Source organism: Coniosporium apollinis (genome assembly GCF_000281105.1).
Source record: "Coniosporium apollinis CBS 100218 chromosome Unknown supercont1.43, whole genome shotgun sequence".
NCBI classification, from domain to species: Eukaryota; Fungi; Ascomycota; class Dothideomycetes; genus Coniosporium; species Coniosporium apollinis.
The window spans coordinates 34,670-106,758 of NW_006913305.1; the positions used below are offsets into that span (position 1 = coordinate 34,670).

The following is a 72,089-nucleotide window of genomic DNA, read 5'->3' on the forward strand; positions in this document are numbered from 1 at the left end:
TTTACTTTTACTTTCCTTCTTTATCTACTAAGTTTTAATTAATAATCTTTTATCTATATACTCTTTACTCTTACTTAAACTACATCTTTAAACTACTTATTATACTATCTATCTACCTATCTATCTACCTATCTATCTATCTATCTGTCTTATCTATAATGAATGTCTCTCTATAAAAAGAAAACTCTACGAAGAAAATCCTAGATTTAATATTTTATATATATATTTCTATAGAAAAACTATAAAACCTTAAATAAAAAAATAGACTAGTATATGTAATTACTTTACCTTAAGCTAAATAGATACTAATGTATTAAATAGAGTAGAAAAATGTCTTTCTCTACCTCTACTACTTCTATAAATAACTCTATCTATACTAAAGTAGATAATCTCTCTCTTTGAATTAAATATAATTAAGAATTTAGGATTCTTCTTTATAGTAAATGTTAAATAGGCCTTAATAGTAATAAAGCAAAGTATATTAAATCTTATATAAAACAAAATAATAAAGAAATCTTGAAAGATAATAAAGAGACCTTTAAAGAAGATATAGAAACCTTATTTTATCTATTTAAAGATCTAGAAATTAAAGAACGTAAAGATATAGCTCTTCCTAAATTCTTTAAGCATAACTTTAAAGATCTAGAAAGAGATATAACTGGATTTATATATAAAACATGTAATAAATATGCTTATACTAATTATAAAAGTATTAAAATACATTTAAACCAAGTATATAGTATTAAAGCTAAGTATAATAATAGTATAGAACTACAACCCTATTATATAGAGAATTAACTTATACAAACCTTCTATAATGTATAAGGTAGTAGGCAGTATTTTGCTATTAAGATAGATAATACTATATCTAATATTAATACTACTACTAGTAAAATCCCTAAGTCTATTCTAGTAGAGAGTATTACTAGTAGCTTTAAAGAGAAAGAGAAGGAAATAGCAGATTATACTAGAACTATTAATAGACATAATCTCGAGAGTAAAGAACTTAGTAGCTTTCTAGAAAAAACCTACTTTTAGACTTTACTACACTAGATAAAGTCTATAACTATACTAGTAGAATACTTTATAACTCGGAGTTTCTACTTAATATATATAGTAAAAGATATCTACAACAGCTATATACAGAAAATTCTACACTATATAATAAAATTCTTAGTTCTTTTTAGGAATTAACTAAAGGCTCTAAAGTTAGATACTATAAGTACTTTGCAGATATAATTACTTATATACTACGAATTTATATACTTAGTAATAGAATTAAATCCACTAGTACAGAAGAAAATAATACACTTATACTAGAGAATAGAGTAAAGGATAATCTAGATACTCTTCTAGAGCAATTAAGAAATCAAGATTTAGATATAGAAAAAGATATTATATAGAAGATATTATTATAGAAATAGCTTTTAATCTACTCGAGCAAAAGAAAACACAACTAGATATAAATACTAAAGAGGAATTAGCTAGTTCTATTAGTACTTTTATTATTCTATTCTCTATTAATTCTTTTACCTGAGAATTTAAGAACAAATTAGTAGTAGAGAATTATACTTCCTTTATGATCTACTACTTTCAGCTATTATATCTAAGATATTTAGATAATAAAAGTAGAGACTATAAATCTAGAGGTCTAGATTTCGATCTAGATAAATAGTTCTTTCTAGATTATAATAATCTATTAACTAATAGATCTAGTAATTGTTTTAAGAATTTAGTATAGCTAAAGATTATTACTAGAAGAATAGTTCGAACTAGAAATAAAGAAAGTAGAATAATAGATATAGATAACGAGAATCTATCTATAGATAATAACATTATCGATTTAACTAGACTAGAGGGATTTTTCCACTCTATTCTATATAGACTAGAAACTATACTATATAGAAGTCTCTTAGATATAGAAAGAGATTTTAAACTAATAGACTTAGATATTAATAGTATTATAGATAATCCTTTTAACAAGACTCCAAATTCTTATTTTATAGACTATATTACGCCTAAGCAAGATTTATCTAAGTATAAAACCCTATTAATTAATAGAGTCTTAGATACAAATACTAGCTTTAGTAAAAATTATATAAAGTCTATCTAGTATTATAGATAAGCCTCTTCTATTGCTAATAATAGTATTTAATTTAAAAATAAAACTATTACTAGGTTTCTAAAGAATAGAAAAAGATTCTTAGAACCACTATCTATAGCTATTTATTTAACTAGTGGATCTTCTATTAGGAATAAAGAGCTAGTATTAATAAAATATAGAGATACGCTAGAAACTAAGCTTAGAAATATAGTAATAGAGTCTAGAAAAGCGTGGATAAGATTTAATACTATGTAATATAAAGCTTATAATATTATAGAGTAAGAGTCTATTAATATTAGGTTTTTAGAACCTAAGCTTAGTAATATTATAAAGCTCTATCTACTACTAGTAGTACTATTCTATAGATTTATAGCTATTAATTACCTAGATTATAAAGAATTTACTTCTTATCTATTAGAAGATAAGAATATATAATTTATAGAAGATACTATAACTAGGAACTTTAGTAAAGAAACCTTGTCTTACTTAGATGTTAGCTTAGGGTTAAATACTTATAGGTAGCTTATTATCTATATTATTGAGTATAGAATTAAGACTAATCTAGTAGTAGATAAAGAGCCTCTATTAATAGAAGGTTTAGTAGCCAATTACTCTACTATTACTGCTAGTTGAATGTACGGTAGACCTAGTACTCTATCTATCAATAGTTCTAAAACTATAGAAGATAGATTTCTAAAGCTAAATATAGAATTTCTAAGATACTTTAATCTTCTAGAAGATAAATCTATTAGTACTACTACTAGTTTAAGCTCTATAAGAGATAATACTAGTATTAATACTACAAGTACTAGCTCTAGTAAGAGATATGCTAGAGAGATATCTACTAGTAGTATTATTAATATTTCTCTTACTAAAAAAGGAAGATATATAAGTCCTAGTATAGAATCTAATATCTCTACTTTGGAATTACCTAATAAGCCTAATAGTATACGACCCGGAATACTACTATCTATACTAGTATTTTCGGCTCAATTAGTTCGGATGGCCTTTTGAGAACCTTAATAGGAGTGCTATCGGAAATCTAAGCGGCTCGAAGCGGATAAACACGCTGAAGTAAGTGGAATCTATTACATTATATTCACGCTAGACCTAAAAGGGAATATAGTTAGAGTAGTTTAGGGTAAAAAGAATATAAGAGAGATAGGGGTAGATGAGTAGAGTAATAATACTAATATTGAAAAAGTAAGCGGCTACAAGCGGATAAACACGCTAAAATAAATATAGCTTACTATATTAATTCTACGCTAAGCCTAAAAAGATAGGAGGCTAGGGTAACTTAGAGTAACTAAAGATAAATAGAGATAAGGTAGATAGTTTAGATAATACTAGTAGTATTAAAAAAGCAAGCGGCTATAAGTAGAAGAATATAATAAAAAGAATATAGTTTACTATAGTAGTTTAACGCTAAACCTAATTTAGTAGAAAGATACAGAAATCTATTAGAGAAAAGAAAAGATATATTAAGTTATTAGCTATTAAAAATAGATATTAGAAATCTAAGCGCCTATAAGCGGTTAAATCTAGTAAAATATATACAGTTTACTAATACTAGATTTAAGCTAGGCCGAATATAGTAATATATTAGAGTAACTTAGAATAAGAAAGACTAAAAGAAGATAGGGTAGATAACTAAGCTGATAGAGTTAATATTAAAATTCTAAGCCGCTAGAAGCAGATAAATATACTAAAAAAAGTATAGTTTATTATAGTAGTTTAGAGAAAAATAAGAAAAAAAGAAAATAATTTTAGTTAGAATCGAATTTAGAATAAAAAACGCTCTAGAAGAAGGAATAAGACCTAATATATAGGCTATCCTACCACTTCTCCTAGTACTAGAAGTACTAACTAACTTAGTAGTAATACATAGCTTAGAAGTATAGAGAATTATAATAACTAGCTCTAAAACTAGAACCTATTGTAAAATAAGATAAATTCTAGAGAATAGCTTAATAAATTAAGGTTTTAGTATATATAAAACTACTTATATAGTAGTACTAGGAAGGTATCCTCAAGCGAGCCTGTAATTTAATCTTACGCAGATATAGTTAAGGAGATGAACAACGCTCTAAGAATTATCCCGCAAAGTATAGTTTAGAATATAGTTATTAATAGCTTTCTTACTATTACCTCTATTATCTATCTTCTCTTCACTTTAGAGGATATAGAATTCGTTCTAACTACTTCAACTAGATATTTTATTATCGAGATTTATTACTAGATAACGAAATCGAAGACTAGAACTAGTATTTTAGTTGTGTTAATAATTATTAGAGGCCTTATCTCCTTATTTAGCGTCCTTACTTCTGTATCTCGACTGATATAGGCTTTTGCAAGAGATAATAGCCTTCTATTTTCGATCTTCTTCTAATATATAAGCTTTAATATTAACCCTTCCGCTATCTTGCTACTTACTTATATAATAGATTCACCCTACTCTTCGGATTCCTCTTAACTCACTTGGGCTCGTCACTGTCGTGGTCGTCCTATTAAGTCTTATTAATATTAGTTCTATAATAGCATTTTACGCGGTTCTTTCACTCTTGATAATAGCCTTTTACATCTCCTATTTGGTTCTAATTATCTTCCTTATTAAACGAAAGTTAAATAGTCCGCGTCCTATCTACGGCTTGTATAATCTTAGCGTGTAGGAACTTCTAGTAAACTTGTTTGCTATTGTCTATAGGACTTATATTACAATTATTCTGCCTTTTCCTCCCACGCAACCTGTCACTAGTACAAACATAAACTACACTGGGCCTGTTCTAGGGTTTATTCTTATAGTCGCTCTATTAGATTGGTTTGCGAGTGGTTATAAGCGGTTTCACCTTACTGAAGGATAAGCAACATTCCTGTTGTTCCTGTTATACTATAGTACGATTCAATGTTTATAGTAGAGCTTTCAGTTGTCTTAGCTAGAGGGCTTCCGGGATACGTATAGCGAACTTCGGGGTCACTCAATAAGACCTAACTGGCATGAAATTCCAACAATTTTATTTCTATGCATAAATGAGTCTTAGCAGAGGCATCCATCTCTATAGAGCTCTGACTTCAATCATCGGCCCACGCCTGTCACAGATAAATCGATCTGCTAACTGATACTCATGCTTCCCTTGCGTGTACGAATGAAGATCTGGACTTCTGCTCCCACTCGGCTCGCCTGCCGCCTGCCGGATGTCGTACTGTAGTATTATATTCGCTAGGGCCAGTTGCAGTTCCATATATGCTACACGCTTCCCAATACAGCCTCTAGACCCTAAACTGAACGGGCAGAACGCTGCACGGGCCCGCGCCACACTCTCAACTGTGACATCGCTATCCGAATTAACGATCCAGCGCTCAGGCCAAAAGGTGTAGGGCGAAGGGTAGTATGCTTCGTTATGGTGGATAGCATAAGCAGGAACACCGACGACGATACCGGGGGGAACAGAATGTCCATCTATCTTGATGCCACCGGGAAGGACCTCACGTGGGAGATGAGAAGGGGCAGGTGGAGAGCAGCGTAGCGCTTCGTCTATGCACGCCGTAAAGTACTTGCACGAGGCGAGCTTTGGGCCGTGACGGATCTCGGAGGTGGAGACAAATGTGGAGCGGAGCTCGGTAGTCAACTTGGAGAGGACATGCGGATTATGCACAAGGTAGAAAAACGTTGCGGAAAGTGTGGTTGCAACGGTGTCGGCGCCTGCAGCAATGAGAAGACCGATATCAGCTTGGAGTTCGCTATATTCAAAGCCTTTCCCGGTCTGGGGGTCTCTGCTATTGAGTAGGTAGTGTGCGAAGTCTTTGCGGCTCGTTCCTTCCATAGTTGAAGATCGTCGTTCGATTTTGATACGCTGCTGGAGTTGACTCTCGGCATATTCAGTGAACCTAATGTTGTCACGAGCCATCTGGCCGCCGACGACCTTCATAATCAGACTATTGAGGGTCGGGTTCAATAGCTTAGCGAATGGGAGGTAACCGACCTGGATAGCGGGAGCAGTTAGCGTTAACTTATCAGACTTTAATGGAGAGGAGAGACTGAATACCCAGTACGTAAATTTACTTGATTCCATTATGAGTTTAGAAACATAGCGATGCTCGGTGCCTTCAAGGCACCCAAAACGCTTGCCAAAGGCGAGAGCGCCCATTATATCAAATGCCAGCCAGGTGGATAGATCACCCATGTTTTTCTGTATCCATCCGACTGGCTGTGCGTCCTCTTCGGTAGAACCTAGGAGCTTACAGAGCGTTCGTATATCTTGGAGGATGATGTCTTCTGCAGACCTGACGGCGTTATCGGAGAACGCATGTCCGAGAACCCGGCGTCTAGACGCGTGCTTCCGTCGGTCGATTTCGCCATGTGTGCTTAGAGCGCCAGCTGCGGCGTCAAGAGTCAAGTAGAAGTCGGCCTTTCGCACATTAGCGGTACTAAGGCTGTAGATGTCCCTGAGCGCTGAATGGGTGTTGTAAGACAGGCTATTAGGACCGATGCGAACGACAGAACCTGCAAAACTGTATGTTCCAGTGAAAGTGTTCTAGCAAATGGCTGATGATAGATCATACCGTAGATTTGGTGTTCTCTAAGCTGTTGGAGGTGCCGGCTGCCGCTCGCAGCCTGGAATACTGTTGGCCATCCTGAGATCTTAGAAAAGAATGGACCGGGATATCTTGCTAAAGGATGGAGTGTAAGCCGATAGACCGAAACAGTTACAACCTAATTTGATTGATTAGAAACACGCTTCTAAGAAGTTCGCAGTATAGGAAACTCTAGTGGAGGTACGTACGTAGAGTGCGGTCGCGACTAACAACAGCGCGAAAGTGTCATTGAACATAAAAGACAATATCGCAGGTTGTAGTGTACTGAAAGTTGATGTCATATCGAAGTGCGGAGGCTATACTCTAGCGTAGGCTTTTTAGAACTTGCTCACGAATAGTAGATTCCTAGTATTCTGTACGGAACATCTATATCACCGAGTCTTGAATCACCGGTAATAGGTTAATCCGCTCCAAGTTTGTTCTAAACTTGACCAGAATACCTGTATGGAGTGATAAATAAGTATGATGTTTGTGGTGTTCCTAAGCCTCCTGCACGGACTATATCACCCCTTACAACAAGGTCCAAAGACAGACTGCGTGACTGCGTGTCTGTTAACCAACAATTATCACTTACGCTCATGGAGGACGGTGCTGGAAACACTCCTCCAGACGCGACTCCTAAGGGCAAGCGTTCGGTTAGAAAAAGGGGCCGCCCCCCCGGTTTCGGGTCCTCTACTACTAGTAAGGGTTCTGCAAGACAGCATTCACAAATCACTACCGCTTAGGTGAGAAATTGCAGCATTACGATATTACCGCCTGTACCTTATGTAAGATCCTTACAAGGACATGCTGACATTGACTAGGTGAACTTTCAAGCATCGCTGATACCTTCCACTCGACAAAACGATCAGAACGTAGTTGCACCGTCCACATCGTACGGCATCCGTTCTATTCGACATAACATCCCCGTAGACTATGAACAAGTATCTGCACAAACCCCTACTATTTAAGATACTACTATCGGTGCACATCCGCTCTCAAGCCCCAGGTAGGCTCAATCGACTGAACATGTAGTTGATCAGGTGGTCTCGGCAACCTCATAAGAGATTTTCGCAACAGCGGAATCTGGCGGATACTCCTCCCTAGTCGCTGCTGTAGTCGAGAATAGGATACCACAAGACTATAGTTCGCAGAGCGATCGGCTTCAAGACACTAGCAGGGGAAACAATGTGTTATTAGAGCCAAGCAAGGCTCGGACTACTTCAGCAAGCTTGGAAGGTGTTCGAACGAGCGGCGACAATTATTGCTATAATGATGCTGGAGCTCTAAATAGACCACTAAATCCCGACCCAATAATAATACTCGGTAAACTATGCCTATACTTACAAACATCGACATTAGACAAGGAACGTAGGAACTACTTACAGTTAGATTAGTGTAAGTAGCGGCTGACAAATACTAAATTCTTCCCTGTAATAGCTATATAACCTAGTAGTATGTACTTCTACGCTAGCAGAGCGTCGCTGCATGTTAGTAATCCCTAACTAGATTAATAATAGAGGTGGATCACAGAACAAACAATAGACCTAGCAAGGTGCTACCGATACTAGCTTGCTATTAGAGCTAGGCTAGAAGGTTATAGATTACTAGCGACACGATACTCTACTTAAGTAAGCGAGATAGGATTAAAATGACTATTTGGTAGAAGCTAGAGTGTTAGAAATAAATATTGCATTAGAGTAAGTAATACTAGAGAAGAAGTATTACAGAGTAGTAACTCTATAGAACTAACTTAGCAAAACACATAGAATATAAGAGTATAGATAGAGCTTAGCCTAGAAAGCTAAGTAGTAAGTAGATACTTATAAGAAGTAGATAGATAATATTAGAGTAGATTTAAGACTATTATTATAAATATATATTATTATAGTGCTATTCTAGTCGCTTATAGAATACTCTATTCTATTTATACCTAAGAAGAATAGTACTCTATAACTATATATAGACTACTAGAGACTAGATAATATAACTATTAAACCTAGTTCTCTATTATATTTAATAATAGAGTTATAGGATTGAATCTAAGAAACTAAGTAGTTTAGTAAGATTAGTATTCTAGAAGTATAGAACTAGATTTAAATTAGAAAAGATAAAGAGTAGATATTACGAATAGGAACTAGTGGACTAGTTAGATACTAGCTAGTATAGACTAATATATAATACGCTCTACTAGACTTAGTATACTCTACTTAATTTATAGTAGAGCATACTAAGATAGAAAGAGTAGATAGAGTAAATAAAGTAAATTATAGGGGTACTTACTCTAGACTATAGTATATAAGTAGGTGATTTTATACTATAGCATAGCTTAGAATTATATTTAACTTAGAATAAGAATCTTGTTAATATACTTAATAAAATAGGTTTTTCTACTATATGCTACCTTAGTGAAAACTACAGCTACCTTCTAAATTTCTGTAGGAAAAACGCTTACAGCGCTATAATAAATACTACATATTAAAATCGCAAAAAGTGGTACTAACGTTTCTAAGCCTACTCTTACTCTATTAATATATCTACTTTGTAGCACCCTATAACTACTGCTGTAAAAGCCTTAGAGATTTAAAATTTTAGTTAAAGCTTTAGTCTTACACTAGCTACGTACTAGTCTTAGGGGTTAAAACTATTACTATAGACCTTCTACCCTTACTACTAATATTCTTACTTACTATCGCGATACTATACCTAGACGAATAAAGTATAATAAAGGTAAATAAGCTTATCTATTAGGATATTACTAGTACCACTAGAAGTAGTAGAACTAGCTATAGTAAGGGTAATCGCGCGTGTAGGCTATTCAACTATAGTAGTAAGACTAGGATAATATCTTTATTATAGAGAACTTATCCTTAAGTATTAGTTCTTATACTCTCTTATAATCTTTTAATATCTATATAGGCTTAGAGTAGGTAAGAGTAAGCCGTATATAGACTCTCTATTCTTCTCCTCTATCTTAGCTCCCTATAAGCTAGCTTCCTCCCCTATATACCCGCAATTAAATTGCACTATCTACTATTATCTATATAGCTTTTATAAAGAGCTTATCCTTAAATATCGATTCTTATATTCTTTTATAATTATTTAACATCTATACTAATTTATAATAGATACGCGTAGAGCCTCCTCCTATTATTATATCCTATAGGCACTACATCTAATATACCTCTTCCTCTATACCTCCTACTACCACTTATATATACCCTTATATACGCTCTACTCTTTCTCCTCTACTATCTGTAGGTTCTAGTAACCGCGCTACCTCTCTCTAACTATTCTTCTATATACTATAATTATAGTAAAGGGATGCAAGCTAATTAGCTATAGAAGATACTAAGGTGACTTCTATATAGTAGTATATACTATCCTCTAACTAGTAGACGTATATAGCGCCTAAGCCGCTTCTAGAGATAGGCTTCTACTATATATAGAACTATAGAGAAGTTATCTATAAGCTATATAAGAATATTACTAGAGAACTCTTATAGTAGGGAGTTAATTACTATTTTACGCTATAGCGCGCGTACTATACTTACTATTACTATAGGGCGCTATATTAGATTAAGAAGAGAAGGGGGAATTTAATAAAGAAGAACCTATAGCTTAGCTACTACGTGGATAGCGTAGTGTGTGTACTCTTATAAGAGTAATACTTATAGGAGCTATAGTAGTTACTTATAGAGTTAGAAGGTATAAACTAGCGAACGCAACATACACCCCTAATATAAAAGTTCTATAATTATATCTACTATTATAATAATATCTTTATATTCTACTCTCTCGGTATAGATATTAATAAGAAGCTTATATAGTAGCTATATAGCGTCTATATATTCCGCGCGTACGGCTAGCTCTACTATTATATTAATACGCTATAGGCTTCTATAAATTAGGCTTCTAGCTTTATATAGCTATATATCTTTAATAGCGAGAAGGAGTAGCTATAATAGCGCGGCTAGGCGTTTTAGAACCTAAATATAGAAACTCTTTATATTATCTAGCGCGTGCTATATACTACTAACCTATCTATATAAGTGTTTCGCACTAACGCGAAGAGACTCTATAATAATTATAGTATCACTATCTCTATTAGTATTATTAAAGCTGCTACGACTAATCTATATAGATATAATTAACTAACTATAAGTAAAATTATAGCTTTTATATCTATCTTTATAGAAATGAATAGTAGAATACGTTAGATTGTGCTAGAGAATAGAGCTAATAGTACACTATAGTTTATTAATAAGTAGTATATAGAGTATCTACCTATATAGTATCTACTACTTTATCCTAGTAGGAAGCTAGGCTAGTAGTATAACTATCTGCTTATAGGAAAGCTATAGGTGCTATTATAAGAAAAAGGTATAAGTAAGGTAAGCGTAGCTATAAAAGGTATAGAGATAGCTATAGAGGCTATAAAGGAAGATAATCCTACTCTAAGTAGTAAGAAGAAGGCTAAGGGTAAAAAAGATAGTAATAGTAGCGTAGATATATAGCGCGGCTATAATAGATCTATATAGATCTTATAGTAGTAGTAGTGGAAATACTACCTATAGCTATACTATCTACTACCTACTTAGCTGCTTATAGGAAGACTATTTTATAAGGTAGTTATAGATATATATGCCTTAATTACCGGCTTCTGCTAATAGTAGTATAAGTATAACTAAAAGACTATATATAGTATAGTATAGTAGTATAATACACGCACTATATATAAATAATTAGGTTATCGCCTAGAATATTAGCTGCAATATTATTCTCTCTATATTCTATACTAAGTCTCTACGGTAAATATATAATCTTTACCTTAATACTATAGCTCTTATATACTATTATAGCTCCCCTAATTTCTTTATTACCTTTACCTATAATTTATAATAGTAGAAGATCTAGTATAAGCTTATAGCTAGCTAGACTACTATAGACTAGCTAGATCTAGTAAACTACGTCTTCTATATAAAGCTAAAATAGCTATAGCGCGAGATTCTAAAGGGTAGTATACTTAGTTATATAGTGGTTATCTACTAGATAATTAAGTTCTAGAAGCGCGGGCTCCTATATATCTATATACTACTAATTCTAGATCCTACATTCCGCTATAGTACTATAAAGAATATTAATATAGCTATCTATATAGACCTTTCTAATCTAGTAGTGGAGCCTCTACTCTATAATATAGCTACTCGTAATATATTATATAGCTCTTATAGGGAGTAGTACCTAGCTGTAGCCTATATACGCGATAGTAGGTCTAGGTTTAGCTTCCTATACTAGTTTTAGAATAAGACTATACTTAGTAATAACTACTAGCTCTATTATAGGCGCCTAGATAATAGGCAAATCTTTTAAAAAAGTATATAGGGCTATATATATAGTAATTGCAGTATTAATATCTATAATCTCTATCTCTCTATCCGCTTTAATACATATATTAATGTAGAGTTCTATATAGGCTATAATACTATTAAGTGCGCATTTAAGTATATCTTTAAAAGCCCTAACCGCGCTATAATATTACTATAAGTATAGTAGTAGTAGCAGCCTAGTATAGCACCCTATATAGTAGTAGATAAGATCTAGAAGTATATTAATACTTAATATATTACCGCGTATAAGGCTCTTTAGTATATATATAAATTCCTCATGTATAGCCGCTTAATTCTAGTATAATAGCTTACACTCTATCTTAAAGGTAAGTAGCCTATCTACTTCTAGGCTAACTAGAATATTAAGGCTCGCTTTACCTATAATATAACCTATAGAGCTATATTTACTAAGTTCTTGATAGTAAATATAAGAGGCCGTACTAAGTAGCGCTATTAGGACTTTCCTATACACTATATATAGAGTAAGGATTATAAACGGTAGGCTCCCTATAATAAAGACTTTATAGTTAGCCGCGTAATATAGCTTCTTATTATAGTAGGTAAGATATACTACCTATACCTACTACTAGTAAATATCGCTAGCTAGCGTTCCTTTAAGGATACCTGTATCTTTAAAGACTAGATATATCTAATCTTCTAGACTATCTACCTCGCCTATAGGCTATTATAGAATAATAAAAAGTACTTATAGGCGCTAGTAGAGGCTATAGAGTTTTAGCTAGAGTAGTAGCTATATAAGCTCTTTATAACTATACTAGCGAGCTATAGGCCTATAGATTCTATAGTACTATAGAACTACTTCTATAGCTATCTTATAGACGACTACTATTACTAGCTATAAACTATATATAGCATCTAGAAGCTAATTTAGAAGTAGACTAAGAACCTTACATTCTACTTACTTCGCATAAGCTTTACCTACTATAACTAAATGCTAGATAGCTATAGTCTCCTATAGCCCTAGTATAGCTAGCTAAAAGACTCTATAGACTACTATAACTATCTCCTATATAAGTAGCTTATATTTAATTTAAAGAAAATATAGACTAGCCTTACTAATAGCCTCTTACACCTAAATACTAAGTGGCATCTTATATTTAATCTATTTAACTAGATAGTAGAGTCTAATTAGGGCGGTTTCTTCTTCGTTAATAGCTCTAGTAGTACTAGTAAAATCTTTCTATAGAATATTATACTGTCCTACTAGTAGCTATAGAATAGGGTAGCGCTTATAGTTATAATATCTAGTATTATTATAACTCTACTCGCTAGAGATACTACTACGTACTCCCGCTTTAAGATTTTAATTAATATTAATAAGTACTTAACCTATAATATACCTAAGTAGTCCTATCTTATAGAGCTACTATAGGAGACGCGCCTAATCTTCTAGAATAAGGCGGTAATATACTACTACTATATAGTGGAGGCGGTCTTATATATACTATAGAACCGCCACAATAAGGGCGATAATTAGTAGCAGCTTCTCTTTAGTAGTATTATAGTATACTTCTATGGTAACTTCTACTAGATCCTACCTATAGTTAAGTAGAAGATTTATAGCTAGATTATTAGTATAGTACTTAAGCGTTCTATTCTATAGCGCTATATATATATCTTCCGCCTTATATAGAATATATATCTATACTACTTAAACCTCGCCTTTAGTAAGCGCTAGGAGATTATAGTATTTATAGAGCGGCTACTCTATATTAGTAAGTACATTATTCTAGATAGAAGGGTCTATTAGGATACGTGGGACTAGGTAATTAGTAATAGCATAAAGACGCTTACTACTACTATTTTCTCTAGCCTTAGGCGCTAGGGGTTACTTATAAATTAGCTATAGAACTCCGCAATCCTCGCGCTAAAGAATAATATAGTAGATAGTATAAACTAGCTACTACTTAATATAATACTAGGCGCGGAGATAACATTCTACTTAGTAGACTACTATAAGAATAGTATAGGCGCTATGGCTCTTTCTAAGGAGTTACTACACTCTATTAATATTCTATAGCTACCTCTATATACACTCTACCTTAAGCTTAGCTACCTAGTAATACCACTCTATAATATCGATTTAAATAACAGCCTCTATAATAGTATATAGTTAGTAGTTCTCTCTATATCCTATATCTTACTACGCTACTTAATTCTAGGAACGTGGAGGTATAGTGCAATTATATAGCTACCGCATATACCCTTAAATATGCTTAGCTCTAATTAAGAGCTTAAGTTTATATAGCACTAGTTTCCTATTAGGCTCGCCTTTATAATAACTATTAATAAAACCTGGGGCTAGAGTCTATCTAGTGTTAGCCTACTTCTTAGTCTAGAGGTATTTAGCTATAGCTAGTTATATATCGCGCTTAGCTATATTACCTATCCTAATAGTAACTATATAGTACTACCTAATATAAATATCGCCTATAGCGGCCACTTAAGAAACGTAATATATAATAAGATGCTATAGATATAGAAGAATAGGGAGGCTAGTATAGAAGAATTAGTAGTATATTAAATATATGTATTACTTTATAGTATATTGCGCTTAAACCTATTAGTTATATGTTACTAGTAGTGTATCTGCGGTAGTTTAATATAGATAGAAGGTAAGAATATAAGTATTATATAGTATTGTAGATATTACTAGTATAGAAGTTAGATGTAAAAGTAGAAATAGCTTTAATTAATACTATTAAAAGCTGTAAGATAGTATACTATCTATATATCTATAAATACTATATCTACATTATACACTAGGTGTAATATAGTATTATATCTATTACGATTAGAGTTAGAGACTATAAGAGTATAACCTTACCTACTTTACACTATTATAGAAGACTATATAGCTATCTAATGTAGTAGTATATATAACTAGCTACCTACATCTATATTATTATCTGTAAAGTCTTACTACTCCTCTTTCTCTTTATTATTGTTCTCCTCTATTACCTTCTATGTAATGAGGCGGTAGCTGCTATTAAGGCTTTAGTTTAGAACGGGATAGTCTATATACTATATAGCTAAGTGGATATTATTCTTAATAATCTATATAGCTATATACGTGGCGCTATAATTAATATTATTAGAATCGCTAGTATTATAGCTTATATTAAGAATAGTATAGCACTATATAGTAGGAAAGATAAAGTAGGGGAGTTACTAGGGGAATTACATACGGCTATAAGTAAGAGGTAGAGAGAGAGCACCATCTTATAGAGCGTTTATAGATATTAAAGTATAAGAGCTAGAGATACTAGCGCGAGAATCTAGAGCGACTACTAGTATATTAGTATTAGTTCTATATAATTAACCGCGTTAATTTACATATTATATTTAGTGTCTAGATTATAGTACTTATAGTAGCTACTTTATATATAGTTACTATAGACGCTACTATAAATATTAGAGCGAGCGCGGTAGTCTATAAATAGGCTATTATTACTATTAGTATAGTTATTATAAGGGGTACTATATAGTAAAGCGCGGATATATAGCTTTATAGGGTGGTAGAATATAGACTAATTAAGATTATAGACGCTATTACGGTTTAGGCGGAACTATAAGCGCGTATTACTAAGTTTAAGAAGGCTATTAAGAAACTACTTATAACCGCTACCTAGAATACTCTTTATATAGAGGATTCTCTTTATAAACTTAACTAAGTTTGCTTTACGCCTATTAGTATACTAACTATAAGCTACTTTCTATAGAGTATATATACTCTTAGCTAATAACACGGGAGGATTAGTGCCTTTAGTTTAGTAAGTATAATCTAGTGCCTATAGATTACGCTTACTACTACCGCTACCGCCTCTATCTATACTCTAGCTAGTAGCTATATAGCTGGAAGTAGAAGTAATAACCTAGACGCTAGCTATTCTAAGTGTATATACTAGTTAAATAGATTTAATAAAGGAGGTATACGTAATTATAGTTAAGATTAATAATTAAAAGGCAGTCATAAGAATTATAGAATATTTATCCCTTTATATAGTAGAGGGTACTAGCGCTATTCTGCGTATACTAGCGCGCGCTAGTATATATTAGAGAGAAGTAGCCTGCACGTAGCGCAGAGACTTTATATATATATAGCACTACGTGACTTATAAGGGAATTGCGTCCTATATAGTATTTATAGTATTATGCGTAAGATCTACAGTTCGAGTCTACCTGTAAAAGTACTTTTTAAGAATATGCAATATGCGCTTACAGTGGAGTTTAATCTACACTATATTCTTTCCCCTTTTATTTACTTTACAGAAGATCTGTAGTTCGAGTCTACTCTAGAAAGTACTTTCTAAAAATTCTCGAAATCGTTTTAGTATAAAATAGGCACATCTCGTATTCTTATAATATACTTAATTAATTACTCTAGTGATATTAATTTATTATTTTATCTTATACTATTCTCTATTCCTTAATTAGAATTATACTATACTCTAGTAACCTAGGACTATTATTTAGAGATAGCACTATATTACACTTTAAGCACTATCTTTAAAGAGATACTTAAGATTAATACGTTAATACATTTACTATAGAATCTATTACTAGATAGTAAAAAAACTAAGCTATAAGAGTCTCTCTAGACTATAAACCTATTAATATTAGAGTTCCGAATAAATGCTGTAGAGAAAGAGAAAAACTTAACTCTTTTCTTCTCTAATATAATCTATATATCTAGTATAACTAAGTTTGTTTTTAGATAGAAAATAAAGTTATATTTATAGTTACCTACCTTTAAGGGAGAGTATTTACTTAGATCTAACTACATCTTAAAGACTTCCTTAAGAATCTAGATAATAAAAGAGAACCTAAAATAAGGGCTATATTCACAAATATAGAATCTTTTATAAAGAAGATTTACTAGATATTTAGAAAAATTAATATAGAATATACTATAGAAAGAAAACTAATAAACCTAGTATAAAAAGACTCTATAGCGGCATGTACTACCCTATTCTAAATAATTATAGCTAATACTAGTTAAAGCAATACAGTCTTAATAGTATAGTACTATTAAAAGTTAAAAGAAGGCATTAAAGATAACTTAGTATAAGGACAATAGCCTAACAAATTATAATTTATAAATAACACCCCAATTATAATTAATAATTGTCTATATAAGTGATCTATAGAGAGGCTGGAAGAAATACACTAGTTACTATAGTTAAAAAGAATCATCTAACTCTATAAAGAAGGCACTATAACTTATATAGACTTTAGCTTATAGAACTTAATACTACTACTATAAGATATTTAGTACGTTTTATAAGAGAATTATAGAGAAAACACGGGGCGCTCTTAAGAGAATAAGAATAGTTCTTAGAAAGAAAGCCTTTTACTAGAAAGTACTTTGACTATAATTAAGTAGGTTACTTTACTAGAAACTATTAGTAGTCTAGAAAGTAAATATTAGCGCAAATATAAACTAATAGTTCTATAAAGATAGAAAGCCTTATAGCTATAAAATTTATATACCGTAATAGAATAACCTAAACTATATACTATAATAATAGGTGTTAGGTATATTTAAGTAATAAGTAAGGTTCTAGATAGTATTTATTACCTCTAAGAATATAATATATATTATAAATTATAATATGAAAACTAAGAATAGTTTGACTTTTTACTATTAGAGAAGCTAGATTAAGTATAGCTAGTAGATAAAAATAGCAACTAGTAGAATTCTAAGATATATAAATAGAGATTCTAATAATATCTATTAAGAACTAGAAAATAAGCCCTAAAAAAAATTATCTCTATTTGAAAAAATCTTAGAAATAGAGTCTAAGAACTCTAGAGTCACTAAGCTAGCTCTTAATAAAAAACTAGAGATAAAAGTGGCTATAAAGAATTCTATTACTAATTAATACCTATCTAAAGTTTAGAATTAGATATACTTTAACATATATAAACTTCTAGAAGCTAAAATAAATAAGCTAAAATTTAAAGAAAAGCTCTAAAGAGTTAAGATATAACTTTCTATATATAAGATATAGTAGAAGTTCACTATAAGTTTTAGTAAACTATATAAGAAAGTCTATAACTTGGTTTTAGAGAAACCAGCTATAGTAACTAAATGTATTTAATAGTTTAGCTAGGTACTAGATAGTATACTCTAATTGGGATAGAAGTACTATAATATAGTATAAGAATATCTACTAATAGATATAAGATTTGTAAGAGATAGAGAATACATAACCCCTAAAAGTAAACATATTTCCTATAAACTTTAATAGAAAGTTATAACACTATAATAGAAATTTACTACTAGAGATTCAGAAGTAAACCTAGAACACTAAGTTAACTCTAGTAAATTTAAGTTTAATAGAATAGAAACCTAAGCTAGAAATAAAAGCGCTATAAGCTCTAGCTTAAAAAACTAGAAGATCTTCTAGCTAGAAGATTAATAGAAGCGTCTACTAGAAGACTTTTAAATAGATATAAAGGTATTTGGATAGTAGAATTAGACTACTAGAGACTCACTCTTATAGTAATAAGATATACTAGAATCTTAAGAGTAATAGTCTAAATTAGCTAAATATAGGCTAAGATACTAATAGATTTAAAAGCTATAGTAAACTTTATAGTACTAGAGTTCATTTACTACATGCGGATAGGTTTATAAAAGAAGCGTAGTATCTACTAAATTATAGTAGTAGACACCTAATCTTTAGGCTATAATTAGACTAAATGATAAATAAAGTTAGATTAAAGATTAGATTCTATATCTAGAATATATAGTTTAATATTATAGTAATAGGTATATATAATATAGTGCTAGAGTTATTCTAGCTTAAAGACGTGAATCTAAAGATTAACTAGATATATAAGATAATAGAGTTTTTAGGAGAAAACTAGTCTAAATAAGCTATAAGATACTAGAAAATAGTCTAAAGATATATATAATTTCATTTAAGAAACTTAGGTTAAAAGTTTAGCAGAATTCTAAGTAAGTATAAATTCTATAAAGTAAGCGATAATAGCTTATATCTACTACTACCCTAGTATCTATACCTATTAAGTATAGGGACTATAAGTAGTTATTTATAGATAAGACTCTAAATAAAGTTCTACTAGTATACTAGCTATAGAATTATATAATATCTATTAAAGAAAGTAAGATACTAGAGAAATTAGTAATTTACCTACTATTAATAGAGAAGCTAGAGGCCCTATAGATGTATCTAGATAAGAATCTAAAGAAAGAATTTATATAGAAATTCTAGTCGCTTATAATACTCTATTTTATCTATATCTAAAAAGAATAGTACTCTATAACTATTTATAGACTACTAGGGACTAAGTACTATAACTAAAAGAATAATTATCTATTAATCTTAACTTCAGAGTTATAGAATTAACTCTAAAAAGCTAAGTAGTTTAGAAAATTTGATATTATAGAAGTATATAACTAGATTTAAATTAAAAACAGCAAAGAATAAAAGACTATAAAAAGAACATAATTTAGACTCTATAAGTACTTAGTTATACTATTTAGGCTAACTAATACTATTACTATACTCTAAATATATATTAATAATATTTTAAAGTACTACGATAAATACTTTAGACCTAACTATAGAAGTTTATCTAAATTAATAAAGTAACGCTAGATATTAGTATTTTATAGTATTATACTTATGAAAGTTTAGTGCACTAGAACTAAACTATAAAATCTACAATAAAGAGCTATTAGCTATTATTAAGATATTTAATTAATAGAAAGTATATCTAGAAGAAGTAGAATATTTTATGTAAGTATTTATAAACTATAAGAATTTAGTATACATTACTACCACTAAGGTATTCAACTAATAATAAGTGTAGTAGTTAAAAGAATTATTAATGTTTAATTTTTACTATTATAAAGACTCTAAAAACATAAAGATAGATGCATTTAGTGGAAGACCAAATTATATAGAGGAGAAACTCTAAATAACTAACTTAACTCTAAGATAGTATTGAGATAGAAATGATACTTATAATTAAGATACACTAGCTGCTACTAAAATAATTATAAATAATAGCTTTTAGAACCGAATCAGGAAATTATATGTATAGAATACTTATACTTAGTAAGCACTTTCTAAGAAGTTCGAAGGATTTAAATAAATATATAAAAATCTACTATTATTCAAAGAACTAGTATATATACTACTAGTCTAGCAGATAGAGATTATTTAATAGTACTATAATAGGCTTACTAAAGGGTACTAAAGTGTCTTTAAGATAGGTAAAGTAATTAGCTATACTTACTTCTTTCGAGAATAAGAAAAAAGATAGAGAGATATATTATAGCGTATAATCTATACTATAAGATAAAGCTAAACTGGTATAAATTATATAGATTAAGAGAATTAGTAGTAATACTAACATAATTATAGGCTTTAGTAGCTATAGCTTTTATTATTAAACTATTTCTTTCTAAAGAGCTCTTAATAAAGATAAAATATAATTCCGTGCCTACTATTATAGATTGATTAATAAAGAAACTATACTTTATACTATTCTAAGAATCATCTAATACTAAAGAACTGGTATATAACTTTCTTTAGAATATAATAGTAATATAGAGTCTATCTAAGGAGATTATCTTAAATAGAGATAAGCTATTTGTATTAAACTTCTAGACCGCGCTTATAAGATAGCTAGAACTATTCTATAAGCTTTTAATAGCTTACTACCTATAGATAGATAGATAGATAGAGAGTATAAACTAAGTACTAGAATAGTACTTAAGAAGTTGTATTAATTATAAGTAAACTAGGTATTACTATTGCTACTTACTTAGCTAGTATATAATATAAGTATAAATAAGATAATAGAATAAACACTAATCTATACTAACTATTGGTACTATATCTAGATATTCTATAAATCTAAGAAAGTCTAGATCTTAGTAAAAGCTACTAGGCTAAATATAAAAATATTATAGCGAATATACTACAATATATAAAAAGATATTAAACTTCTATTATAATGGTTAGTATTTTACTATAATAGATATAGATCTAGAGAATCTATACTTAAAGAGGAGGATAGAGTTTATCTTCTCTAGAAAAATATTAAGATAATAAAACTAAGCAAAAGATTAAATTATACTAGAATAGAACCTTTTAAGATTATTAGAAATATTAAGAATATAAGCTATAAGCTAGATCTACTAGAGGAAGTAAAGATGCACCTAGTATTTTATATTTTACTATTAGAACCGGCTTCTATATAGATACTAGTATTAGGTAAAGTACTAGATAACTATCTAATAGAGTAAAAAGAATAATATAAAGTATACAGGATCCTAGATAATAGTACTAACTTTAATAATAGTAAATAATAATATCTTATAAAATAGAAAAGCTACTTAGAGTTAGAAAACACTTAGGAAATAGCTATAGATCTTAATAGATATAAAGGCATTATTAAGCGATACTATTAGTAGATAATAGCTTAGAAAAGAGAGAAAGTAACCATAAAAAATTTAATCTATTACTAGAAGTAAAGGCTAGATCAGCTCTATAAAACTTAAATATAGCTAGATCTAAGGAATCTATAGTAAAGATAGTTAAGGTAGAAGCCTTTTTTTCGATTTTAGCTTTTCTAGTTCTTCTATATTGTTAAGACTATAATAGACTATCTCTACTTTATATTTATCTACAAAGTATTTTAGCTTCTTTAGATAGATAAAGCGAGCCTCTTTAGCTATTAATATCTTATAAGATACTACTAGTTAGTCTCTTATTACCTCTTTCTTAGTCTAAAGGCGGAATTGCTTCTTATCTACTTTTATAAAGATAGAAAGAGAATAAGGCTCTATATTACACTTATAGTGCTTCTATAAGTACTTTAAGTAGAATAAGAAACTAGAGGATTTTTAATAGTCTGAGTTAATATATAGACACTCTATAAATTTAAATACTATTAGAATACTATACTATTACACTTAATAAAGTAACTTTCTAAAGCAAGCGTTTAATTTTCTATAAGGTATAATAGTAAAGAAACATAGAAGGTTTTAGAATAAAAACTATAAGGAAGAAGCTAGTACTATAACCTAAGGCTAGCGCTACTATTAGATTATACTAAGTAAAGTTACTAAGGCTACTAATAACATCCGCACTTTCTATAGAGACTATAGATAATATAGATAATATAGATATAGTCTATATTATTTATATTATCTACTAAAACTATAGATACTATAGATAATATAGACTATAGAAATAGCCTAGTATATAGATAGCGAGGGATTCTCTTATAGAAACCTTATACTTAACCAAGAATAAAAATCTTGTATTTTTATAATATTATTAATTAATCACTCTAGTAATATTAATTTATTAATTTATCTTGCACTATTCTCTATCCCTTAATTAGAATTATATTATACCCTAGTAGCAGTATTGTTATCTAGAAATAGCATCTATTATATAGTTTTAGGTCTTATAAAGAATTCTATAGTTAATTAGCATATTAGTATTAGATATTTAGTATCTATAGGCTATATAATACTCTCTATTCTAAAGAGTCTATATATCTTCCTTATATTTATAGAGAAACGTATAGTCTTACTATTTACTAAATTATAGAAATTCTAGATTCTTTATTAAGATTTTAAACTTTATATTAAGTCTTATTCTATTCTATTAAGTGTTATTCTATCTTATTAAGTCTTTTTCTCCTCTATTAAGTCTTTTTGACCTCTATTAAGGCTTTTTTACCTCTATTAAGACTTTATAGACTATAGAGCACCCTTAATAGCTTATATTTTACCTTATAGCTAGATACAAAAAGTTTAGTCCCGCTAGGAGTTAAACTAGTAACCTAAGAAAAGATACATACATGTAGTTAGCGCGCTTAGTGGTTAGTAATTAGTGGTTAGTATTTTTGTAGCTAGACTATAATACTAGCTATAGCTATAGTGTACTAGCTATAACTACTATCTTCTATAGCTCTACGGCTGTAATTATTAAGCTTTAGCTAAAGTTTTAAACCTCTAAAGCTTTTATAGTAGCGATTATAAGGCGCTATAAAGTAGATATATTAATAGTATAAGAGTATACTTAGAAACTCAGGGAGTACTTTTTATAATTTTAATATATAGTATTTATTATAGCGCTAAAAGCGTTTTTTCTATAGAAATTTAGAAGGTAGCTATAGTTTTCGCTAAGAAATATATAGTGGAAAATCAAGTTTTATTAAGTAAATAGATAATATCTTACTATTTCGCTTCAAGTATCTAAAGTATCTAGAGCACTTAAACTACTAGAATATTACTAGGTTTTACTTATTAGATAAGAAAAATTCGTGTAAACAGTTCTAAGTCTAGTTTATTAAATAGAATAGAGAATAGTATAATTAAGTAAGTTTAATAAAGAAATTTATAATAAAATTAAATTTTATCTACTTAATATTTAAAAGCATAGATAATGGATTTTTTTATAAGTAGATAGAAGTTAAGTAAGAAAGAGAATTCTAAGATTTTATTATAATTTATACTTTCTTATTTACTAAATAATCTAAGACTACTCTAAGCTCTTTAAGCGCTCTAATTTAGATAGTCTATTTATAAATACTCTAAGTAGCTTATAAGTATATTTAAGTGCTCTAAGTAACTTTAAGTGCTTATAATATAACCTAATTTCCTAAGTGAGTAAAAGGTTTGTAGATCTAGTTGATTTACAAAACAAAGTATCGATATCTTAGAAGACACTTTTGTATTCTATAACTTAATCTACTAGGTTTTGCTAGTAATATTAACTCTTATCTTATTCACTTCGTCTTAGCACTTCTTTCTTCTTACTTAATTAAGATTCCAACCACGTTATATTAGACAACTTAGAGCCGCTCGAAGTAAGATTGCTAGAGACAAGCGAGTTTACTAAACACTAATACACTCTCCTAACAGCCTTAGCCTCTGTAACTCCTTAAGCATCCGCTTCTAGCTCCCAAAAGCCGTTCTAGCGCCGGAGTCCTGCGCCGCCTTGCTTCTTATCTTTCTCGTCTTCAGTCTGCCTGTTGTCCCTTCTTGTAATTCCACTTCCTTGGCGTCTCCTTAGGGCTACGGCATATCATAGGCACCCTAATCGCCCGGAACGCGAGGGCGAGAACAAATATGAAGAGGGAGAGGTACATAAGCCAGCAGAGACATCGGATACGAGTAGCCTGTTGGCGGGGTTTGGAGGTGTTGTTTGCGGGTTTGATGGGTTCTGGAGGTTTGGTTGAGGGGATGGTTGCATTTTGGCTTGTTGCGGCTTGTGCTGTTCAAGACGGTGTCAGTCGTGATTGTACGTTTGGCAGAAGACGCGTGGGTGGGTGGGTGGGCACCAGGGACTGTAGGGGAAGGGCGTATCGTACTAGCCTGCCATCTCGCTGTTCGCCGTATCGCGTAGCGCGAATCCATCGAGCCCCGCCTTGATGATTTCCTTCTAGTAATTCGGTCGTAGAATAGCACCGCGGTAGCGAGGGATCGAAGAGACTCTTTGCTTACAGATGTTTGTGTAATGCAGGGAGATGGTGAAGAACGGAGGGAGAGAATTTCTGCTAGGACAGGAAGCTGGTGTGGAAGCGGGATGCTGCATATTTGCGCGCTTCTTGTTTGACGACAGCTCTAAAGTCTGAACAAAGAGAAGTTGGGAAAAAGCGCATGTTCTCTGTATCGAGTGAAACGGAGACCGAATCGGGAACGGCGACCGTATCGAATAAGGGAGATTAGACAAAGCGCACACTCTCTGTATCGTGTACTCCGGCACAAATACGCGAACTGGGAGCGGCATAGTGAAGAACGAATCGATACCGTGTCTGCAGATTATGCTACTGATATAAGTATTGCAGGGCGAGCAGCGAGAGAACTTCTGACTCTTTTGGAATATGGAGAGCTGAGAGGTATAGGTACTTAAAGCCGGCAAGGGCGAGCTGCAGATCGTCTCTTGTCAAGCAACCGAGTGCCTTGCAACTTGTGCTTATGTTTCTTTGTCAATTCCGCAATTGTGAAGCAATACCGCAACATCGCACATTACACTATCATAATACCAACCTGCCAAAAATCCATCACACAATCTCTCGTGTCTGCAACTGGAATAAGCTTGGATTGGGAAGCCCTATGCATTCTGCGCCGACAGCCCGCTCATCGTCCTCACGAAGCGTATGTATCGTCTTACATTACCAAATCTCCCGTCTCTGTCTTTGGCAAGTCTCACACCTCCTAGCTAGGCTCTCTCTCGAACCCTCGAACGCCCATACCCGCGTCCCCGCTGCCTCCGCCTGCCTCCTAACCCTCCAACCCTCCCAATGCCTCCGCTCGAACCAACCATCCGGATCAATCCTCCTCCCCCGCCCGTCCTCGCCTCCCTCTCTGTACGCACTCGCGCCCGTAAACATGAAGAAGCCCGCCTCCGCGCCTAGTAAAATCGTCTACACGCCTCCTCCGCATCCGCCTGTAGCATAGCTACAGCGAGTACGCCGCCAGCGGCCCTCATCGCCCTGGAACAGAACCGACGAGGAACCAGCGTGACAAGCTCCGACACTTTCAGCTCTTCCTGACCGTAACACCTTCCGTCCGTCGTTCGAGGCCGTTCAGGGCAGGGCGAGACCTAACAGCCGTGGTGGTATTTGGCCTACTGCTGAGTGCCCGCACTTCATACAATAAGGCCAGAGTAGCTAAGTGCACGCGCTATCCGGGAAAGGCGATGGAGAAAGGACCGAGACGAGTTTCTTAAAGGAAGATAGTTACGCACTAACTTATTGGACTGCGGTCGCTAGGCTAAGAGAAGAGGTGGATTAGTTACAGGTTCTTCGGCTAGTAGAGCTGGGCGGATGGGGGTATGGTCGAGGTACAGGAGTCGAGTTCACGGCGATTTGGGCGATTTGGGCGTGAATCATTGAATGAGGATTGTTGATTGGAGTCAGATGGAGGGAATTGCCAGTGCATCTGGTGCGTGCTAGTACTAAGGACGTTGGACACGGTGTCTTGGAGAGAAGCTGAAGGGTGCAAGGGTGTAAGGCAATGGTGCAAGGGAAGGGTGCAGGAGACAAGAGCGGAAGGCAAAGAGACTATGCGTCAAACCGCCTTGAGCGCTCTCGCTTGAAAGCAAGTCAAAGTCTGTTATAGCTGAAGACTAAAGTTCACGACCGTCGTCTCCCACTCTGTCCTGGCGCAGGGAATAGCCGCTGGATCAAGACCAATCACAGGCCGTTATCGACGCCATCGTTGGCGCTGTCCTGTCCGCAGCCGCCCGTATCAACTACGTCTGAAGCAGCATTTGTAGAAGACGGATTTGAGTATCAGCTCTATATCGGTAAAAATTTCCGCCGCATGCCGCATTCTTCGCTCTACCAGTTCAATCTACCAGCGCGCGGTATTTAGAATTACCACCCAGGATTTCAATTATACGGCCGGGATTGATGAGATTTGCGCCGGCAAGCACGCTCTTAGCGTTCCCTACCAGCCTCCTCTAGTAACTCCAGCTCCAATCTTTACGCCTTCGCAAGCCGGCATAGCTCCATTCTATAACTCCATTTTAAAACGGAAGCAGGCCGCCACCACAAAGGCGTCTACACGTGTAAACGCTCCGAGTTCGCGCATCTCGGTCGTGGCGCGGCACCGCCTCGTCACGCAACCCTCTACTCAAGCCTCCGCGTTTCTAGAAGGCCTCACCAATATGGTCCAGCCCTCCTAGCTCCGCATGTTCAACCAATTTGAGCTCTAAGCATCCTCCTCCCTCCATATCGCCGAGAAGTCGGCGCCCAGCTTCAAAAAACCGTTCCTTAAAGGCTAGCCCGACGGAGCCTACAGCTCCGGCGTGGCTGCCTTCAGTAACGCTATTGGTGTTGCCGTTATGGCCAGAGGCCGGTTAACCCCCGGACCACCGCCTTCGCGCCTCCCCATACTATCGTTAAGGCCTATAAGCGCTTTGCGGCGTTCTATACGAACAAGCACTCCCACCATAACCTGGCGTGGCTGTCGCAGCTCTGTAAAGGCGAAATCCGCGCCAATTACATGCCCGCGGGGCTCACATTCAGGGCCTTCGCCCTTAGAAACACGCCGAGCGAGGCATCCAGATTCTCTTTTTTGAGCTTCGTCGACTCTTCCATCTCCTCGTATGAGACCGTCTCGGCGTTGTTAAGGAGCAGCAAGATCGCCACTTGGACGAGATAGAAGACTTCACGTCTATCATTAAGACTGCGAAGATCACCTTCTCTAGGCCACTAGCCTTCCTTGAATGATGTTAGCTCCGCTTTGCGCATAGCATCTCTAAGCAGGCACCGCTCTCTTCGACTTTCTTCCTACGTTCCTTTCCTCTGTTAGGTTCATATTGCTCTTCAGCATCACCTTCTCGCCAACGCGATCAAAAAGGAAACCGCTGGCGAAAAGCACCGTGAGCGCATCCTCCGAGTCTTATGTGTTAGGAAACAGGACGCTTGCGTGGGCGGCGCCTACATCTACTCGGATCCGCGGCTCTGGCCGTTGCTGCGATGCGCTGTTCCCAGCTCGCCAAATCCTCACTGTCTTACTAGTGTCTGACTTTCTTGCTCTCTGCATTCCGCTGGCTTGGTGGCAGTCGGAATACAGAGCGAGAGAGCGACCTTCCCACTATCTTGTATGGCGAGAAGGGCATAGTGGACGCAGGCAGCATCAAATAGAAGGGAAGACGTAGAGGCGCTGGCGTGATGTATGTACATAATCCATTACAAATAGCGATCTCAGATCAGATCTAATCTAATCTGATTCATCTCAACTTGTGACAGCGGATTGACGTTTCTGGATCGTTGTCAACATGGCTCCATCCCAAACGGCAGAGCTAAAACGTATCGCGCGGTGCTCTTGCCCATGTACATCGTGTAGCTGCATAAGGCCGTTTCCCCGCGATCGGAGAATGGGTATATAGGTTTCTGGAACTAAATGTGATTCATATTTACGGAGAGCGAGGGCTATATAAAGAAACAGAAGCTATGACCATTCTACTATGAGTTACATTGATTCAGGGCATAGCTGGCTAAAGCACTTCGCCTTTTCCTGTTTACATCGAACCGTCAGTAAGTAGCCCAGCAGAGCCAAAGTGAGCCCTTGAAACAGTCGAAACCTCCGCCGAGCTCCAGTTCTCCTGCAGGATTGAAGCACCAGGACCGTTAAACCACAACCCTTGCCTTGATGAAGGCAGCCGCATCTGGAGCATCAATGTTGTAGTTTAGGTGTGTTGGCGTGATGACCGCAGTCCCTGCCTCACAGACCTGGTCGCCCTGGTGGCAGTACTTCTTGACGTTCGCCTGGTTGACATTGGCAACAGGCTCCTTCTGCTTGGGGTCGCCGAAGACGGTGACGGCCTAGTTACCAAGTCAGCATCAACCCGTGATAACGGTGTGGTGGTCCGTTTAGTGATGGCTCATCTACAACTTACCTTGATCTTGCTCGCCGTGGCAGTATCCAGCATCATCGCAGCATTATGCACCAACTGCGCCCCCTGGCTATATCCCGCGAGCACAACCTGCGTTTGAGGACACCTGGCGACCGCATCCCGCGTCAACTGCGCCATCTTCTGGCTCCCCGCCGCATCGCCTCCCTGGAGCGCCCCCGCCCAACTAGCCGCGTAGTCGACGCCCTGGACAGCGAGGTTCGCGGCGCCCCCAATCGCCTTGCCAAGTTCGGTGGCTAGGGGAGGACCAACGGCTCTGCCCATGTTACCGGACTCAGTGGTGCCGCGGGCGAAGATGAGGGAGACCTTTTTACACGGGGAGCCGTTGGTAAGGTCGTTTTGGATTGTTGAGGAGAAGTCTCGGGAGAGAAGGGTAAGGGGAAAGGCAGCAGTGAGGGTGGAGAAAAAGGTTATAGCTTGGAGGGTGAGGAACTTCATCTTGAAAGATAGCGATGGCTAATTTCAATTGTAGGATAGGGTAGATAGGTGTCAAGTGAGAGAATAGAAGAGGATGGAAGTAAAGAAGTTCGCCAGGAACTGGGGGAGCGAGAGGGAGTAAGGAGGGGAAGGAGAGTAATAGACACAGACGTGCTAAAGAGAGGAAACCTACTTTCGAGGTTGCACAACTACTCTTATATCTGCCGCAGCCATCCCGAAGCCATCCCGCAAAGTTGCGGCGCCACGACGCAGGAACTCCCTGCGAAACAACCCTCTCCCCCGCGTAATGTCGATCAATCTCACCCTAGGGTCCTGCACTAGACATGAAGAGGTAGGTGCGATAGAGACCAAGCTTCTAAACAAGCCTCCTCGATCGCCTACGTTGCAGCTGGCGTGGAGGGCTGCAGGATTATCGTGTAGTCTAGATCTGCGCACTGCTTGTGCCTCGGCTCAACCATTCGACGGTTGCTGATCTGGGAAATTAACGGTGAAACTTGGGTATTTCGCCTTGTTGATTGGAACTCCGGCAGCGGAAAGAAGGCTCGTTCCGGATTAGTAGATCTTTCCTAGAAAATCCACCCCGCAGTCTACGCCTGCCGGCTCCGGAGATGTGAATCTCGACTGCAAGGTCTTCTGTTAGTGCGCAGCCCTGAAAGCAGTACAAGCGATTCCCAAGTGCTGACTGGTAGCCTCCCATACTCTCGCGCCGTCGCCCCACTGGATTTCGACCACTCAGACTACTGTATTAATGTGGAAGTGGATGTTTTTAGTTACAGATAACGCGTCTCACTACCACCTTGGACACTTATTGTATGAGTCGTCTGATAAACTTAGATTTTAATATCTTTACCGCTCGCGAGCCGCTCGCGGAGCGCTCGGAGCGTTCTAAACATCTTGGATGTTTTAGACTAGAACCAATTCCGAACGATTTGCTAATGTAGCCCTTGCAATATCATATTCATTGCTTCGATAATGCAAACTTTTGAACCTGATGAGTATTAAAAAGCATAAACTTTACCGGAGCACTAGAATAAGGATAAAGGCTTGCTTCTACTCTCAAAGAGGACGAATAGCTAGTACGCCGTGATAATGATGCCACGCTATATTCCTGTAAAGAGAAAGACCTGCTAACTAGACGCTAAGATAGTTGCGGCTAGCGCAAAGCAATCAAATCACAGAATCTCAATTTTCTCCATGTACGCCAAGACTAATATACAATCTACGCTGTGAATCGCGATCACCATGCCAAACCCTCCTGATTAGTTTGACAAGCCAGTCCTGAGCAGAACTTGATGTCTTTCCCGCTCACTAGAGCAGTGCTCGGTAGTTGCTGGCGAGCAGGCCATATCTCCTGCTTCGCCGCCTGTTCGCGCTTGTGATGGGCCTGCACGGTTTCTCGGACTGTCTTCTGGAAAAAGAGAGAGCCCTTCTCCATCTTTGGGTGCATCTCCCCATTGACAAAAACTCCGGAATCGAGATTCTTCTGTGCAAGGTCACACAGATATTTGTCTTCCGTCATGACGCGCTTATAGAGTTGGTTAATCCTTTGGAAATCCTCTTCGGCGGAGTTCTTGTTCCGGTAAACTTCATACTGCATTGAGCAGCTCGTATGCCCACTGGGGACAAACCTCTGCATGTAAAAGAAGTGTGGCCTGTCTTGTGTTAGCGGGGCTAGGAATATGACGAATTAATATACTTACGAGATAGTCATAGAGGTGTTGGGGAAGAAGTAGGTAGGAGCAACTGATAGACCAGCTGCCGCCTGCTCAGCGGTGGTGGCAACGTTATGTTGAATGGAGTTCCCCTCGGTGTTGACTGAGTAGGAGCTGAGATCGGCAATTGCCGGAATGTCAGGATGGGCCGTCTTGCAGTGGTAGCATTCGTTATAGTTGTCGGCTAGAATCTTCCAGTTGTGTTCTCCAACCATTTCCCAGGTGTGGTCGAATTCATAGTCATCCCAGTTGACCCCGTCGTACCTTGGAAGCTTGTCAACACCCTCAAAATCATCCGCCCAGGCAATCTCTGGCTTGTCTTTGCCATCCAAGTTGACCCAGATAAAACCGTTTTGGTCAATGTAGACGTGTATAGGGAGGAGACCATTTTTACTTTTGTCGAAATCGGGCAGGTCTTGATAGCCAGGGGCTTTGGCGAGCTTGCCGTTGAGACCATAGGACCAGCCGTGATAGAGACAAGCAAAGATCTTGGCTTGGCCCTTCTCCTCGGTGACCACCGGGAAAGCTCGATGTCGGCAGACATTGTGGAATCCATTGATGTTGCCCTCGCGGTCCTTACACAGCACAAACTGGAAGCCTGCTGTCTCAAAGCGCAGATAGTCGCCAGGCTGCTTGAGTCTGAGTTTGTGGGTAACAAGCATCCATTTCCTGGAAAAGATTGCCCGCCTCTCGAGCTCGTACATCTCCTGTGAGGTGTACCATGAGGCTGGCAAAGCCCGGACTGCTGAGTTATCGTTACTGGCAGGCGTAGAGCCACCGAGGCCAAGATATTCCAAGAATGATGACATTGTCAGAGTGAATAAGCCAAGTACTGTAATGCTGAGTACCGTAAAATTCAGACAGGCTGAAAATCTTTGAGGCTGAAAATCTGAAGCTTCTGGCCAGAGTCAAGTTTCTCATAGCTTGTTCTTATCTTGTCACCTTATCATGGTCTGTAATACCACATTAGGGAGGGCAGTCCGTACTTCAACGAAGCCGTGGTACCTTGATCATGCTTTGCAGGACCTGAACTGATTCAGCAAGTATTCCGCAAGCAGAAACGGCCTCTTGGTTTCATGGTGCCCAAGGAGAAGCTCATGTGGCGTAATCCACCTGCGATAACCGGCATATTCGAAGATGCTGACTGGTTCTTAGCTTATCATGATCCTAAAAATCGTAGATAACGCATCGGTGGACCGCTATCCTAACATGGTATTCAAAACCATCGACCGACTCACCTTTAAGCCAAGAGAGCATGCATGATCGACCTCGTTGCGGGTTGGCCCGAAGCAACGGAATCAATAGTTAGCCCTCATCTCACAATCCCTGACTAGTGAACGGGAACGCGCAATTGAAGCTGTAGGTTCTGCAGCTGATGAGTTGAAGGTCGTTTTGACTTTAACCATGAATAGGTAAAGTTCACCGGTTGTACGTAATAAGCTTTCGGGTGGCGCTACCGTGGAACACACATCCGAACGGGATCGCCTGCACCCATAGGGAAATAGCAGGTGCGGAAGCAGAGATCTTCGCAAGGAAGGGGATTACAATGCTACTTTGAGACGATAGCTTATGCAGCCACAAACGGGCAAAGATAAGGACATAAGAGCTAGTACAGTGTACTAGAGAGATTTAGCGAGTGAGAACAGCTAGTTAATATAGAAGGTAGCGTTTGAGAGTAGACTGTATCCCTAAGTAGAGAAGTACTAAGGCTAAGTATTAGTTGCAAACTCTATTCTACTGCATCTAGATTAATCTATTGATAACTAGAGTATTAATATCTATCTATTAGATAAATTTATAGTATAAGATAGATTTTATCTAAGTGTAGATGCTTTAGAAGATCTTTTCTATTTCTTATATGATTTACTCGTAGATTTATATAGTATATTAAGAGAGAGTAAATAGTAAGTCTTAGAAGATAATGATAAAGAGTTAAAATGATCTTTCTTGTATTTATATAGTATAGACTCCTATCGCTCTATATCTATAGCTGGTTCCTAATATATACTAGATACTTCTTCTCTAAGATTTTAGTTTCTTAGTCTATATCTTAGTTTCTCTAGTCTATATTCTAGTAAAAGAAGCTAGAAAAGTTAAATTTAGAATCTTATATAGTAAATCTTTACTTAGTTATTTATTCTTTAATAGAGAAGATTCTAAACTATCTAGGCTATAAGAGTTTCTTCTGTTATATTTATATACTATCTTTCTTCTTAAAAGAATCGCTTTAAATTCTACAAAGCCTGTATTAAACTAGAATCACAAGTCTAAAATATCTCTATATTAAGCTTGAAAAAGTCTAATATTATACAAAGAAAAACATATAGTAAGAATAAAGAACCTAGTAGAAATAGTAAATATAAGCTTATAATATTCTATTTAAGCTTACTAAAGTAGTATTATATTAGATATAGATACTAGCTATATTAGTGTTTTACTTTGCAGCTTAACTAGCTCTAAGTTGCTAGTATATAGCTTAGGTAACTTTAGTTACTTAGAGTTAGCTCTAAGCTATTAGATTTTACTACTAGATTCTTAGAGTTATCTTAGAGCTACTAAGTCACTTAGTAAGTAGAAACTTTTAGAGTTCTTCTCTTACTTAATTTTCAATCCTAGCTAGTAGAGATAGAATATCTATATTCTTAAAAATTAAGTGATTCAAACTTAGTGCTTTTAAAAGTTCTATAGATGTATATCTAAGCTGTCTATATATAGTGGTTATTAAAGCTAGATAGATAGAGCTAGATAGATAGAGCTAGATAGAACTAGATAGATATAGTAGCTTAGTAGCTAAGCTTATAAGATAGTGCGATCTAGATAAGATAGTATAATTTAAATTAAACTAGTAGTAAATTAAATTATCTTATAAGTCGCTTATAAGCCATTTAGAAGATAAATGTAGACTTACTATCATAAGATAATTAAGATTATAATAAAGATTAGGGCTCGAATTAAGAAAGTAGAAGCTAATACCAAGAAGTAATTAATATAATTAAAATTAATTTTATATAGTAATAACTAGATAAATTATAAAGAATTTACGATTCTTTTGTAAGTTAAGAAAACTATTCTAATAAATAAGAATAATACTATACAGATACTATAGCTTTATATTAATGTCTTTAAATTATAATTAGTATATTCTAGTCTGCTTAATTCTAATTATACTAATTAGACTAAGAACTTCTTAGCACTAAGCTATATATAGTTCTATAAATGCTATTTTAATCAAGTATATCTTGGTAGCTCTAGACTAAGTCGCTCTAAATACTCTATACTTTTATATATATAATAAGTTATAGTTAAAGAATTCTCTTATAAAAGACATTCTTTCAAAAAGCGCTCTATATTCTCTCTATAATCTCTTTACACAAATCTTTAATTCTTTATAATAGTAATAAGCTCTATAAGCTTGAATCTATATAAATTATAATATGTATTTTTAAGTTAGCTAACTCTTTCACTCTATTATAACTATCATATTCTTTCTAATTTTCTTTATACATTGTTTAAGTAAATATCTATTAATCTTAATAAAGATATCAAGCATATATTATAGTTTATTAAGCTATTCTTGTAATACTAAACTTTTCTTAACATTCTTTTTTAGTTGTTAGTAATGCTATATAGTTTAGATTATATTATTCTAACTAGTATCTACTACTATTTGCTAAAACTAGATATTATAGAATGTAACAAAGTCTTTTTATACTAAACTTATAAATTCTTTCTCTATAGTATATTTAGTGCTAGTACTTCTAAGTATATAGGAAATTTTTTTCTTAAAAGACTCTATATTTATAATTAAAGCTTTTATTACTACTTTTAGCTAGATTATAAATCCTTAAAGAACTTTTTATAATATAGTTAGATCTATCTAACTGCTTCTCTTATAAGATAGATAATTATAAATACAACTTTATTTTCTATCTAGAATTATACTTAATTATACTTTATATATAGAATATATTCTAGTAAATATATTTTTAGTTTATATCCATCTCTATAATTCTTATCTAAGCTTCTAATTATAATAGAGTTTTTATATAAGAATATCTTTATAGTCTAACTTTATAATCACTTTATAATAGATTCTATAGTAGATATATTAGCTTATTAACTATAGATGTCTTCTAAAGTTAGTACGAAAAGTATAATAAGAATTATCTTATAATGATATAAGTTACTATAATAGTTAGTGTTCTAATTAAAAAGATAGAAGGTAATACTAAGATATAGTTAATAAGAATAAGAATTTATATGATCTAGTAATAATAGACGAAGTTGAATAAAATACTAAATTCTTATTAAAGTTTAGTATATTATTCTAATAGATAAGAATAGTATTATCTATATATAATAGCCTTAAGCTAGTATCTCTATACTCTATTTAGTCTAATTAATCTACTTAGTTCTAATCGTACTAACTAGACTAAGCATTTCTTAGTACCAATCTATACTTAGTTCTACATGTAATATTCTAACTAAATATATTATAGTATATCTTAGTGCTTTATATTACTATATTTATAATCACTATAAAGAATATACAAGTTATAGTCTCTAATAGATAGTATATACTATAGAAATTGGAGGTTAATAGAACTTATAAGATTCTCTCAAAATAGTAGAATTCTAGGAAACTAAGAGAATTAAGAGATTAAGACACAAATATACTACTAGAGACTCAGAGTATATAGACAGCACTATTCTTATTTATTAGAGTAGTATAATAAACTTAAATAAAAATATAGCATTTTAATAATCTAGTTCAACTTTAGTACAGAATATTAATTGTTACCTTATTAACTATATCTCAAAACCATTCTCTTTGTCTTAAATTAGAATTCTAACCTTTATAGTAATTTCTATTATTCTACAATAAAGTCTCGTTACAAAGTAGATACTAGAACTTGATTTATTAAGTAGAATATAAGATACTATATGAGAATTAGAAGATCTATAAGCTTTATAGTAAGAGAACTCTTTATATAAAACCATGCAACCTCGGAGTAATAGAAGATATAAGTACTAGAAATTACTAAATTCAAATCGTAATATACTTTAAACTATATATAGCTAAATATAGTATAGTAGATTAAGCTTTAGATACTTAATACACTTAGTATATTTAGTATGCTTAGTATAATTACTATACTTAGTATATTTAGCGTGTATAGAATATTCTATATGCATAGTATACTTAGCGTACTTAAGTTTCTTATAGTTCTTATACTTTTTATATTTACCATATCTTTTATATCTCTTGTATTTTTAGAATATATAGATCTACTAAGCTACTTACTAAATACCTTAGTTAATAAAACTATCTAGTATTCTTTTTTTTACTTAACTTTCATTTCTTATTTGAAAGAAATAAATATCTATATCTTTAAACCTTAAGCAGCTAATAATTATTATTCTTAAAGTTTCTCCTATATATACTAAAGCTTATTAATAGGTAGTGATAGTTATAACAAAGCTAAATAGACTTAGAGCTAGACTTATAGTTCTTTTATAACTTTGTAAGTTTTATTTACAAAGTAACTCAATATATTTCTTTATTTTAAGAAGTATAAAAAATATAAAAATTACAAATTACTTGAGTATAATAAGTATTCTAAATATATATTAAGCATTCAAATTAATTTAGTATTTCTATAAGTAGTTTATAAGCTGAATATACGCTAAATATAGACTTAGAATCCTTGAAACTATATATAATATACTAGGAAAAACGATTTTTTTATTAATATAAGATATTAGTTCTTCTATATATGATTATCTAACAATAATTTGCTTTAAATTATAGTAGCTTCCTATAATAGAATCGAGTTCTTAATAGATGTAGTATAAGTAACTTTAGTCTCTTTAATACTAGTTAGATCTAGCTAAACTAGTTCTAGTAAGCTTTTAAAAGTATTTATATAGACTAGGAAACTATTATATGACTTATACTTCTCTATTATTATTATTATTTCTTCTCTATATTATAGTACAAGAGAAGTACTAGTTTAATTATAAAGAAAAGTAGATAATAAGCTTTGAATAATAGTAATAGAAGAGTAAGAAAGTATTTTCTAGAATATATAGTATAAAAACTCAAGCTAGTCTTTAATATATACTAGATACTCTTTTTCTAACATTCTAATTTTCTAGTCTATTTCTTAGTTTCTTTAGTTGATAACTTAGTAGAAGAAGCTAGAAGAAATAACTTAAAATCTTATATAGTAAACTCTTACTTAATTATTTATTCTTTAATAGAAAAGATTCTAAACTATCTAGATTATAAGAATCTCTTATATTATATATTTCTAATATAACAGCTAAAAGCCTTAAAGTATATTAAATTGAATAGATCTTGTATTATAAAATTAATTCTTATTATTTTTATTATATTAAAAAAATTTCAGGCGCTTAGAAGATTACCTTTAGTCTAAGATATTTAAGATACTCTAAGCGCTCTATATAGGCTTACGAGCAGCTTATAAGCAACTTAGAAGTAGCTTAAGTACTTAGAGTACTTAGAGCGCTTAGAGTAATTAGAATAACTATAAACTACTTAGTAAGTTAAAAAACATAAACTATATATAATATATTAGAGCTATTTTTCTTAACTTTGATTTCTTTATAAAAAATAGATATTATATATATGTTATTAAAAATTAAGCAAATAATAATTCTTTTTATTAATGAATTACTCTCTTAACTACTTCTATTATACTCTTTCTCTTTATTCTACTAGTTTATTTAGATATAAAGTTTGTTCTAAAAATTTTTAACTGCTAACTAAGTAAGGCTTAGTATACTAATATTAGTGAAATCATTTATTACTTCCAAGATCTTAGAGCTATCTCTAAGGTTTTAAAGATACTAATTCTATATTTATCATATAAGCTACTTATAAGAGAGGTTAATTACTCTATATACTTAGTTCACTCGAGGTTTTTATATATATTAAGATAATTAAAATACTTAGAGCTACTAAGCTACTTATATTAGTAAAAATATTTATTAACTCTAAGATTTTAGAGCTATCTCTAGAATCTTAGAGATACTAAACCTATATCTATCTCGCAAGCCGCTCGCGAGAAAGCCTATATACTTAGCTAAATTAAGCTTCTTAGGCTTTTTAGACTTCTTAGGCTTCTCGAGCTTATTAAGCTTATTAAGCTTATAAGAATACTTAGAATACTTAGAGTTACTTAAGCTACTTAAGCTATCTAAACTATCTAAGCTACAAAGCTGCTAAGCTACTAAGCTACTATATAAAGCTCTATCTATCTAGCTTCGTCTAGTTCTAAGTCTATCTAGCTCTATCTAGCTATTAACTACCACCGTATATAGAGCCGGCTATAGTATACGTCTATAAAACTTTAAAAAAATTAAATTTAAATCGCTTAATTTTTAAAAATGTGGTTATTCTATCTCTATTAGCTAGAGAGTAAAAATTAAGCGAGAGCGGAACTCTAAAAAGTAGCTTAAGTAGCTTAGGTAGCTCAAGTAGCTTAGTTAGCTCTAAGTATCTTAAATATTCTAATAAGCTCGATAAGCTCGAGAAGCCTAAGAAGCTTAAGGATACTAAGTAGATAAGGTATCTAGAGCCGGCTCTAATAGCTTAGATTCAGCTACATATAGCTTAGAACTAAACTTAATTTAGCTATATATAGCTTAGAGATAAATCTAGAGTCTTAGAGATAGATCTAACGTATTAAATTTAGTTGTATATAGCTTAGAGCTAGTCGAGCTACGAAACAAAACGCTAATAAAGCTACTAAGCTACTATATAAAACCATATTCTATCTATCTAGCTTTATCTAGCTCTAAGTCTATCTAGCTATCTAGCTATCTAGCTATCAACTACTACTATATATAGAGCTAGCTCTATATTAATACTTTGCTCTGTAGCTTAACTAGCTCTAAACTAGATATAGCTAGTTTCAGTATATTAGAGATAAATCTAATATCTTAAAGCTAAATCTTAATAATCTATATTCTTAAGCTTATTATACTTATTAGAATATTCAGAATACTTCGAGCTACTAAGCCGCCTAATAAATAGAATCTTTAGAGATTTATTTCTTGCTTAGTTTTTATTCTCTAGCTAGTAGATATAGAATAACTACGTTTTTAAAACTTAAGCTATTTAAAATTGTCTTTTTTTAGAGATTCTATAGGTATATATTTAAGCTAGTTCTATACTTAGTAGTGGTTAAAAGCTAGATAGACTTAGAGCTAGATATAGCTAGATAGAGCTAGATAGAGCTAGATAGAGCTAGATTTAAAGCTCTATATAATACTTGGTAGCTTAGTATAATTTACTTAATTTACTTAATTTACTTACTAGTTTAAACTAAGTTGCATTATTCTATAAGCGGCTTATAAGCTGCTTATAAGATAGATATAGGCTTAGTATTTTTAAGGTTTTAGAGATAGCTTTAAGATCTTAGAGGTAATAAAGACTTTCACTAATATAGTAAATACTTATAGAACTACTAAAAAAAAATATCTAAATGATTTGATTTTTAAAAACATAGTTATTCTATCTCTACTAGCTAGAGAGTAAAAATCAAGTAAGAAACTAAACTCTAAAGAGTTTTAGACTAAGCTACTTACTAAGTGGCTTAGTAGTTCTAAGTATTCTAAGAAATTTAAGAACACTAAGTGTATAGAGTATCTAGAGCTAGATCTAATAGATTAGATTTAGCTATTCCTAGCTTAAAGCTAAACCTAATTTAGCTATATCTAGCTTAGAAGTAAATCTAATGTCTTAGAGATAGATCTAGTGCATTAGATTTAGCTATATATAGCTTAAAGCTAGTTAAGCTACGAAACTTTCGCTAATAAAATCTATATTATAAGTACTTTAAACGCTTAGCTTGTTTGTCTAGAGTAGTAAGAGTTGCTTAAAGGCTCTAAGCGCTTCTAGTAGCTCTAAGTATTAAAATAATATTTCTAATATAGATACATAGAGCGTATATATCTAAGGTTATATAATACTTTATTCTTTTATTAAGTAGAACTCGATACTATATCTTTTTAAGTTAGTGTATATAGTTTACTAGATAATACCTTAGCTTATAACAATCCTCTTTAAGTTTACTACTATTAATAAAGTTTCTTCTTAGTTATTAAAATCTAAAATGCTCTAAGATACTTTCTATATTCTATTATATCTCTTAACAACTTTTCAGAATTATACTATACTAATAGATAGAGATTATAGAATGTTTATATATTAGTTGAAAGGCTTCGAATAATAGCTAAAACTCAATCAATTAACTAATACCTTTAGTTAATATTAAACTGCTTAAAAAATGCAATAAGATAGAGAGTAGAATAACGTTTAGATAAGCAAATATCAATTGTTATCCAACCTTCCAATATTGATTGTAGATGTGGTAGTTTATAACAGCTAATATTTGCGGTGCAAGTTCTTCTATACCTAGAGGGTGGGGTTGTGCCGGGTCTCACATATAGAGATTAACGCTAGATGATGCTCCGCAGAGTGTCCGCGGCGACGACTGGTTATTGGATGGGACGAGTCGGGCTCAGTCTGCTGGACGCCGTGCAGAGGGTCATGCTTCGGCTCCTGGAGAAAGCGTCAATGCTGATGGGACGCCAGCATAGATAATGTCGTAATCTTGAGCATCTTGGAGTGTCGTCGCGAGTGTGGATGATTGCACACAGGTGGAGCCACGGGAGTTGTGTGACTTTCTTCTTTCAACTTCTAGAAAAGGTGTTAAGCTTCGGGTGGGTACCCAAGCCTTACAAGTGCTGCGGAACGCTGCTGGCGAGATCTCCGCACTCAACCTCGAGAGCACGGACGAAAGAACGAAGCCAACTGACTTACGCTACAACGACATCATCATCTTAGCTGGCTGCTAGACACCATGCGTCTTCAAGACGCTGTTCCCTCGAAGTCGTATTCAACTGAACATCCACGCTCACTCCGGCCACAGCGTTCTTTACAGATCAAAGAGGTACAGCAGACCTTTTGTCAATGTTGCCAAATGATGGGAAGGGAAGGCTCACGCGAAAGATGACCACATCTCCCACGCGATCTACTGTCCGCCAACGAAGGACTGGTCATTCTCTCCGGAAGCCTACGCCCGTCTCGACGGTAACAGACAACCAGAAATTTGGATCAGCGGTCTTAACAACAACAGTACCGAGCTGGTGTTGCTGCAGTTGACCACCGACTCGAAGAAATCGGTCAGCAAGGAAAGAATTAAAGAGTCGTGAGTTGATGCAGTTCAGCTGACAGGGTTGAAAAGAGATGATGGTATAGGCGCCACAGGAGACGATCTGGAGTCTTTCTGGGAAGTAGTTTATTTTAGGCCGGTCAGCAAGTCCGGCGTTCCGATCGTAAGTTAGGTGTCGCTGAGGGATCTAAGTCTAGGATTTCGAGCCACGTTGGGTGCGAAGGTATAGGTTGCGGGTGGATATGGGCCGTGGGGAATTGCTCTATGCTTAGGCACGGGTTCGGTGATGTGCGACTTGGTATCTGAACGTGAACAAAGGGTAGATATGTTTGGGCTGAAGTTAGAGTCAAGTATTTCTAGCAAGCTACAGAATGGTATTGTACATTAATGGCAGCCGTAACCATCGTCTATAAATAATAGCATTACCATATAAATCGACATTCCATCTTGGCGTTCCCGGAACTCTGCATTCATTACTCGATATTTAAGGCTTTGTGGAGTCAATCCAACGGCTGGTGCCCTATTGCAAGAGATAGCTGAGTATTTTTGATTCGATGCGCGAAGCGTTGCCAAACCTCAATCTTAGCATGTTTGGGCTTAGCGCCTTTCTACTTGCCAAGGCACTGGTGGCGGAGGATGGAACCTATAACCATTCTTGGTGCACTCATCCATATCTTCGCTGTCCGGATTCAGTAATCTAGCTGCTTCCCATTGGCGCACTGGAGATACAGGATGCAATAATCGAGACTGCTCCCATGTTCTTCATAATGCGACCTGCTATACACCCTAACTTCTTTTCGTTATCCCTTCCATTCATCAACCATAACTGCCTGCAGGTTGGGGACCCATACAGTTCCAGGCAGTCAATCCGCGATTGACTTAACATTACAATTACCATTGACTATTTATTAACGTCCATCTGCGCTGTATACTTCTTGCTCCGGCGAAGGTCTTGGGGAGCTGCTCTGATAGATCTTGATCTTAAACCTCCCGCTGTGGCATTTGGAAAGTAGGCGGGCCAATTCACCTTACGACGACCAACCCAGACTCGTCTGCCCGGCCGTTTGTTCGTGTTCGCTGACCACCTCGACAAGCCTGAGGACGGCTATTAACAATGGGGTCGATCGCAGCACCATCTCCACCACGCGTCGTTATCATCGGAGCTGGCATCGTTGGCACCAACCTCGCCGACGAGCTGGTCTCACGAGGATGGACCGATATCTCTGTCATCGACCAGGGCCCTCTTGACATGCCGGGAGGGTCCACATCGCACGCTCCCGGTCTAGTATTTCAGACGAATCCATCCAAGACCATGACTCTGTTCGCCAAGTACACCGTGGAGAAGCTGCTATCGCTGGAGTGGGACGGCGAGAGCTGCTTCAATCAGGTAGGCGGCCTGGAGGTGGCGACTACTCCTGCGCGGCTCGAGGAGCTGAAGCGCAAGCACGGCTACGCCGCTTCGTGGGGCGTTGACGCGCGCTTGATTGGCGCCGAGGAGTGCCTCAAGATCTATCCCAACCTAAACAAAGATATGGTTCTCGGCGGCCTGCATATTCCCAGTGACGGCCTGGCTCTGGCGGCCAGCGCTGTACAGCGGCTCATCGCACGGACTCGCGAGGCCGGCGTCCGCTATCTCGGATCAACGCCTGTCACTGGTATCGAGCGGGCTGAAGGCCACGTTACTGGCGTGATGACGCCTAACGGCACCGTTCCTGCCGACATCGTGGTCTCCTGCGCCGGCTTCTGGGGCGTCGAGGTGGGAGCCATGGTCAACCTACCAATCCCCTTGCTTCCGCTAGCTCACCAATACGTTAAGACAACTGCTGTGCCGGCCCTGGCCGGCCGTAACCCACGGCCAAATGGAGCGAGCCTGCCAATTCTGCGTCACCAAGACCAGGATCTCTACTACCGTGAACATGGCGACCAGTACGGCATCGGCTACTACGGCCACAAACCAATGCCGGTCGTTGCCGCGTCGTTGGGCTTGACCCCCGAGCACGTCGACGGAAAGAACATGCCCTCCCGCCTCGAGTTCACCCCTGAGGACTTCGACCCGGCGTGGAAGGAGTCCCAAAAATTCCTGCCTGCCCTGCAAGGCACTGAGATTGCCGACGGGTTTAATGGGATCTTCTCGTTTACCCCCGACGGCGGGCCCCTCGTCGGGCAGGCTCCCCATCTAGACGGATTCTACGTGGCGGAGGCGGTATGGGTAACGCACTCTGCCGGCGTGGCCCGCGCTTTAGCCGAGGTCCTGACCACCGGACGGTCTAAGATCGACCTCGCTGACTGTGAGCTGTCGCGCTTCGAAGAAGTACAGCTTGCTCCCGAGTACGTCAAAGAGACCGCGCAGCAGAACTTCGTCGAGGTCTACGATATCCTGCACCCGTTGCAACCGAGGGAGTCCCCTCGCGGCCTGCGCGTTAGCCCGTTCCACGCCCGGCAGCATGAGCTCGGCGCCTTCTTCCTCGAGGCTGGCGCCTGGGAGCGCCCATATTGGTACGAGGCGAACGAGAGGCTGGTTAAGGATCTACCAATGGAGTGGCAGCCTGTTGAGCGTGATGCCTGGTCCTCCAGGTACTACTCACCGATCGCCGCGGTAGAAGCCTGGAAGACGCGTACTGCCGTCGCCATGTACGACATGACTCCGCTACGCCGGCTAGAGGTGTCTGGTCCCGGAGCAGTCGACCTGCTGCAGCGACTCTGTACAGGCGACGTCTCCAAGAAGCCCGGTGCCGTTACCTACACGCTGTTCCTAAACGAACACGGAGGCGTCCGGAGCGACCTGACTGTGGCTAGGATCGAGGACGAGCTGTTCCAGGTGGGCGTGAATGGCCCCGTCGATACAGCATACGTCACCCGAGCAGCCCGCCTGCAAAGTCGGCAAACGCCCAACAGATGGGTACAGGTGCGCGATATCACCGGCGGCACCTGCTGCATTGGGCTTTGGGGTCCTCGGGCCCGAGACGTGATCACTTCTGTCAGCGCCGACGACTTCACCAATAAGGGTCTGCGCTTCTTCCGATGCAATAAAGCAAACATTGCTGGCATCCCGGTTACAGCAATGCGGCTGTCCTACGTTGGTGAGCTAGGCTGGGAGATCTATACCAGCGCCGACAGAGGTCAGGCGTTGTGGGATGTCCTGTGGAAGGCTGGACAACCCCACGGAATGGTCGCGGCAGGCCGCAGCGCCTTTAACGCCTTGCGGCTGGAGAAGGGCTACCGTTCCTGGGGCGCTGATATGACTACTGAGCACGACCCATATGAGGCCGGCGTCGGTTTTGCCGTCAAGGCGGGCAAGGAAGGCTATGTTGGCAGGGTTGCGCTCGAAGGACGTTCCGAAAAGACGGCTGCCCAACGCCTGCGCTGCCTCACCGTCGATGACAGCCGCTCGGTGGTGCTTGGCAAGGAGCCGGTGTTCCATAACGGCAAATCGATTGGCTATGTCACCAGTGCTGCGTTTGGCTACACGATCCGCAAGCCCGTCGCCTATGCCTACTTGCCTAGCACGGTCGTCGAGGGTGATTCTGTTGAGATCGAGTATTTCGGCCGACGGATTCCCGCTACCGTCACCCCCGAGCCGCTGTACGACCCGGACATGAGCCGTCTACGCGGGTGATCGCGTTGTCGACATTAGCCGCCGATGCAGAGGAGGAAGGAAGTGCATGAGACATGGTGTTGATATGCATATGAACTTTATTTTTGGTAAAGAAGCGCGAGGCTAGTCAGCCCGAAAAAAGATACTAAGCATAATACAAAGTCTTATACATACAGTTAAAGACTTTATCCAAGAGATAAGCTAGCTTGCTAGCTAGCTATTTAAACTTATATCATTCTGACTCTATATTAGAGAAGAAATTCTCTAAGACTTATTGTTATTATTATAATAGTAATAGATAATAGTTTATATGCATATAAGTTTCACGCTTACGCTATTAAGTTAAAAGATATAATATTCAATCGGTAGATAGAACTCTACATGCTACTATATATAGGCAAACTATAATATAATAGTAAGTCTTATAATAGTATTCAGAAATTACTACTAAATTAGATTTCGAAAAGTATCTCGCTTATATATATATGTCTTGAGATTACAAGTATATTAGTGTTTTATATCGTAGCTTAACTAGCTCTAAACTATTTATAACCGAATCTACTATATTAGATTTACCTCTAAGCTATTAGATTTAGCCTTAAATACCCTTTATACTTAAGCTTCTTATGTTTATTAGGATACTTAGAATACTTAAGATACTTAGAAGTACTAAGCTACTTACTAAGTACTAGTAGCTTAGTTCTAAAGGTTTCAGAGTTTAGTTTCTTACTTAATTTTTATCTTTTAGCTAATAAAGATAGAATGAATATGCTTTTGAAGATTAAGTAGTTTAAATTTATTTGTTTTTAAAAGTTCTATAAGCATATACTATCGCTATACCTCTATATATAGTAGTAGTTAAGACTATATAAACTTAGAACTAAATAGAACTAGATAGATAGAGCTAGATAGAGCTAGGTTTAAAGCTCTATATACTATTTAGTAGCTTAGTATCTTTAAGCTCTTGCGATTTACATAATTTACCTACTAGCTTAAACTAAATTATACTATTCTATAATCTACTCGCGAGCTACTTATAAAAAAAATATAGATCTAGTAGCTCTAAGGCTTTAAAGATAGCTCTCTAATCTTAGAGATAATAAAGACTTTCATTAACATATTCTAGTACTTGGTTATAAATTAAAGTTAATATTATATCTAATTTATTAGATATAGTTCTAAAGTCTTAGATATAAAAGGCTTATAAAAGGCTTATAAGCCACTTATTATTCACTTAAGAATTACTCAATTACTCTATATATTTTAGTATACGTAAATTTCTTATATCTCTTAAATTTCTTGTACTTCTTATACTTCTTTGACTTGTTATACTTCTTAGAATACGTAGAGTCATTTAGTTACTTTTAACGTATTTAGTAAGTAGAAGTTCTTAAATTATGAAAATAACTCTAAATTTCAATTAATTTTAATATAATTACTAATAATAATCTTAAGAGAAAACTCTAGTATATATTTAGGAAGCTTTGGATAAAAAACAACTATTAGCTAGTTAATCTTTGAAACTATAGGTACTTAACTTCTTTGAGCTAGAATATAAATAAAAACGAAGAAAGAAAGCTCTAAAAGCTTTCTATACACTAAGTAGCTTAGTAGTAGCTAGATAACTTTAAGTATTCCAGAAAGTATAATAGATTCAAGAAGTATACTAAGCCTAAATATACTAAGTATACTAAGTATATAGAATAGCTAGTTTATCTAAAGCTATATATAAATATTTTAATATATTTAAAGCTATGTTTAATATTTTAGTTCTAACTATACATACTATAAGTTACCTTATAATAATAAAATTTACTACAATGATGAAATTTCTAATTAGAAAGAAAGTGTTAACCGCTAAAAAAGAAAATTAATGGTTAATATTATATAATAATAATCAAATTAAGCTATAAAGACTACTAGATCTTTATTTCTATTAAGTATATTATTGTATTTAGATAAGAATAGTACTATCTATATACTAGAGCTTCTAACTAGTATCTTTTTATTTTCTTAGTCTACTTAGTAGAATTAATTCTAATTGTACTAATCTAACTGATTTTTTACGGTTTTAGTAAGATAAGTGATTAAGTATTTTCTAACTTTTAGCTATAATCACTTTTCTAACTTATTCTTGTAATCGAAGCTCTTAATACTCTATATAATTCAGATGCAGCAAGTTTATAAAACAAAAGACTAATAAATTACTTAATATATATTACTTACAAAATAAGTGAATTTAGATTATTATATATATTAAGAATCTATGATTAATAATTATTTAACTAGAAAAGTCTATTGCAAATAGTAACTTAAAAATACTTATTTAAAAACTTATATAAGTTTAGGTTAGAGGTTATAGAATTTTCAAGATAGAGTATTTACTATATACTAATTCAGAATTATATCTATTTTATTAACAAGATATTAAATAAAATATACATAGTAAAAGACCTAATATTTTTGTATTTACTACTAAAAACCATTGATTATATAGTATCTAAAGGTATTTTTTATAAATAGTAATATTATAATAAAAGATATTTAGTTATTAAGATTAAAAGTAGTATTGTCAGAAAAGTATAAAGTAATAAAAGAAACTAAATATACTTATTGTATACTAAAATAGTTTAGAGTATTTATGAGAAGAATCTAGTATATTTAGCTATTTTTGTCTTTTATATCTTATAAAGAGTATTATTCTTCTTTAAGTCTCTCTATCTTTCTTTTTCCTATATATAAGAAGTATTTTCTCCCTTAAACCCCCTCTAGTTTTCTTTATTCTTAATATAAGAGTTATTTTCTTTCTTTGCTTAGACTTTAGTTTCTATATAGCTTAATTTCTTGTCTCTTTCTAGTTTAATTTTAGTTTACTTCTTAGTTTACTTCTTAGTTTACTTCTTAGTCTACTTCTTAGTCTACTTCTTAGCTCTTAGTTTAATTTAATCTCTAGTTTTTTTTAGTTTACTCTATATCTTAGTTTTTAGCTTAGTTACTAGTATAGTTTCTAGCTTAGCTTTTAGTCTAGTTTCTAGTCTAGTTTCACTTTATTAAATAGTTTACTTTTTACTTTACTTAATAATTCACTTCTTGTAATATTCTTTACTCTAATTTTTTAGTAAAAATTTAAGAGATATTTATAGTCAACTTATAGTCTAGATTATAGCACTACTTATAGTTTAAATTATAGTTTTGCTTTTAATCTAGCTTCTAGTTTAGTATATAGTTTAGCTTTCTTAGCTTTTACTTTAGTTTATCACTTAATTTATATTCTATCTCTGTTTACTTTTTTCTTACTTAAATAGAAATTAGATGTCTTACTTTCTGAAAAGAATTTTCTCTTTTAAATTCTTTATTTTCTCTTTTAAAATACAGAAAGAGATTTAGTTTTAATTCTTTATTTTTCTTATTTTCTCTATCTAATTTATAGAAATATATAACTTTCTTTAGCTAGCACTAAAAATATAGTTTATAAAAATAATTTATATGATAATTAAATTAGTTCTTAGTATTAGTACGCTCTATGATATATATATAGCCTATTTCTTTGTGGGTATAGCCTCTAGTATATCTATTTAGACTATTTATAGCATACTAAAAGCTATTCATAAAGTAATATAGGTTTTATAAATACTTCTTTATTTAATAAGTATATAATAGAAAGTACTTAGTATGCATAAACTATATAATACTTTCTATACTTATAAGTCTATATATTCACTTTATAGCTATATAGAAAAAGCATAGTTCTACTATAGATTATACTGTAAAGATTCTAGATTCTCTATTAAGACTTCAAGCTTTTTAAGTTTTTCTTAGCTATATAAGTGCTTTTTCAATCTACTAAGTCTTTATAGGCTATAAGATATTTTTTAGAATCTATATCTATCTTATTTACTCTATAGTTAAAAAAGTAGAGTCCTACTACAAGTTAAACTATTAATCTAAGATATATATATAGTTAGTAGTTAGTATTTTTTATATAGCTTAGTAGTTACTATTTTTATAGCTAAGCTATCTATAGTACTAGCTATAGCTATAGTATACTAGCTATAACCACTAGCTCTATAGTTATAATTAAGCTTTAGCTAAAATCTTAGATTCCTAAGGCTTTTATAGAAGCAGTTATAAGACGCTATAATATAGATATATTAAAAGTATAAGAATAGACTTAGAAAGCTTAGAAGCACTTTTTATAATCTTTATCTATAGTATTTATCATAGTACTCTAAGTGTTTTTTCTATATAAAACCTAAGTGCAATTAGAATTTTTACTAAGAAAGATATAGTAGAAATTTAAGTATTATCAAGTATAGTAATACTAAGCACTGTTATTGAAATACTACTATACAGCTATTTTCTTAATATTATATCTTACTACTAGTTTACTGGCTCTTGATAAGCTTAGATATTTAGTACTATTCGAAAAAAAGAAATCTGTTAAAATTTAATAGTAATATAATAACAATAATAGTAAGTCTTATAATAGTGTTTTAGAGTTAGTAAGACATAAATTTTCAAAATCAGTTAGCTTATATATACATGGCTTTTACTATTAGTATACTAGCGTTTAGCTCTAGTAGACAGAGTACTTCTAGGTATTTAGTTATCTCTAAGTACTCGGCTCTTCTTCTAGTCCTTTAAGTCTACTAGACATGGGGTTGCACGAGCATTGCATTGCAATAAATCTAAGCTTTCTTCGAAAGCGGATAGCCTGGGTCTCGGTTGCCAGGCCTCAAAGTGGGAAAATTTCCCGATACCCCATTGAGAAGCTTTTTGTGCCTGAGTTACGCGTGGCCTAAGCCAAAAAAGGTGACTCTATCCGCCATTTCACGGGGAGCTTTCTGAGCCCAGCCGCCGAAATCTCCTATCTTACTAGGAATGCTGTGCTCCTCCATTAGTAACGCGCGCGGTAGCTAGCTCGAGAGTTTACTCTTAGAAAACCAATACCTACAGACGCACGAGTGTTACACGGCCAAGCCTTCGACATCAAAGCTTGCACGGACGGTGGTTATAAAGCGGACTTCGCCTTACCCCACCAGGTCGCAACAGAGCGGGTAGCGGCGCGGCGGTGACGAAACATGTCACGATGGAGCTCAAAGGCACGAGTCCTGCGATATACCGGACGATCCTCAAGTTCCTCGCTGGGACATCAACACTTGCGTCCTACTTTAGATATAGTATTGTCAGCGAGAGGTGCCGAGTCCCGTGATAACTTTTGACAGGCGAGATGATCTTAGAGCCAATCGACAGATTTAATTCGCCCTAAGCACTAGGAAATACAAGCAATAGCGGGCTTATCCGCTTTGAATTATTTCAGCCGCTTGGGATCGTTTGTCACGTGAGGCACACTGGAAGGCTTTTCTGTTAATGGGTATAATAACCGCCTACCTTTTTACCGCATAGGAGCTCCCGGTGTCCCATAGCGCCACTGCCGAGAGCGGCTATCTCCTCATAAGCCCGACTATATAGATATGAAGGCGTAATAAACTTGTGATCATCCCCGAGTGCATAAAGCAAGTTCCCAGGCGAGTCCTCTATGTTCAAGATGACCTCAGGCAAACCGTCATACATCATCATCGGAGCCGGCGTTTTTGGAGTGTCCACGGCCTATCATCTAATCAAGAAGTACCCTGACGCATCGGTGACTCTAGTTGACCGGGATGCATTTGACGCAGATAGTCGCGTGGCTGCCTCGTGGGACTGGAATAAGGTGGTGCGCGCCGACTACGATGACATAGTGTACTGCCAACTGGGATTAGAAGCGCAAGACATCTTCAAGTTCGATCCGCTTTGGAAGCCGTACTTCCATGAGACTGGGATCTACTGGATGTGTCGCAGCGAATACGCGCAGGATGTCATCGACAACTACAAGAAACTCGGCCGGAATGCTGATCTTTCTGCCGTGCCCATTGACGAAGCCCGTAAGATGTACGGCGGCCTTTTCGACGACGCTGACTATACTGGTGTCAAAGAGGTGCTCGTCAACAAGACCAGTGGCTGGGCCGCTGCTGGAGATTGTTTACAGGCCATCACTCGCAAAGCCGTGGAACTAGGTGTCAAATATGTGACAGCTGAAATTGCAACATTGCAATTCGATGATCGCGGGCGTTGTTATGGAGTCAAGACAGCAACTGGAGAGACCTTGTCAGCTTCGCATGTTATCCTTTGCACTGGAGCATTCACACCGAAACTGTTGGAGTTGAGTGCTGAGAGTAGTGGTCTGACTGATCTTCGGGCTGGACCGAGGATCCTAGCGGGTGGCATTACGGAAGGTCTGACGCAACTTGATGACAAGACATATGAGAGATTTGCTGCTATGCCTGTGGGTGTTCAAGGGTATACTGCAAAAACAGGTACTGTGCCACCTGGATGTGTCCCATTGCGTCGGCAGCTAACTGCCAAAATAGGTCCCTTCATTGGTAGTCTTCCGCCGACTGACGGCAGAGAGCTCAAGTGGTGGGGACAGACGATATTCAAAAATACTCAAGAAGTGTTGCCTGGCCGCCACATTTCAATGCCGCCTCCGGAACCGGACTACGCTCAGTGGAAGGTTCCTGGGAGACTTAAAGAAGACATCCGCTATGCGAACAATGTATTTTACGGGAGCAAAGGGGCAAACTGGAAGCTGGAGAAGCATCGTATCTGCTGGTAGGTCAATGCACCCCAATGACAACATACGACCGACTAATCTCTGAAAAGGGACGCCTTCACGACCAGCTCGGACTTCATTATCTCGCCACACTCAGCCTCGGAGGGGCTATACGTCGCAACCTGCGGTTCGTTCCACGGCTGGAAGTTCTTCCCAGTGCTCGGCAAGTATGTACTACAAATGCTGGAGGGCTCGCTGTCTCCCAAATTGGCAGAAAAATGGGCTTGGGATCGGGAGCGGCCAGATCCATCGCTTAACGCGGATTGGCCGAGGATGGAGATGAAAGACCTGTTAGACCCAGTCAGAACTTCGAAGCTCTAACAAAGAATATGGCCAGTCCTCATTAGCTATGCGAGTAGTTGCAGTTTTATTCTAGTCTCTAATAGAGAAGGTGTGGGGCCGGGTAGAGGTCAGGCAACACTTGTGTTAACTCTAGTAAGATGGAACCGCTGATCACGCTTCTGCATCCTCCAACCAATAGTACAAGACTCAAAGCATCTCCCTACACCTTCACTTAACTTATAGCCAAAAAGGCAAAAATGTTTCTCAGGAGCCCCTCCCAACGCGATGAAAGGAAGTTCTAAGGCGCGAAACACTCGGAGGGTTTTTCCATTTGGTCCGTAGTTGTCAAGTGTTGCTGCTGTTGAGGTTCGTCGAGTGGCATTCAGTGTTCTCAATCGCCCGACCATCCAGCGATCGAGAGTCCACGCGTCCGACTCGTTCGACACGCCGTTTCAACGATGTAGACGGTCAGGTGACGATCTAACCGGCTGTAGTAACTGGCTAGCTCTTTATGGTTTAAGTCCACGGTTATATCCAAAAAGCTCACGGTCTTGGCAGGTGTTGAACCTTGTTTGTCAATTACCGGAACGCGTCTATCCACATCAATTTGACCACCAAAGCAGTATTCAACTCCGCAAGTTCCAATCCACTATCCACCAAGCTCCAAATCCTCCCTTACCCTATCCACTAAGCTCCTAACCCTCCCTTGACTAACCACCACCACGGTGAACAACCTGAATCATGCTAAGCAGCTCCTAACCACGGTTCCGCAACCTTAAACGGTTTAGCGGCTCGTCCAAAGCCTCTTGGTGGTGACGACGATATAAACGAGCGAGGGCTGGATGAACGTCGTCTACACGATCTTGGACGGGCGATTGAGAACACTGGTGGCATTTGACTCAAGCCGAGTATCTTGACTTCCATCGGGCCTAACCTTGAAGCATATGGATATGCTTGAAGTCAGCACGGATACTAAAAAGCCGCTCTGAGAGACCTATCATCATGACAAGAGAATTGATAGCCGTTTGGAAGGGCCGAAATGCAGCGCTCTCTTGGAGCGAAGCTGAGGTGCGAAATTGACCATTCGCCTGCATCATACAATCTTCAGGCGAGCTCTTGAGAACCACGGGAGCTCCTATCTCAGATGACGAGGCTAAGATGTTACCTTTGTTAAGGGAGCTGTCCGCCTTTGAGCCCGATCTGGCACGTCGCCCAGTAGGAGCAGTCTACTAGTCAACAGGAAAGAAGCGGCAATCCTTTTTCAGATAAAGACAGTCTTGGCATCTGCCATTGGCGTCCTCAAAAACTGGTATACACTATATCTTGCGTTTCCAACAATGTCCTGTCAGACCTTGGTTAACCACTGAAGAACGTTCTCAGGCCTTACCACACGCGACAGCTGTACAACGGTAGCCGAGCTTGTTCCTTTTCTTACCAGCTGCGCTAACGGGGAGGCCTTCGACGCCGAGACCCTGAACGTTGGACGATGATACTGCTTTCTTAAGGACTCCAGTAGGGCTTGCAGTGGCTCTTTTCTTACTACGAGGCGTCGATAGCGAGTCTTCATCGGAGTCCCGAGTTACTGTTCCTGACTCCATGTCGTTTGAGACAGGGACATGCTCAGGGAACGGATCAGGCTCCGCAGGAGGTATATTGAATGCCATGATCCTGTATGCTTGGTTGCTGCGCTTGTGCTATGGTAAGCTCTCGCGACGGCGTGGCGAAACATCCTGCGATATCAGGAGCGTAATGTCATATTGCGCTTTCTTTAGGTCTTCACCCTGACGTATCGCCAGCCACGGTGTCAGGCGAACCGCTGGCCAGAACACTCACAATATCGAGCCTTGTTGAACTGGACCATTTGCTGCTTCCGTAAGGCTTCAGTTTGGTTGTGTTCGAGTTGACATCGATGCAGCATCTGCAAATGCGTGTCTAGACGATCAGAAGTCAACAGCGAGGCGAATATCTCCGTAATGCGTTGTCACGTGACTGATCAGCCTCGTCTTGCCCATATCGCACTGTTCAAGAAGCGGTTCATTACTCAGTGATTGAGTAATAGGGGTTTGACATAAATTTTGTATAGAGAGGTTAGATTGGCACTCAGAACGAAAAAAATTTGTATAGCGCAAGGATTCACAATCAAGTAATACTAGATTGTTGAAGTAAGTACAATTTATTAATAGAAGAGACTACAAAAGGAAGATATACCTTGCTTGTTCCGGCGAAAGCAAGATCAGAAAGATAGGAAAAGAAAAGTTAACAGATCTAGAAGAAAATACTTTAAATAGAAGAAATACTAAATTTTCTTACAGCAAGAAGCATCTAGAAGCTAGTAAAAGAGATTAGTAGCCTAGAGAGTAGATTAGCATAGCCTGTTAATAGCTGAGCTTTATAGCGCTAGAAATAATTATCCTCAGTCTTTTTTCTTCATAATGTTCTATTTTAAAAGGCAATATTAATATAATCAAGAGAGTAAATAGTAAAAGAAAAGCTGCTATAAAGTATAGCTATAAAGTAATCTGACTAACTTACTAGCACTAGCCTAGTAACTAATTAAAAGAAAAAGCATAAGTACTTAGAATATTAGAATTATTTTATAGAAGATGTCCTTATAGTCTAGATAGTCTATAATCTTAAATATTAAAAAACTAATTGCCAACTAGAGTTTAATGTCTAGAAGTCTAGTTCTAATTCCTTTAGCTTATTTTACTAAGGTATAAACTAAGGAACTAAGGCATAAGAAAAGAAATATCTAGTATATATTAAGAGCTAGCTGCAGGTATAGGAATAGTAGTAGTTTGCGCTATTTAAACCTAGCAAGAATCACTTTACTCTTCTATTATTATCTATTAAACTCTATTATTTATTCTTTCTTGATGTAGATAACTAATAGAAGTATTTTAGACTATTAATACCTCGAGTATAAACATAGCTAAGTATAGAGATATTAGTTATATGAGATTTGCAGCTAGTATCTAGCGCGCAAAGCTCTAAAATAAAGATCTTAAGAGGTTTGTTTTTATAATTCTAGTATTAACTATAGAGATTAAGATCTTAATTATACGTTTATTTAATTCTCGTAACTAGCTCAGAAAGCTTATTACTAATATATTTTAGAAGCTAGTTGCATATTAATTATAAAGATATCCGGTCGGCTAGAAAGCTTAGAGATATATAAATATATAGTAAAATATTTCTTAATCTTACTATAGATATAATCATCCAATAGCTATATAGCTATATTATGTTCTAGAGAAAGCCTAAAATTATAGATACTCGCTTATAGCTACTATAAACTACTCTAATAAGAATAGTGCAATATAATCTACTAGATATAAGAAATGGTAATTAGACTTATTAAAATCTAGAATAGTAATAGATTAGAATCAATTAAAGAGAAACAAAAGAGCTATAAGTAGCTAATTAGTTCTTTCTAGTAGATTAGTATCTTTAGAGCTTATAGTAAAAGAATATCTTAGATTTATAGTAATACTAGTAAGAGAAAGCTAGATACATCTGGTAAGAAGAAGAACTATATATTATCTAAATTTTTATATGTTAAATTTATTATTTACTTGCTGCCAATCTATCTGGTATGTATATAAAAGGCTAAGATATTTGCTTTCAACTAGAAAATCGCTAGTATTCGAAATACAAGCAACTACTAATATAAAAGCGTATACTATTATAGCCTATAAGGAAATCTATACTCTTCTAATAAACTTAGCAAGAGCTATAACCTTTAATGTTAGTATAAATACTTAGTATTATTGTTTACTAAATTATAAAACTTAAATTGCATCTAGTTAGAAGCGAGCTAAGATAAAGTTATTATAGTATAAGAGAATAACTTCTATTATTAGGATTTTACTAGATATCTAAAAATTCTATTACTATATGTTCTAGAGAAGCTGCTAATAATTAATACCGGTATAATAGCTCTAGAAACGGAGTCTTATATTCTATAGAATCTAATATACTTTTACTAGCTAGATAAAAATCTAGGTACTCTAGAATTATTATAGATAGCTAAAATAATAAAGTAATATACAGATAATAAAAAAAATTTGTCTAAATATTACTTTATTAAATATAAAAGATATATACTAGTAGAATTGAAAGTATAAAAGATATAAATATAAGTATCCATACTATCTAGCTGCATTTTGTTATCTATATTATAGATAATATTCTAATATAATTACTAGCTTAGAATAATAGAAAAATGCAGAAGATATACTATTAACTGTTTAGCTCTCAATTTAGTAGCCTAATATATTAGAAATATATAGTAGAAGAGGCTCTTATAGACTAGATAGTCTAGAATCTTATATTTTAAAGAATAAACCGCTAAGCTAGAATCTAGTATATAAGAGTCTAATTCCGATTCTTCTGGTTTCTTTTACTAAGATATAGACTAGAGAAACCAAGGTATAGATTAAGAAATTAAAGTCTAAAAAAAGAAGTATCTAGAATATATCTAGAACTAGCTATAGATATAGAGATAGTAGTAGTTTACGCTATTTAAATCTAGAAAGAACTATTTTATCCTTCTACTATTATCTTCTAAAGCTTACTATCTATCTTTTCTTAATATAATATGTTCTAATACTATTTATAGACCACTGATCCAACGCAACTAGATAGTATATACTAGTAGCCTTATAGTTTTTATAGACTAGCCTATCTTCTAGATTACTACTATATCTAATATTTTTCCTCCAGTAATAAAGATATACTATAGTAATTTAGTATCTTAATATAGTGTTCTTTCAACTTAAGCCTAATAACTAGACTAGAGCGATCTCTAGACTTAGATAATAGTATATAGTAGAGAAACAAGATATATACCACTAATAATAGATATTAATAAGCTTGGATTAGTGCTATTTAAAGTAGACTGGCTAAATAAGAAAGAATATCCAAATTATATAGTATTAGTAGCCTTAGAAATAAAAGAGCGATTAGATAAAATACTAACTCTATAATATATAGAATTATTACTAGTAGTATAGAATATATCTATCTACTATTATAGTTTTAGCTAGATTGCTTCTTTTATTATTATATATAGCTTTCTCTTTCTCTTCTATCTGTTTATTGCTTCTGTAGCACTTAATAAACTTAGTTTTAGTCTCACAGCTATATAACTTCGCATTTCTATATATTTATATTTATAATATATAATTTAGTCCTAGCTATCTAGTAAGTTATTTATAAGTAAATCTCTAAGTCTTCTTAATTTTAGCGTGCCTATATATACTTCTTTTCTTTCTTTATTCTTTATTCTAAATTATATACCAAAGCGTTATTATTTAATAAGAATTAAAAGTTGTTATATATAGCTTATAGCTTAGTATAGAAAAGTGCGCACTTTCTGTATAGTATAATAGTAATATATTATAGTATTATATAGTCGAATTTTATAGTTTCTACTTGTATTTAAATAATTATCTACTAAATAAGAACTTTCTAGATATAGACTAATTAGCTATCTATGTTTATACTATCTTATATAGTAGCAAGTATAGACTTTAGCTAATTAGAAGTACTAGATAAGCTAGAAAAATATAAAGCCTTGCTATAATAGTTATCTAAATAAAAATTTACTTTTAGAAGCATAAGTATATAGATAGAGCAAGTAGCTATATTAGGAAAAATCTTTAGATACTTAGAGCTTTCAAGCAACTTTTCCTCTTACAAGTAGCTTCCAAGCGACTTACAAGTAGAATAAACACTTAAGTAAATACTTAGATACTAAGAACGGTAAGTATTACTTAGTAAGTAAGAGAAAATATTATAAAGAGAGCTTTAAGTCAAGTTTAACTAATAGGATAGAAGAAGCTATATAAAAGCTGGTTTAGAGAGTAAACTTTTAATAAGAACAACTATTATCCGCTCAATTTATAAAAATATAGACATTATATTCTTTTCTATAAGAAAATGAAAGTTAAGCGAGAAAGAGAACCTTAAGATTCTTTTATAATTTATGTTTTTTATTACTTACTAAGTAATTTAAAACCGCTCCGAGCGCTCTAAGTATTCTAAGAGTTTATTTCGCTTACAAGCTGCTTGTATAATACTTAGAGTATTCTAAATACTTTAAATATTTTAAATTAAAGTCAATTTTAAGTAATTAATTAATATAGTTTTGTATCTGAACTTCTCTCTATCTATATTCTATCTTCTTAATCTTATAGCTACTAGATTGAGCTAGCTATAGTAGAAAGCTATCTGTAATATTACTAAAATATCTTTTTAGTTAGCTATATACTAAGACTATACTATAACTTTTATAATCTAATCTTATACTAAATTTAGCTTACGCTACTATACAAATATCTATATTTTAATATGCATTTAGAAATTCTACTATATTAGAGTCTTTCTAGATAGAAAGATAATATAGATTGTAATCTTGCATTTATATCTATATATTTCTATATATAAAGATTGAAGCGCTATAGATAGATAGTTTATAGATTTCAAGAGATAGTTCTCTAGTAAAGCAAAATACTATAAAATATCTTCTAACTTTTAGTATTTTTATTTACTTATCTAAGCGTAGTATCTATATTAGTATTTATAAGCTATAAATATTGTAATAAGGTGTTATTACAAGATAATAAAGATTACTGTGATAGTTAGGGTCCTAATTAAGGAGATAGGGAATAGTGCTAAGATATAGTCAATAAGGTAAGAATTAATAATACGTAATAAGATTAGAGTAAGTTATAAAGAATATTAGATTCTTATTTAAGTTAAGCACACCGTTCTAATAAACGAGAATAGTACTACCTATATACTACGATACCCCGTACCGTGATCCTCTTAATTAGTATAATCTGTTTCTAATTACCCTAATTATACTAATTAGACCTATCTTAGTATCTTAAGTAATTAGTTCCTTATGTGATACTTAGTACTAATTACTTTTTATTCCGCGTTATCTATCGCGGTTCGTGATACTATCTTCTCCCCTAATAGCTTTCGTCTTGAAAGGTATATTCGCCCTCTTTCTATAATATGCTAAAAGCACCTAAGCTAATATCTTCGAGATCTATATTAAAATAATAGGGCTCCGCTAGTCTTAAATAATCCTCTACTAAACGCTATAATAACCTAGTGTCTTATCTTTATTCCTCTAGTTTTAATATACCTACCCTATATAGTCGCTATTACTTTAAGTTACTATCCTATTATATGGATATCTGCTCTAGCTATTATGCCGAATATATTTCTTTAGGCGTAAAATATAACCTAGTTATTACCCGTAGAGAATAGAAGCAGCTCCGTGCTTATAGTAAAGAGATTTATAAAAAGCTTTATAAAGCTAAAAGAGCGATTACGGAGGCGAACCTCCGTTATACCTAGCTTAAAGATAAGCTAGCTAAGTAGGAGAGCCGTTCCTTCTAGCTTATATCGCGCGAACTATTATCAATCGCGGAAGTAAAGGCTTTAGAGTAGGGGTAGCCTAGCCCTCCTCCCGAGTTCTTAATAGACTTTCCGGATTCTACGCCTATTATATTTTTAGATATTCTTACTATATCTTCTATAACTTAGGACGCCCTAAATAGATTTCCTCCCTTATTCTTTAAGCCTACTTCTACTAAGGCCTTAAATTCCTATAGTACTTCCTTATAGCTTATTCGCATTCATTAAGGTTAGTATGTAGCTTCTATATATTATCTAAGTCTAAGTAGCCTTTCTATTTTATAAGGTATTATTATAGCCTATTATCGGAGTTAGCGCTATTATCTAGGATTTTCTATACTTTATATTATTCTTCTTACTTTATAAGATAGTTGTCTAGTACCTGTGTTAACACTAGTACTTCTATAGAGACTGGTTCTAAAAGCGAAATATAGAATACTAGGTAGATCTTTATTCCCTCTAGTAGGTCTAGCTTATAGCTTATATCCTTAATGTTTCTAATAATTCTAAAAGATTCTATCCTAACGTAGTCTAATTTCTTGCTTAGCCTTATTATCTTAATGTTTTTCTAGAGGAGGTAAACTTTATCCCCCTCTTTAAGTATAGGTCCTCTAGATCTATATTTATTATAGTGAAATACTAATTATTATAATAGAAATTCGATATCTTTTTGTAATTCTTAGTATATCTATTACATTTCCTCCACCGTTAATCTAGCTACTTCCGCTAGTGTCTAGACTTCTCTAGGTTCGTGGAACATCTAGGCGTAGTATCTATAGTTAGTGTAGAACGGAGTTTATCCCGTTATTTTATTTACGCTTGTATTATATAATAGCTATATAAGCGGTAATAGTAATACCTAGTTTATCTATCTATAATCCACGTAACCTCTTAAGTACTACTCTAGTACTTAGTTTATGCGTTCTATCTATCTATCTGTCTATAGATAGTAAGCTATTGATAGCTTGTAGAATAGTCCTAGCTATACTATAAGTGTAGTCTAGAAGTTTAATATAAATAGTTTGTTCCTATTTAAGATAATCTCCTTAGGTAGACCCTATATTACTATTATATTCTAGAGAAAGGTGTATACTAGTTCTTTAGTATTAGACGATTCTTTATATAGTATAAAGTGTACTTCCTTTATTAATTAGTCTATAATAGTAAGTATAGAGTCGTATTTCACTTTCACTAAAAGTTCTTTAGAAAGAGGTAATTTAATAATAAAATCTATAGCTATTAAAGCCTATAGCTGTGTTAGTATTACTACTAATTTTATTAACCCGTATAGCTTATACCGGGTTGCTTTTATCTTATAGTATAGATTGCAAGCGCTAATATATTCCTCTACTTTCTTCCTAAGTCTTAGGAAGAAGTAAGTGCGGCTAATTGCTCTAACTGTTTTAAAAATCCCGTATTGTCCCTCTATTAGACTATTATAGTATTATCGAATAATCTCTATTTGCTAGGCTAGTAGTATATATACTAGTCCTCTAAATAATAGTAGACCTTTATTTATTTATTTAAATCCTTTAAGGGTTTTAGAAAGTACTCTCTACGCCTAGACGTCCTATATATATGCTTTCTATATACGGTCCTTAAGATTATTATTTACAATTACTATAGTTACCGCTAGGGTTCTCTAATTATAAGTAATCTTTCCGTCTAGATATTATTCTAGAATTAAGCTAACTATCTAAGGCTTTTCCCTTATATAATCTAGTCGCCTACTAAAAGCGTCCGCCTTTACGTTTTTAGAGCCTTTATAGTAGTAAATTTTAAAATTAAAGGTCAATAACTCCTTAGACTAGCGCATCTATCTTCTATTTAAGACCTTAGTAGTGGTAAAGTATACTAAATTTTTGTGATTCGTGAATACTTAAATTAGATACTTTACTTCTTTTAGATATACTCTCTATTATTTAAATGCCTTAATAATAGCTAGAAGCTCTTTATTATAGATTTTATAGTTTAGTTCCGGTTCACTAAATTTTCTTAAGTGAAATGCTACTAGATACTAACGTCTTTTATAGTTCTATTAATTTAGATATACTCCTATAGCTAGGTCTAAAGTATCCGTTTCTATAATAATTACCTTTATTAAGTTAAATATTATTAGAACTAGTTCTATACTAAACTATTTCTTTAGTGTATAAAAAGCGTTATTAGCTTTATTATTCTACTAGAAACCTTAATCTTTCTTTATAAGATCTATTAGGGGTGCTACTATCTAGAAGTAGCCTTATATAAACTTCTAGTAGAAGTTCGCTAGTCCTAGAAATAATTACACATCCTTTACTAACTTTAGTATAGGCTATTTAAGTACCACTTTCACCTTAGCTTTATCTATCTTAATACCATAATTAGTAATAATATAGCTAAGGAACTCGATTTCCTACTAGTAGAATTAACTTTTTTCCGGTACTATTTATAAGTTCGCCCACTATAGTGCCTCTAAGACTCGTCTAATATGTTATATATACTCTTCCTTAGTTCTTGAGTACACTAGTATATTATTAAGGTAGACGACCACGAACACGTTTAAGTGCTCCCTTAGAATATTATTAATATATACCTAGAATATAGCGGGAGTATTAGTAAGTCTAAATAGTATAACTAAATACTTATAGAGTCTAAAATAGGTTCTTATTACTATTTTCCACTCTTTACCTACCTTAATTTGAATCCGGTTATATACTCTAAAAATATCGAATTTCGTGAACTACTTAGCTTCTTAGAGTCGATTCTATAACTCCGAAATTAAAGGTAATAGATAACTATTCTTAATAGTTATATTATTTAGTTTCTAGTAGTTAACGTAGAGTTGTAGCTTTCCGTCCTTCTTTAGTATAAATAGAATAGAGTATCCTACGAGTGACTAGAATTCCTATATGAATTCTTTCTTTAGATTCTTATTTAGGTACGCCTATAGCGCCTCTAGCTTCTCTAGTAATAGTGGGTAAATCGCTAACTTCCCTAGTGTCTTACCTTCTTATATAGGTATTATATAGTCCCATGCTTAATATACTAGTAGGGCTTCTTCTAGAGCCTTATCTATAGATAACCTTATATAGTCTTTATATTTATTTAGAATGGATAATAGGGCTGTAGTAGACGTAAGCTCTCGTCGCTTACTCTATAGAATTTATACTTACTTAGGATTCTTCCTAACTTCTTTTATTAGTTCTTTAGCTAAGATTATATATATCTCGAGACTATCTTCTAGTATATCCTCGCTTATCTAGACTAATTTTCCCTAGAAAAAGTCTAGCGTTTAGCGGGTCTAATTAATTTTTAGATTCGCGCCCTTAAGCTATAGTAACCCTAATACTATATTATGGGTTTCTATTACTATAATATCGAACTGTATATCCGAAATATAGGGTCTAATCTTTAACCTAACTATTATAGTTTTTTAGTCTACTAATTCCTAATTATAGCCTAAAGGTTAGCTATCTACCACTATAACTAGATAGGCGTTAAGTTTCTATTATAACTATAACCTCGCTTTCTATATAAACTATAGTAATATAAAGTCTATAGTAGCACCTAAATCGATTAGTGCTTTAGCCTATATTTAGCTAATCTTAACCTATATATATAGATTACTAGTGTATCTTATTACCGTAAGAGTATGTTTTTAGTATCCTACTCTAGGTACCTAAGTGCCCTCACACCTATTCGAAAGTCTTTTATTAGGCGCTCCCGTTAACTCTCTAGTAGAAAGGCCTACAAGTTTTTTATATAGGAACTTTCTAGATTCCTTTTCTCACCTATATATAAGAATGTAGTAGGGTTGACTTTTATTACTAGATGTTTCTTAGGATCTCGTACTATATACTCCGCCTTAAGTGTAGTTACTTTACCCCTTAAACTTCGGGCTATAAATCCTCTATTAGGGGTTATATACCCTTTATTTATTATAAATCAGGATCCCTTAGGTGGATATTCTCGGATAATATTTTAGTCTTCCCTTCCTTAGACTAGTAGCTACTCTAGCCTATCGTGTAACTAATTTAGTTATTTATCCGTAGGTCTATATTTTCTAAGAAGAATATTATAATATTCTCTATACGCCTATTTAAAGCTAACCGCGTATTTTATATCTATCTATTCGTGTACTCGATATTAGGCGTCCCTTATTTACTAGCTTCTTATATTCGTTCTATAGGCTATAGAGACCTCGTCCTATACCTCTTCCTATAGCTCTACTAGGTACTTTCCTAGGACCAATTTAGGTCCGAGCTAATATATTAGGATTATTGTAATCTTTAGGGTTTCGATGAGTTCTCCTTCTTCGGATCTATTATTAGACTTAACCTCCTTAAAGTTGCTTTCTATTTCTTTTTCGGCTATTAGCTTAGAGATGCCTGTTATATTATAGGCCTTTCTCTTATTTATAACCTATAGGGCTTGCTTCGATCGTAGTAGTTTTAGGTACTAGCCCGATCCGTCCTTATTATTCTAGTGCGTGCGGTATCTATTATTATAGCATGCTATCTAGAATATAGCTACATAGTCGACTTAGGTCGATACTAGTTGTTCTTTCCTCTTTAGACTATTAGTTTTCGCTAATGTCTGGGTCTTCTTTAGCTGCCTATAATCTCGAGTAATATGTTCTATGCGATTGCAGTTAAAGCATTTTCTAGCGAAAGCTTTCCCCCTAGAGGATATTAGTCGTCCCTTTTATAGTCCCTTCTTAACGAAGTGTCCTGTTTGTCTATTTATAGTATCAAGTTCTATTAGTCGTAAGCCGTACGGATCCTATTAATACTATAACGTGCTTTAATGTTTCTAACTAACTATAACTAGTGTATTTCGTCCTGTTTTTTCTAGACGCTATTTATATAAGCGATTATTAATCTATATTAACATGCTAATTATCGCCTATAACTTATTAGGTCGTTCGCCTCTTACTAAGTTGTCTTTAACGCTATCCTTTAATCCTTAGTAGTACTAAGCTATAAGAGTAGCGTTGTCCTAAGTAGTATTAGATGTAACTAGCTAGAACTACGCGGTGTAACTCGCTACTAACCCCTTCTAAGTTAGATTTATAAGCTCTTACTCTATAGTACGTTCCGCGTTAATGTCTTTAAATACCTATTATATTTTTTCCTTAAAATTCTCTATATTAGTAAATAGGGTCTAAGTCACTTCTTTCTAGTTTAAAGGAGAGTTTTCTAAGAAGTCCTTTAAGTAAGGTTGTACCCACTTAAATTCCCTTTCTTAGAGGTAGGTAATAATAAATATAACCTTATTTTCGGTCTAGAATTATTCCTAATTATACTAAATATATAGATTACTTTAGAGGAGGAACGAGTTAAGCTCGCCTTAGTCTCTATAGTATTCGTTAGGAGTCTTAACCTTAATTGGCTTTAGGGTAGGTGCCGGTATAGTATACCCTTATAGTCTAGTAGTAGATTCTATAGTAGATATATTAGTATATTAAATCTTAGGTGCTCTATAAAGATGGTGCTTAAAGTGTAATAAGGTATTATTATAAGATAATAAAGGTTACTATAATAGTTAGGGTCCTAATTAAGGAGATAGAGAATAGTGCTAAGATATAGTTAATAAGGTGAGGATTAATAATACGTAGTGAGATTAGAGTAAGTTATAAAGAATATTAGATTCTTATTTAAGTTAAGTACACCGTTCTAATAAACGAGAATAGTGCTGCCTATATACTATAATACCTTATACCGTAATCCCCTTAATTAGTGTAATCTATTCCTAATCACCCTAATCACACTAATTAGGCCTATCTTAGCATCTCAAGTAATTAGTCCCTTACGTGATGCTTGGTACTAATTACTTTTTATTCCGCGTTATCTGTTGCGGTTCGTAACAAATATATATTATAAATAATTAAATCATATACTATACTTGTACTTTAGAATTACTATATACGCTATTTTAGATTCTATTTGTATATGTACAAGTGTTAATACTATAAGCTAAAAATATGCTAGTTTTATTTATTTAAAGTATAAGTATTAATATAGTTATCTAATTACTCTATTAGAAAGTATGCTAATACTTCTTTTATAAATATCTTATCTATAATAAATGCCTAGATTCTAAAGAGAGAATATATTCTTTGCTATAATATCCGGCTTTAAATTCTTAAGTAGCTATTTAGCTAATAATATCTAGTACTCTAACTACTTTTCTTTAATTTCTAGCTTCTAGCTTATATCTTATACCCTTTTAAATAGTTCTATAAGCATCTTCTCTACCTTTAGTTCTTCTTTTACTATCTATTCTATAAGGTTTTTAACTAGTTTCTTTTAGTAGTCTATCTTAGTCTTCTAGTATATTGTCTTCTTTAAGCGTTCTATCTCTCTTGATTTAAATAAATATTAAATAGATAAGGATATTAGTATTAGTCTTTAGATAGCTTTATAAGAGAGATTATAGAATAGTAATAGAGATTTAAAAGCTATATAGGCGGCTAATTGTAATAGATACTATCTCTAGATAACAATACTATTACTAGAGATATAGTATAATTCTAATTAAGGGGCTAGAGATAGTGTAAGATATAATAGAATTAGATTAATATTACAAGTGATAATTAAGTATGTTATAAGAATACGAGATTCTTATTCTAAGTTAAGTATACTATTCTAAGGAACAAGAATAGTACTGCCTATATACTTAAGCTTATAGCTTATATTCTTATACCATGATTCTCTTAATACAGCCCTTCTTAGCAGAATTATCTATATCTACGGATAATTCCTTTAATATAACTCTTTTTAGCGGAATCATCTATATTATGTTACATGCTTTTCTAGGAAATATTATTTTCTAGAAACTACTAAGGGTTGTGACACTAATAACTAATATCTACTAGTAGCTACTAGATAGTAACTTCTAGAGTAAAGAAAGATTAGAAGTGGATATACTATTATTATACTTAGATATAGGCTTATAAACAAGATAAAACTAGTTTTTTTATATAGTAGTATTCTTTATAACTTATACTAATTTACTAGATAAGAGATTATTTACTATATACATTTTATCTTTTATATATAACAATGCATCTAAGGCTTCTATATAAAAGAAAAGAAGTTTGATTTACTATTCTCTACAAAAAGATACTAGAAAGATAAATTTAGAATCTTAAATATATATTTAGTACTAAGTAGCTATGTTATACAAGTAGCTGTATTATTATTATAATATAGAGACGCTAGATACTAGAACTTAATTGATTAGCTAGAATATAAGATACTATATAAAGATTGTTAGGAAAAATTTTTAGATACTTAGGACCGCTTGAAGTACTTAGAGTAAGCTTTAAGCGCTTAGAGCTTTCAAGGAACGCTTGCTTCTAATAAGCTACTTGCAAGCGGCTTGCAAGTAGAGTAAATACTTAGGTAAAAGCTTAGCGCTAAGCCTTATTTAGTAAGCAAGGAGAAAATTATAGAAAATGCTCTAAGTCTAATTTAACTAGTCGAATAGAGAAAGCTATATTAGATCTAGATTTAGGAGTAAACTTTCAATAAAAATAACTATTATCCGCTTAATTTTTAATTTATAGATATTGTAGCTCTTTTCATAAGAGAGTAAAAGTTAAGCTAGAAAGAAAACTTTAAGATTTTTTCGTAACTTATATTTTTTTATTACTTACTAAGTGATTTAAACCGCTCGGAGCGTATTGAATCTTTTGAATATTTTGAACTAGAATCGATTTTAAGCGATTTGCTAATAATAAAAAGATTTATAAGTCTAGTGGAAAGAAAACTCTTAGTATAGAAGCATGTGACTCTAGGATAATAAAATATCTAAATGCTAGAGAACACTAATACTAAACTATAACACTTAGAATAGATAAATCTATCCTATCTATAACTAGAAGCTCGTGCATTCTATAAATTTAAACACTAATTATATAGAGAAATAAATAGATGCAAGCAATTACATTACTATAACGCCTAGATATTTCAGCTAGATAACTTAGAAGCTGCTTATATAGAGTATACACTTAGAGAATCTTAAATAATTCTATAGTTATATTAAGTGGTTGTAATAGTAGATATATAGAGATTCTAGTTCTCTTCTACTAGGTTCTATTATCTTAACCATAATTTCTTTACGCGAGCTATATTATAACTAAAGACATATATATTACTAGCCTAAGACTTACTAGCATCATTAGAATCTATAGTAGTAATTATAAGTTACAGAGCTTCTTTTAAACTATTCTTTTAAGTCTACTAGCTATCTAGCTATATTTTTACCTTACTCTTACTCTTTTGCTATTTCTTTTAAAATTAATTGATATCTAGCTAGTGAAAAACTCTCGTATAGCTTTGCATCTTTTTGCTTATACTCTTTTAATGCTTACTAACCTTAAATTAAGAGTTCTACTACTTCTAAATAGTTATATTAGCCGGTGCCTGTATGCTAGCATAAAATAATAGATTAATCTTGCGCCGTTAAGATAAAGATATCTAAGAAAGACTTATATATATAGAGTTATATAGGCGCTCGATATTCTTATGCTTTATAGAAGCTTTTTAAAGCGTTTAAAGCTAAGTACTAGGCATCTAAGCTTGCTTAGATAGCTTATTAAGGATCTTCTTTAGATTAAATAGCTAAAGACCTGTTACTTGAAACGCGCTCTTAATTATTACTAATATAAACGCCTTCTCACGTGCTCTAGAATACTTGTTAAGAAAGATATTCTTATCTATTAACAAAATTCTATCGTAATAGAGCTTATCAATTAATATACTATAGTAATGCTTTAAAGATGTAAATATACTAATATCTAGTGGTTATAGTAAGTGTATATAGTAAGAAAAAAGGTAGAAGGGATATATCTAATACTCTTTAGCATATTTAATTATATTTAAGGCTATATAGAAGTTATAATTATTAAAGATAATTATTCGCTATACTCTACTAATATTCTTACTCGCTATCTCTTAGTTAAACGCTATTAACTAAGTAAGACTAAGATTTTAATTGGTTAAGCTATTTGGTAAGTAGCTATACTACTAACTAGCGCGTAGATTATTAGCATTTCGCTAGTACTAGGCAGTCTAATACTAAGTATCTTTGAAGATTACTAGTAGCTACGATGTAGAGCTATCTATATATATGGATTCAACGAAAGTAATAAGCTTTCTATTATCTAGCTACCTTATCGACTTATAAAAGAATTGCTAAGATATAATAAATTATATAGTAAAAGCGTTGTTAATAAGAACTCTTGTCTTATATATATTCGATAGTCTTGTCTAATTAATCTTATATTTCTTAGTAGTAGTAAGATAGTCTTCAAAGAACTAATATACTATCTCTTTATTATTATCACTAAAGACACGGTCTATCTTAATCTTATAATTATATACTATCTTTAACGCGTTGCATATAATAAATCGAGTGAGCTATTATTTACCTAATACTCGATTACTAAGCTATCTAGTAACTAAGTAAGTATAGATAAGCTTGATTAGCTAATTCCACTTATATATTTACTATAGCTATTATACTATCTCTTACTCTTGCTATAATAATAGTAACTGTAGTTCTTAATATTATTAAAACGTGATTCGCGGCTATAGAGGCAATCGGACAGTATAGTGAGCGTAATTGATTATGCGGCGGCTATATAGTGGCTGCGCGGCGAATTGATAGATAAATGCCATCTTAGTAGTCTTATATAGTATTTTAGATACGTGTCTCACTCGATTTATAGCGTTGTAGAGGCATAGTAGCGTGATTAGTGGCTATACTAAGATTTTGATTGAGGCTTTGATAGTATTCGACTTCACGGGGTGCACAGGCCCTCGATCATGGACAGTATTAGCAAGTAACTTAGTGCTATAGTAATCGAATCGTAGTACTCGAGCTGCGCAAGTCGATCCGCGTGTCTTACAATCTTTCCTAGCCTCGCAGAGGTGAATATCCATCTATAGAACCGACTAAATGCGCCAGTAAAGAAGCTGCGGGAAGTCGCGTAGAGATGCAAGGTGAGATTATCTTAACTCTGCGCCTCCCCACGTGACAGCGCGCTTACTTGTAGTCCAGGGCTTTAGCGGACGGCACTCCGGGGGTTCCGGCGGGGGCGGCGGCGTAAACGCAGCGTTATCAACCCACGCAAAGCTATCCGGCGCCGCGCGGTTGTGGAAGGACATTAGGCTGCTAAGGGGTTCCTCGTCAGCGCTGTTGACGCCTTTGCTACGCGATGCGGGACAGCTGTGGCTGGTCTTGCGGCGGCGGATAAGAGAGAGGAGGAAGGCGAGGAGGTTGGCGCGGAAGAGGAAGAGGAGCGTTAGGAGGAGGGCGGTGGCGGCTATGCTACCAACGGCGATACCGGCGATCATGCCGGTGGAGAGGGCGCCGGGTTTAGAGGTCGGTTTAGGGGCAGGGGTGGGTGAGGCGGTTAAGGATGCCAGTCTGGCGGAGGCACTGGAGGGCGTCAGCGGACCCTCTCGCAGGCTTCACCATCGTATACTTACCCTCCGACGACGGCGGCCACGCCTACGTATCCGCTCTACAGAACCTCGCCGATGTACACCCCCCCCTCCCTCCCTTCTTTCCCTCCACCGCGCATATACTCCCGAGCAGCTCGCTCAGAGTGTCTACAAGTTTCTCTCTCCTCAATGAACCGCATACTATGCGACCAGCGATGGCCGCGAGAAGAATAACACCGCTCACCCAGCCCAGCACTACGAGGACCTAAGGCTCTACACCAATGCTGCTAAGAATCGCGAGTTCTATAAGAACATCAGGGCTGGACAGGCGCGAGCCGACAGGTGCTTTAGAAGAGTTGAAGCAGAACGCCCTTACTTGACCTGGGATAGGAGCACAAGCCTCGGGATGAACGAAGCTTCAAAGCTTATGTAGAGTATCCCAACGCTCAGTCGATCGACAAGCTCAACATACTCGACAGCCTCCACCCCAGCCTGCACCTCGACATACTCCAACGACTCTATAACACCCTCACCCTCACCCTCACCTTCACCTCCACCTCCGCCTTTAACCCTCATCATTTTCTCTCTTCCTTCCACGCCATCCAATCTTCCGCGTTTTTTCAGCGCTTTATCTCTTTTCTACATCGTGGCCTTTGTAGAAGCCCGCCTCACAACGATAGGCGCCTGAGCTAGTGTACCGTCTACTTTATCTTGCAACTCAAAAAGCAACCACCGCACCAGGACGGGATCAGCGCGGTCGGTGACTTAATATTTCGCACGCAGCCGCAGCCTACTGAACTCCAGGCATTCCTAGACATCGACTCGACGCAGCTAAATAGGCACACTGCGTGCATTACTAAGCTACATGACAAGACTGCTGATGAAAAGTCTTGAAGCGTGGAGAAGCCTGGAATTTGTCCGTGGAGCAGGTTTGAGGTTTACTTTGATAATACGATAAAGAAGCAGGATAAGGTCGTCGACTATGCTGCGGAAGTCCTCACGCGGCTAGGCTTCGCGCGAATCTTAATGATCGTCTTTGTTGCCATCCTTCTATTCCAGACGCCCAATCTTATACAACACTACAGAACCTCACACAGTGACACCACTACAGCCAAGGCGACGATGGACGAGTGGGCGCAGGTGTCGACTATACCAAGCCTTATAGCCGTTGCCTTCATCCTAGAGAGGAGACATCTCACTGTACACCTCTTCTATACCCACGATTGTGATCCTAAGTATAAGCCACCCGGCTTTAAAGCGAGCTAGAACACTAGATACGTTTCTCTGAGGATGGTGTATAGTAAAAGACAACTTAAAGCTCTTACGGCCGCTAATATTCGTAGCCCTCCTCGCTCTTGCGGCAGCGCTAGCGGTTGCAGCCCTTCTTGCTCTTATGGCGGCGCTCCTTGCTTTTGCATCAGCGCTGGCAGCGCGGCTTCGTGATTATAGCCGTGCTGCGGACGGTATAAGAAGGGGCTAGAGTGCGGGCGGAGGATTCTACTCCTTTTTAAAAGCTATAGATTAAGCGCGCTATAGGTACCGCGAAGGGGTATCGCTAAGTAGAAGTATAGTAGTATTATCTAACATTAGACGATATGGAGGTAAAGTTAGAATATTCGTCTCTTTTTATAAAGCTTAAGCTATTTTATAAGGCGTGAGCATTCTTTATAGTTTCCACTCTATCTTACTTTAGTTCTATTAATCTAACCGCTCTCAGTCCGGTTCCTCTTAGAAAGAAGCATTTTACTAACTACACTATCAATATAATTGATATTAGTAAGTATAGAACGTTTCGGCTCGCTATTAAGGACGAGAGTAAGGTACGTTTTCTAATATACTTTTCTATTAGCCTATTAAAGAGCGGCGATAAAGCCTATTAAGAAAAAGCAACTGGCTAGACCTAATAGGGCTTAGCTCCACCTCTTATTCCGCTACTCCTACTACTAGCACTACCGAGTGTGCTAGAAGCAGAATCCATGCATGCGTCAGCCGCAAGTACACTAATGCGGCTGTGCCTCACAAGTTGGAGGCGCCTGAGGCCAAGGCGAGCTTAAGCCAAATCTTTGATGTTGGCTGGGCTAGCACTATCATTAAGAAGACATAATATTGTTTGCAAAAGACATGTACTGCGCGATTGCTTAAGAGCGTGAATTCAACCTCAAATTTCCAAATTGGCGGAAACAATACCAGACCTCCACGAGTTCTCCGCGAACGAACAGCAAATTGAGTTCACGGAAGGTATCCTCTCTTTCCGGGTCCCGCCGTTTGCGCCATTGCGTCAAGTTCTCCTACATCTCTCGCGTATTATCACGCGCAAACCCCCAAATTCTGGGCCCATGCATAAGTATTGAACTCTGACCACTCGGCCTTCATCAGCCATTTCCCATCGCGCTTGACGGTGTGCATAACATTGTTACCGCGGATAGGTAGTGGACCTATGTTGAACGTGCCATCTGGCTCTAGCACCCACCGGAAGCTTATCTTCGTGCAGGTGTGGAAGATGTCCTCTAGGATGAACCAATTTGGACTGCCTTCAGGATACACGGGGGGGTCCACGAAATGATTCTGAATGAATTCGTCGCGGCTCGCAGATACTGGACTGCCGAGAGCTTTCTTCCGTAGTGTTAGTGTTCGACCGAGCCTATTTCTCCCGCATCTCTACCAATGCGTAAGCTCAGAGAAAATGACTTACTGAGCCATTCAGGTAAAGCGAGATGTAGCTGTCGGAATAGTCGTGGAAGTCCGGTGCCATATACTTTTCGACAAGCCGAGGATCCAATCGAATGTAGAAGTATTTGAAAGTATCAGCGAGGAAGCGGGC

General features: G+C 35.1%; 7 protein-coding genes across 7 annotated transcripts in view; 2 read left to right on the forward strand and 5 right to left on the reverse strand.

Annotated features, from left to right (window-relative positions):
- Positions 1 to 4,725: 4,725 nt before the first annotated feature.
- Positions 4,726 to 6,461, reverse strand: W97_07718 (uncharacterized protein; the record flags this gene model as incomplete). The annotated part of the gene is made up of 3 exons (XM_007785521.1): positions 4,726 to 4,741; positions 5,657 to 6,084; positions 6,345 to 6,461. The coding sequence occupies 3 exons, from the start codon at positions 6,459 to 6,461 to the stop codon at positions 4,726 to 4,728; spliced, it is 561 nt and encodes a 186-aa protein (XP_007783711.1).
- A 21,769-nt stretch (positions 6,462 to 28,230) lies between these two features.
- Positions 28,231 to 28,952, reverse strand: W97_07719 (uncharacterized protein; the record flags this gene model as incomplete). Its single annotated transcript, XM_007785522.1, has 2 exons — positions 28,231 to 28,425; positions 28,500 to 28,952. The coding sequence occupies 2 exons, from the start codon at positions 28,950 to 28,952 to the stop codon at positions 28,231 to 28,233; spliced, it is 648 nt and encodes a 215-aa protein (XP_007783712.1).
- A 1,237-nt stretch (positions 28,953 to 30,189) lies between these two features.
- On the reverse strand, positions 30,190 to 31,473 carry W97_07720 (uncharacterized protein; the record flags this gene model as incomplete). Its single annotated transcript, XM_007785523.1, has 2 exons — positions 30,190 to 30,604; positions 30,653 to 31,473. 2 exons carry the CDS (start codon positions 31,471 to 31,473, stop codon positions 30,190 to 30,192), a joined length of 1,236 nt encoding a protein of 411 aa, XP_007783713.1.
- Positions 31,474 to 41,983: 10,510 nt separating this feature from the next.
- W97_07721 (N,N-dimethylglycine oxidase) lies at positions 41,984 to 44,485 on the forward strand (the record flags this gene model as incomplete). The annotated part of the gene is made up of 1 exon (XM_007785524.1): positions 41,984 to 44,485. The coding sequence occupies one exon, from the start codon at positions 41,984 to 41,986 to the stop codon at positions 44,483 to 44,485; it is 2,502 nt and encodes an 833-aa protein (XP_007783714.1).
- Positions 44,486 to 50,012: 5,527 nt separating this feature from the next.
- Positions 50,013 to 51,437, forward strand: W97_07722 (uncharacterized protein; the record flags this gene model as incomplete). Its single annotated transcript, XM_007785525.1, has 3 exons — positions 50,013 to 50,820; positions 50,875 to 51,115; positions 51,167 to 51,437. The coding sequence occupies 3 exons, from the start codon at positions 50,013 to 50,015 to the stop codon at positions 51,435 to 51,437; spliced, it is 1,320 nt and encodes a 439-aa protein (XP_007783715.1).
- A 17,393-nt stretch (positions 51,438 to 68,830) lies between these two features.
- Positions 68,831 to 69,178, reverse strand: W97_07723 (uncharacterized protein; the record flags this gene model as incomplete). Its single annotated transcript, XM_007785526.1, has 1 exon — positions 68,831 to 69,178. One exon carries the CDS (start codon positions 69,176 to 69,178, stop codon positions 68,831 to 68,833), a length of 348 nt encoding a protein of 115 aa, XP_007783716.1.
- Positions 69,179 to 71,575: 2,397 nt separating this feature from the next.
- The window catches only part of W97_07724 (uncharacterized protein), a gene marked incomplete at both ends in the record, with an annotated part of 664 nt that continues 150 nt past the window's right edge, over positions 71,576 to 72,089 (reverse strand). Inside the window, 2 exons of the mRNA XM_007785527.1 lie at positions 71,576 to 71,881; positions 71,961 to 72,089. The exon at positions 71,961 to 72,089 is cut by the window's right edge and continues 150 nt beyond it. Coding sequence (XP_007783717.1) covers positions 71,576 to 71,881; positions 71,961 to 72,089 — 435 coding nt within the window. The remainder of the gene's footprint in view (positions 71,882 to 71,960) is intronic.